This window comes from Gymnodraco acuticeps, unplaced genomic scaffold (genome assembly GCF_902827175.1).
Source record: "Gymnodraco acuticeps unplaced genomic scaffold, fGymAcu1.1, whole genome shotgun sequence".
Taxonomy (NCBI): Eukaryota; Metazoa; Chordata; class Actinopteri; order Perciformes; family Bathydraconidae; genus Gymnodraco; species Gymnodraco acuticeps.
The window spans coordinates 189,866-261,954 of NW_022990788.1; the positions used below are offsets into that span (position 1 = coordinate 189,866).

Sequence of the window (72,089 nt, forward strand, 5' to 3'; positions counted from 1 at the left end):
TACCTTACAGTAGTACACAGATGATCCTGATTCCTGAGTCCTGTCAGTTAAAGTGTTTCATAGTTAGCATAGCTAAGCATCAACCTAGCACTGAAATATATATATATATATGGATGTTATGTGACAGTATTTCTGAGAAAAAGTCAGCTGAAATGGTGGCATAGTTGCCACTGCTTTACGTGTCGACAGCATGTTTGAACGTATTTGCAGCAGTAAATGTGGCTGTCTGGCCACTGACGTTGCCATAACAACACCTGCATTTAAATGTGCAACCTCTTTTTGTGACAGATTTTGCATGAAAATATAATTCTTCTGATTTATATTTCCTATTGACAGCTAGTTTCTATGTGAACATTATGAGATGGACAGCCAGCTAACAAGCTTTTTATACAAATATTTCAGATCAAAGCCAATCCAGTGGGGCTCCTGAAAGGGAGCAAGGGACACTATCAGGCATGAAAACGGGTCAGGGGTGAAAAAGGTGAGAAGGATATTATCCCTCTAGGGGGGTCCGGGGGCATGCTCCCCCGGAAGAAAATGTTAAATATTCCATATTTTAAAGCATCAATCTGATGCATTTTGAGATGCATTTTTTTGCCAACCTGGGGATAGCTGGAGAAACTTAACTTCAGCCATGAGTCAAAAATATTATGGCCTCCTTACTAAGTATTATCAGGGATGCAAACTCATCAGGTATGGAAAAGGTGACAAGGACCCGAGCCCCCCGACCCCACGGAATATCGGCTTTAAAATGAGGAATAACAGGATTTTAGCAGTCAAAACAACTAAAGCAGCAGTGTTAATAATAACAGAAACGCTAAAGAGTCACATCTAATAGAAATATATAAAAGCATTTATTTTAATTGTGTAGCAGTCGGTTTATAATTTTGGCTGTTGAGCATTTTGAAAATCTATTGTCATGCCTCTGTGCAAGGCTTAGTCTTTCTATCTTTATGGCATCTGGTGTAAAGTAACTAAATTCATAAACTCAAGTACTATACTTGGGTACAATTTTGAGATACTTGTACTTTATTTAAGTATTTCAATGTTTTGCTACTTTGTTCTTCTTCTCCTCTACAGTTCAGAGGTAAATTGTGTACTTTTCCTCCACTACATGTATTAATCCCTTTAGTTACTTCACAGATGTGGATGAATGATGTGAAATATAATCAAGTGTTGAATCAGACTTTAGTTCCAGCTGGAGTAAATCCACAAGCTACCCTGCAGTATACAAAGTCATTCAAACTAGCTGCACCTTTACCAGCTTTGAGAACACTTTCATGATCAATCATTATAAAACATATCATATATATTATTCTGAAATGGACCAATCTGCACAACGACTACTTTCACTGTCGCTACTTTCACTATATTTTGATGAGAATACTTTTCTACTTTTACTTGAGGAACATTTTGAATGCAGTACTTTTACTAACAGAGTATTCCTACACTGTGGTACTTCTACTTTTACTCAAGTACAAGACCTGAGTACTTCTACTTTTACTCAAGTACAAGATCTGAGTATTTCTGCTTTTAATCAAGTACAAGATCTGAGTACTTCTACTTTTACTCAAGTACAAGATCTGAGTATTTCTGCTTTTAATCAAGTACAAGATCTGAGTACTTCTACTTTTACTCTAGTACAAGATCTGAGTGCTTCTACTTTTACTCAAGTACAAGATCTATACTTATACCACCTCCGTTTATAGCCTATGAAAAAAAAACTATTAGAAAACGAAGGCTAAAGCTAACGTTAGGAGATAGTGACAATGTATGCTAGTTAGCTAGCTCAACGATAATATTGCGACAGAAAAACTTTTCAGTGCACATCACGCTCTGCGCTCCGACAGGGAGCTCTGCGCTGAACACCTGAACGGCCCGTTCTAACAGCTGTTCACCAGCGGTCCAGTCTGTACCACAGTGACTCCGGACCGCACAGTTAATATTAACGAACGCACCCGTAGGTAATGTGGCTGCTGAAGCTAGACCATCATCGCGGAGCAGCAGAGCCTTCTTATACATCCATGAGCAGAGCCGACAGGCAGGAAGACTCGAGCACACAGCTCGCGCTGCATTATAATATATAAAAAAAGAACACCATGCGTGTCATGATGGCACATAACGGCCGCAGATTACTCCGGGTCCCAGACCCCCCCATACCCCAAAAATATTTTTATTGCAGATCTACATGAATCACACAAACGACCTATTTTGGATTCAAAACGGCGAATTTCGCCGAAAGGTGAGTGATTTTCATGCCTGCACTATGCTCCCAAATGTTAAGCCTTGACCCGCATCTTAAAATTGATATGATCAAAAAATGATCTGCATTGTCGGAGGCCTTTTTTCCTCATTATCATGTCAAATTGTACAGCTTTCCTTAGTGTTGAATGCAGAAAGATGACTATATTAGAGTATTAAGTGAAAATGACTATATTAAAGTTTTAAGTAAATATATTAAGTGAATTACTCAAACTGCATTTGTATAGGAATGATTCTGTCCTATTGGCAGATAACTACTCTAACAGTGATATCTACAAGAGATGTAAATTTAACTATTTTCAATTGGTTAGTATTACATTTTGTGACAGTGTGGTGACACTCATTTTAATGAAGACAAATGTGTGTATCTTGAAATTCATTTATTTGACAGAGCTGGAAACGGATTGACTTACATACTTGTTTGTGTTTACCTACACAGTCATCACAGATGAGCCAAACAGAGTAGAGGATGAAGAAAGGAGAACAGGAGAAAGGGACACACAAGAAGGAGAAACAACAGACAAGAACGACAATGGAGACAACAATGAACAGGAACACCAGAACAGACAAGAGTCAATGAGTAACATGACTGATTTAGGGACTGCAGATACAGGGCCAAGGCAAGTGAGACATCACTGCTTTCCATCCAGCATGTTTGGCCAGCAAAAGAGATAATTTCAACCGCAAACAGCAAGTGATGAGGGATTATTATTTCCTCCTTCCATCCCTTTTTTCTGTTTAATCTGATTACTAACAACTTCTAATAATTTGACATAGTTTATGATTTAATTGGAAAATGAAGTGTTTTTAAATAATAAACCCGTTTCTGATTCTTTGATTTCTTTTTGACATATGGGTGTTGAGAGATGTATCCATATCTCTTAATGTTGCTCTCAAAGTGCACAAGATTGATGCTTTTAACTTCAGTATTTAAAAAAAGTCTTCCTGGGGGACCCCAGAGGAGGTGAGTTCCCCCCAAAATAGCACTTTATCTCTGCTTATGTAACTCCGGTGTAGTGTCCCCTCGGCAACAGATCACTCAGAGCTGGTGATTACTTTCCTGCATTTCAATGGACAGCATATAAAAAGGACACGTGAGCTGCATTGCTTAAGAGATCCTCTCATGCTATCTCTTTTACAAAATAAGTGTCCAGTCAACAACAAAACATCAGTGATCGTATAGCTGTAGTATATTTTTCACAAGCAATGTGAAACATTAAACTTATACAAACTGGTGTAGAAAACTCACATACCTGCGTTGATCTCCTGGAGTGTCTCTACTCTTCTTCTCCACATCTCTTGTCCACCATCAGAGATTGCAAACATTTCAGAAACAGCTAGAGGTAGGGGACAAACAACTTGTTCGCTGGGCATGTCAAAAACCTCCCTGCTTTGATCAAGACTTTAGGGAGCCTTTCAGCCCCTCTAGCAAAGGGACTGGAAAGCAAGCTTTGAAAATGCAGTACCATCTACATGCTGTCATGTTCCAGACACTGCTCTCAACCACTCAGGGCCTGCACAAATACCTGCAGAAAGAAACAATTGACTTGGTGCAGGCAGTAGATTACAAAACAGCAGTTGAGAACACACTGAAAAGTTACCAAAGTAACGAGAAAGCACATGAGGTCTATGACAAGACCAAGGCCCTGGGCAATGATCTTGATATTGCCGAAACTGTGACACAGAGGAAGAAGCGTAGAAACATGGAAGACTTTGTAGTCGAGGCATCATGTGGAGCAATGTGAAACATTAAACATAAATAAACTGGTGTACAAAACTCGCATACCTGCATTTCAATGGACAGCATAAAAGGACTCGTGAGCTGGGTTCTGGTGCTCAGATTAACTCTTGATGATCACGTTGATAAATCATATAAAACAAATAGCCAATCACACTAAAAACATGTTGCTGTGACTGTGAGCATTAAACAATTAACATTAAACTAAACAAACACAACAGTACGTTATTGTCCTTATAAAATAAAAACATACATTTTGTCCACCGAGATAATACAGGCACCTTACCCTCAAGAGATCCTCACGTGCTATGAGAATCTCCCACAATCCATTGCCGTAACAAAGCTAATGCAGGCACACGTTTGTGACACCAGATGGCGCAATTGTGTATGTGCGTGTGGGGAGTCTTGCAGTAGAAAATTTGACTGTAGCGCCGCCACTGTGGGCTAAGCCCCGAATGTTTCCAGGTCCAGGCGACGCCCCTGAAACCGACAGATGTATTTATGTATGTAACTATGTATTTTTCTACGTTTAACGTTAGCCAGTATATGGTGGCAGCGGAACGTAATGATTAACGTTACCGACCTTTTTTATGTCATGTCAAGAGTTGGATGTCAACGCCACTCAACGCAAACAAGTGTGACAAGCAAACATTCACTCATCTTTTCAAATATTCAGTTACAAAGCTAGTAGCAAGCTAAGTTAACATTACATAGCCGATGCTGAGCTAAACATGTTTGCTAACCGTCCATATGCGTTAATGTGACTGACCTCTCCGGGTGAGTTTTCAAGTGCCTGATGACATTTGACGTTGTTGCACCACATCCTTGATTTTAATATTGCAGACTTTGCAGTGTGCGCTCCTTTTGTTGGTGCCGCCGGCGTTTTGTTCGAAGTTTTTATAGTTGAACCTAATTACAAGCGGTACAGCTGCAGTTGTGCCGCCGGTCGCCATGGTGTTACCATGATGTTAATGTTAATGTTAAAGGTGGGGTAGGTACGTTTGAGAAACCGGCTCGAGATACACTTCTTGTTATATTCCATGGAATGCTCTTAACATCCCGATAGCCGGCCCGGCTAAAGTAACTGGATGGCCTACCTGCCTGTCAGCCTTCCATCTGGGCACAAACTTATCTCGAGCCCTCATTGGTCATGTGCGCGTTCGTGTGTGTTGGAGGAGGGGCTTTGTGAGGAAGTGGCAGATTTTCTCCGGTTGTGTATTTTCAAATTCTAGCGATCTCGAGCCGGTTTCTCAAACTTACCTACCCCACCTTTAATACGCCAAAAATAGAAAACACAATGATTGTTCACGAGTCCCAAAACACGAGTCCAAGTCGAGTCCGAAGTCTTTTGAGCAGGAGTCCAAGTCAAGTCTGAAGTCTCTGTGTGTGCGACTTAAGTGCGACTCGAGTCCGAGTCACAAACTCGAGTCCCCATCTCTGGCGTATGCTGCTTCTTGCTCATCCTCAGAAGACAGAACACTGTCCCACACTCGCCGCCCCGCTGTAACTCCAGTAAAGGAAGCAGCAGGTGCGGCACGCGCACGTGAGTGGAATAATAATGTTTTTATCTCTGAAGGCCCCCCACATTCCGGGACTGGAGAACAGGGCGGCCGGCCTCATGTCAAGAGGTGGGCCCCTGCCAGACAAATGGTGGTTCTCCCTGGCTCGGCAGGACAATCCACCCTGGGGGGTGGACACGTTTGCACACGAGCCATGGCCAAGATAGCTGCTCTACGCCTTTCCACCGCAGGTGCAATAGGGGAGTTACCCACTCTGGGCCAACCTCTCCAGGCTTGGCTCCTGAGAGGGACAGGCTGAGACGGGAGGGACTGTCTGACAAAGTTATTCAGACTATCCAGGCAGCAAGAGCAGGATCCACCACAGCCCATTAAAGGACGAAGTGGTTGGGATTCCGGCGGTGGTGTGAAGAAAGGAGTCTAGAGCAGGGGTCGGCAACTCCTGGCACGCGTGCCACCATTGGCACGCGGCACCGTAACCAGTGGCACATAGGAATAAGTGGAATAAGTGTGCAAAATATTTAAATTATATTTTCGGATCCTGAACAAGACCGCCACCAGAGCGCGTCTCCCCATTACCTGCAGAAGGAAGCCATGCACACAACGCAGCCCCGCTCTCTTTAACTCCAGGTGACTTTCTGCCGCTTTCCTCCATGGTGCAGTGCTGATCGTTTCACCACGGAGGAAAGCACTTCACAAATTGCAGTACCCATAAGGAGCTGTACAAATGCCGCAGTTTTTGCGTGGCTGTGTCTTTAGTTGAAAGCCCAGTGGCGATTTGCTCATCTCTCATCGAAATAACATTCTCCACAGGGGCGGACTAGCCATCTGTGTTCTGGAGAATCACAGAACGGACGATCGTCCTTATTATTATGCCGTTCAAACCAATTATTTAAATTTGTTTGTTAAATTCGGCATCATGTAAGTTAGGGATGCTCCGGCGATATCGGCCGATACTCACTCTCTGCCAATTGATCAGTGCTCTTTAAAACTGTCAGGAGAGAGAGAGGGGGAGAGAGGAAAAGAGAGCGCTTCCGCTCATTCCTCCCGTGTTATTATCCAAAGTTAATGTAAACTTGAATAATGTACTTCATTTGAATGTAATAATTATGTTGGTTGTTGTTTGTGGAAGCGTCAGTGAATGAGCCCCATTAACTGAGTTTTAAACACCACTTTAAATAGAAGATCCCCATAGGCCCCGCCCACGCCGATACTGATTCCGGCGATCGGCCGATACTGATTCCGGCGATCGGCCCCAAAATCGGCGATCGGAGCATCTCTAATCTAAGTTGCGCTGACAGGTCCACACACTGAACAGCTGTTTGTGTGCTTTGGGGATGGTGTAGCTGGAAAAGCTCTGTCCAAGAAACGCCTGACAGGATGGCTCTGCGAGTGCATTTCACATGCCTATGGACAGGCGGGGAGAGCCTTCCCCACTGGGGTCCGTGCACACTCTACACGTGGTATGGCTGTATCAACAGCCTTGTTCAACAGCGTGAGTGTGGAGGACATATGCACGGCGGCGTCTTGGTCTACGCCAGGCCCCTTCATAAGGTTTTATCTGTTGGACATGTCTGGCTCGTTCTCATCGTCTGTGCTTGCCGGGGCAACACAGGAGTGGTGAGGGGGGAGGGGGGGCTGTGGGTCAGTAGGTATCGGACCTCCCCCCCTGGACATAATGCACTTATGTTTTCCCATGCTCCTTAGGGACCCGGGAAACATTGTGCGCAGTAAGCCCGATATAGGGCTGGAGGACTCTCCCCACTATCGTCCATGCACACTCTACACGAGGCAAGCGTGTGGGAGTGTGCGGGACATGGTGCACTTATGTTCTCCCCATGCTCCTTAGGGACCCGGGAAACATGGTGCACGGTAAGCCCCATGCAGGGCTGGAGGAAGGCTCTCCCCGCCTGCCCACAGGCAGGCGGGGAGAGCCTTCCTCACTATTTTCCATGCACACTCTACACGAGGTAAGCGTGTGTGTGTGCTCTACCCAGCCAAGTAAGCTGCGGCCCGACTTCTCCACGGTCTCAACCGAATGAGAGGAAGTTGGGGTGCAGTGGCTGTTAACCAAAGGCCGGTCAGGGACAGTGTGATGGGTCGATGTTGTTGAACGACAGGGCGTTTATCCATCGGGGCTCCACCCACTGTACCCATAGAGTCCAGTAGAGGGTGGAGCCTGTGTGAGATAGAACGGGGGGTTACGTATTGTAACCCTAGTTCTATAAGCACAGGCGGAGCCCTCTACCTGGGGACCCTGTCTTTCCTATGCCGCTCGCTGAACAGGGTGTAGGATGACAGTCAGGAGGCGTGGCCGCCTTATATACCGTGGGCCTGCGTATGCATTCAGGTATGCTCGCCCCGATTGGCCGGCTATGTTTATGTATCTCATTAGGTGAATACTCGCATAGCATGGTTGAGAGTAGTACCCATAGAGTCCAGTAGAGGGCGGAGCCTGTGCTTATATAACTGGGGTTACAATACGTAACCCCCGTTTTGCGACAGTCGCTCCAATTTAGATGGAAAAAAGGCAAAATTCTACACAAAGATACAATAACAAAGAATGTACTCAAACATAAGGAGTTAAAGGAAGGTATCTACCATAAGTGGGTCAGTATCTGGGTTGCGGTCCAATAGTCCATTTAGCTTAGGAACCTTCCTAACCGAGTGAAATTACCCGGAAGTACGTCAGTGGCAGCCATGATAACTGCCATTCCAATTCTCTAGATCAGGGGTCGGCAACAGGCGGACCGTGGTCCGGATCCGGACCCAGACACCGACCTATACGGACCCGGACCTATATTAATAGGGGATTTCAATTTTGACGGGGCGATTCTATTTTAACTGCTGCCGACAGGGGGCGAAAGAGACGAGTGAGCGATACAGGGAGAGAAACACAGAAGAAGAGACGAGAGCGCGGCAGAGAGAAGCGGAGAGGAAAGTGAGTGAAGGGCAGAGTTAGCGATACAGGGAGAGAAGACGGAGAGGAGAGTGAACAGGCGTGTTAGCGGCAGACAGAGAGAGACAAATAATTACACATGACGCTCTCCAAGAAGAGGAAAGTGGACAGTGAGAACAGAGCTTTTAACCCTGAGTGGACAAGAGACACTTTAAAACTGTTCAATTGTTGTGATGTGTAAAGACTGATATTGTTCTATAATCGTCTTAAACTGTTAAGCCATGATGTGAAACGGTTAACAAAGAAAAAGGGAAACTCAAGCTGCTGCTACAATTTATTTTATTTATCTAAAATTAAGCACTTTTAAGATGCACACATTTTCAAAAGCTATTTTATTTATTTTCTCTATTTTATTTTTAAATGCAGCCCGAGAGGAACATTACACATATCCACAGTATTTACTATATATCTGTAGAGTTCAATGTTAATTTACAATAAATATTGTTGTTTTTGAATTGTACTTTCTTTATTTGATTGGCAGTCAGTTGTTGATTACATGCAGACGTTGATAAAGCTACAGGCTACTTCAATATCATACTAATTCATAAAGCAACTTAGACATTTTGATGTTCCGGACCTTTGCATGGGGAGATTTTCTCTAACTGGACCTCGTTGAATTTTAGTTGAATACCCTCTGCTCTAGATGATAGGAAAGGAGGTTTCAAACTTCCTTTATAACCTCCTTTAGCTTAGGAACCACTGGACCTCCCTTGACGAAAGGAGAGGAGAAAATGCTGCCCCACAATGCCTTGCAGCCGCAGCATTTGCCGTCACACAACAGTCACGGAAACAACCGATTATGACCGATAAATGATATCATGAAAGTTACGGGGTGTTTCTCAATCGCGAGGATGCTGGCTTGGTAGTCGCGTACTTCCAAGTCACTTCCTTCAGAAACTAATCAAGTATGCTTCCAAGCCACGGCTTCGGAAAACGAAGAAGAATGGAACAGGCTAACAAGTGTGCCACTCTCTCTAACGGTTCAACATAAACTGTACCGAAAATAAATACCTCACGATGTCTATCTAATTATGAACTTGCTTTACTTTCACGGAACACATTTTTGGTGATAACAAATGTAACAAAGTAACATATTTACCAACACATATTCTACGCCACTACCAGTGGCGTTTTTATATGTACAAAAGTGGTGGGGCACAAAAAACTTAGATGTCTATATATAAGCTTCTGAGGTTCATGGCTGGTGAGGCTCTGACTCTTCAGGTTTACAAATATTATATTTTGACCTAAATCAAAATATAATATTATTTTCAAAACCTTTTTTTGTCTGATGCTTCAATTAATTTTAAACAGACAGTTCAACAAAAGGATACCCAAAAAATTTAATTTTATCATTTAAATATTGAATTGTTCTCTCTTAGTAAGATCCCATTTTCAAGAAAATTGCAGTCTTACCTTGACATGAAGATGAAGTCCATTTGCCTATCCTTCTGGACAAAAATCTCTATTACTTTTTTGTAAAAGTCCTCCTTATGTTCTTGTAGTTTCAAAAGTCTATCATAAATCTGATCTAATCAATAGATTTATGATTCGAAAATTATAAAAGTAGGGTAGACATGTGGATATTATCCGGCTGAACAAAACGTGCATTTATCTAACAGGTTTGTTTCCCACGGATCTTATTTGGAGCTATTTTCTAAAATCCTATGGAGAAATATCATTGCTTTTTTGTGGAGGGAAGCCATACGCAGCTTACTTCCTGGTTTTAGGACGCGTCACTGCAGCTCTCTCTCCTCCTCTTCACACACCACACTTTTCGCGGCACACGTACTTACAGCCAATCAGCTCTGAATTATGTGAGATGACGTATGGTGGGGATGGCAGCACTATGCCCCTATGGTCATTATTTTTTTGCCACACACATTAAATAGGGAGAGGGAGGGGCAGGATCGGGTTTTGTCCCACATGGCTCTAAACAGCTCAATAGGCACACACTGTAGACACTAATTAGAAGAACACAGACTAAAACAGCAATGTACAGACGAATCAGATGATTAAACATGATCTTAAAATATATTTTATATATTTTTTAATTTATTTTTTGCATTTTTTTGTAATCATTACTTTTAATACTTTCTGCTGACACTAGGTGGGGCTGTGCCCCACCTGCCCCTAATGACCAGTCGTCACTGGCCACTACATACTTACATTTAAATGTGTGATGCGTCGGTTCAGCCATTCTCCGCAAGGGTTTTTGAAATTGGTCCGTGCGCAAAGCATTGTGGGGATTTTAAGGACGTGAAGTCTACCCATGTGCAGCCTCGAAATTTCCCCCAAACCAAAGACGCGGCCTCGGTGAAATTCCAAGTATGCTGGAGATTGGAACAGTCCTTCGGCGGCACTTGATGACATAGCATCCTTGAAATATTGGCTTGGAAGCCAGTATCCTCGAGATTGAGAAACGGCCTGTGTGTGTGTGGCGATAGCGCATTTAGTGTGATAGAGAGAGAGGGAGAGAGAGGGAGAGGGAGGGAGGGAGAGGGATGATCGAGAGAGAGGGACCGGTGCCAGCAGGGACCGTGTCGTTAGCATCTGGTTAGCTAGCTGCACTAACGGACATAAGGAGCTGTTTGTTCCACAACAAGCTGGAGGAGAGTCCTCTCCTGTCAGACTGAGAGACTCAGGTGAGCTAAGGACTCTCTGAGTGTTTAGATAGTTAACTTTTAGTCAGACTCTAAGTTATCTCAGTGGGTCTCAAACGGTTTGGTCACAAATTATTCAAAAGATTATCTCCGTGGCACACCTTCGATCATTATAGTTAAAAAAAAAAAAAGAGAATAAAGGAAAAACAGTTATGAAATCTACTATACAGTATGGCAGTAAAACAAAAATAGAGTTTAAAAGGGGAGTGATTTGTAAAATATTCATAAAGAAAAAGAAAATCTGTTTACAGTTCTGTTTCATATGGGTGTTCCCGTCTGGAACACCACCACTAGTGTGCCCTTGAGTAAGGCACTTAGCCGTTAGTTACTCCAGGGAGAATGTCCCTGTAGTTGGTAATTGTAAGTCGCTTTAGATAAAAGCATCAGCTAAAATGAAATGTTTGCATTGCCCAGGATTAACAATGTCCAAATAACAGCTACCATAGTGCAATGCCCATACAGCTGCCAGCCTGATGTGCTTAACACTCATCCATAGGCTAACTCACTCTCGGCCTCCGTAGTGCGAAGCAAAGATCAAAGATCGTCTCTGCTGAGTGCTGACAGGATGAGAGGATATTATATGAATGTATCGTTTTTTTAGCGATGCAAAGACGCTACAATTGATGCATCGTGAGTTCAAACCCAAACTGTAGCCGATGTGCACTCTTTCAACCGGTGCACTCGCATCTTGAACGTTTATGCCGGTGCACCAATGCGATTCGGTGAATCTTAACATCCCTAATCCATAGATCTCTCCATGTTGCTCTCAAAGTGCACCAGATTGATGCTTTTAACTTCAATATTTAAAAACAAATCTTCCCGGGGGAGCATGCCCCCGGACCCCCCTAGAGTTAGATGAGGTCCGCCCCCCACTCATAAAAAAGCACTTTACCCCTGCCTATATGCCGTGAGCTGATTATCGAGCCTTTATTGTAACAGTCGCTGTGTGTGCGTGTGGGGAGTGTTGCAGTAGAAAATTCCACTGTAGCGCCACTGTGGGCTAAGCCCCGAATGTTTTCAGGTCCAGGCGACGCCCCTGATAGCCCCCATTGTTCTGTGTGTCAAAATGAAAGACCTATCAATCATCAAACCGTGGGGGTCTTATTTCATTACGTGTTGATTTCTATCAACACGTAATGTTGTATCGATGTATATAGAGATGTACTACAGCAAAAGTATTCTCTGTCGGGACTTCTGCAACAACATCACGCCGTTATCGTGATTCTGATTGGCCAGAAGACATTATCAGATCAAGATGTTCTATTGAGAAGATGATCACTACGTGACAAAAGTTTTCAAAACCGTTTCTAGCCTTCGGTATTTCCAGACAAGTGGCTACTGAAATCAATCTTACTAACTGCTGTCTGTGCAATTTTGCTTACTTTAACATCATTTTTCATGGTGGGGCTAAGCCATTTCTTGGTATGGCTGTAGCCTACCCCAGCCATACCCTGGCGCCGCCACTGTATGTGGGGGTTGTTCAACTTTTAAAAGATGTTTAAATGGTGATATACACAGTGATAGATGTTAAGGACTAACGTTTATAATAAATACAGTATTTATTTTAAGATCTTTTCATACAATCATACGTATTGGGATCATTTGTATTAATGTGGACCAGAGGGAGAGGGTGACGAGCATAAGTTTCACTTTCCTTTTTATTTCAATTCCAACTTTGGTCATGAAGAATATGTTTCTCTGTTGTCCACGTTCATAAAGCATAAAACAACAGCATCAGAGCACGGTGCAGAGTCTCTAGATGAGTTTACAGTAGTCCCTCGTTCTTATTAAACATCCATGTTGTAGTCCGCTGTAGTTTCCATAGTTTCCCCACAGCAGCAGTCGCACATTTATGACGTCCGCTGGCGCATCATAAATACGTTGGATAGTGAAAGTGCAGTCGGATTCTCTAAAGTACCGCAGTCTCTTCTCTTAAGTCCTTTTGAATTCTCCTATCCACTATCCCTTAACCCTGTGACGTTTCACACAGAGGTCAAGGAATAGACAATATAGGGTTAGACGATAGGAGCTGATTTTTGGACTACTGGACCGCAACCCTGGTGTTAGGTTCAGTCCTCTACACACACACTTGTCTCGTGAACATATTGTAGACAGTGTCGAATGGTCATTAGGGGCAGGTGGCACAGCCCCACCTAGTGTCAGCAGAAAGTATTACAAATAATGATTACAACAAAATACAAAAAAAATATATAAAATATATTTTAAGATCATGTTTAATCATCTGATTCGTCTGTACATTGCTGTTTAGTCTGTGTTCTTCTAATTAGTGTCTACAGTGTGTGCCTAATGAGCTGTTTAAAGCCATGTGGAACAAAACCCGATCATGCCCCTCCCTCTCACGGCCCCTACACACGGCGGCGTGCGTTACCGCTTCAACGCTTCTGCCCATTCACTTTGAATGGGGTGACGTCACGATTCACCGAACTGCATTGTGGGAGCAAAGCGGAGCTTCTCTCGCGGTGCTCGCTGCAAAAGTAGAGCAATGTTCTACTTTTGACGCCTCGACGGACGCGTCAGCAGTGGCGGCCGGCCCATAGGGGCGCTAGGGGCGCCGCCCACTCTCTTCCCACATGTTTGATTGTCATTGAAAATTAAAAATAAATAAAAAAATATATTTAAAAAAATCAAAACTTCAATTTGAATGAATTCAAGGCCTTAAAAAGGTCTTAAATATGACCAAAAAAATAAGAAAGGTCTTAAATATGATTTCGAAGGTCTCGAAAATTATCAGATTTGAAATTCGCGTCTAAATGTGTTTTGGGGGAAATGTCCGGGCTGCAAAGTAACCAGTATGGTAATAGCCTTTCAGTTCCCCCCAACAATTTGTATTGAAATAAATCAACATGGAACCAGTAATCACTAACTTTGTTTCCCCCGGCCCCTTATCGGAGAACATCCAGCTAGTAACCTAGCAACCAAGCTTCAGCTAGCGGCAGTCAGAAACTCAGGTATCTTCGAATCTACTTACAAATACATATGGGGAAGTGTCAGTTCAACCGTATTTGGTTGGAAAACATCAAATTTAGTGCTGAGCGGAGGTGCTGTGGACCTACATGGCGACGCTAAATACCGTAGTTAAACACCAATCATACAACAGCAACGATGAAAGATTGTAGCCATGGCAGCAGAGCTCTGAATATAGCTCTTGTCATACACACACACACACACACACACACACACACACACACACACACACACACACACACACACACACACACACACACACACACACACACAGGCTGCTCGATTATGGCAAAAATCACGTTATAAATCATGATTATTTTGGTCAATAATTGATATCACGATTATTAAATATGATTATTCATTGACTTTGACAACATCCATTTATTGAACTTTAAAACAAATAATAATTTGAACAGTATCTTTTTAACTGTTGATTACCCTGAACGTATAATTCAAAGATATATAATCCCTCCACCTGGTCCTAGGTCTACCCCTTGGTCTCTTCCCAGCTGGACGTGCCTGGAACACCTTCCTAGGGAGGCGCCCAGGTGGCATCCTAACTAGGTGCCCGAACCACCTCAACTGGCTCCTTTCGGCGCGAAGCAGGAGCGGCTCAACTCTGAGTCCCTCCCTGATGACCGAACTTCTCACCGTATCCCTAAGGGAGACACCAGCCACCCTGCGGAGAAAACCCATCTCGGCCGCTTGTATCCGCGATCTCGTTCTTTCGGTCATGACCCATCCTTCATGACCATAGGTGAGGGTAGGAACGAAAATGGCCCGGTAGACAGAGAGCTTTGCCTTCTGCCTCAGCTCCCTTTCCGTCACAACGGTGCGGTAAAGCAACTGCAGTACCGCTCCCGCTGCTCCGATTCTCCGGCCCATCTCACGCTCCATTGTTCCCTCACTCGAGAACAAGACCCCGAGATACTTGAACTCCTTCACTTGGGGTAAGGACTCATTCCCTACTTGGAGTGGACAGTCCATCGGTTTCCTGCTGAGAACCATGGCCTCAGATTTGGAGGTGCTGATCCTCATCCCAGCCGCTTCACACTCGGTTGCGAACCGATCCAGTGAGTGCTGAAGGTCGCAGACCGATGAAGCCATTAGAACCAGATCATCTGCAAAAAGCAGTGGTGCAATCCTTAGTCCACCGAACTGCAGACCCCCTCCCCCATGACTACGCCTCGAAATCCGATCCATGTATATTACAAACAGGATTGGTGACAAAGCGCAGCCCTGGCGGAGGCCAACCCTCACTGGAAATGGGTCCGACTTACTGCAGAGGACCCGGACACAGCTCTCGCTTTGGGAGTACAGAGATTGGATGGCCCTGAGTAGAGACCCCCTCACCCCATACTCGCGCAGCACCTCCCACAGTAACTCCCTGGGAACTCGGTCATACGCCTTCTCCAAGTCTACAAAACACATGTAGACCGGATAAGCGTACTCCCAGGCCCCCTCCAGGATCCTTGCGAGAGTAAAAAGCTGATCCGTCGTTCCACGACCAGGACGGAATCCGCATTGTTCCTCCTCAATCTGAGGTTCGACAATCGGCCTGACCCTCCTTTCGAGTACTTTAGAGTAAACTTTCCCGGGGAGGCTGAGTAGTGTGATGCCTCTGTAATTGGCACACACCCTCTGATCCCCCTTTTTAAAAAGGGGAACCACCACCCCGGTCTGCCACTCCTTCGGTACTGTTTCCGACTTCCACGCAACGTTGATGAGACGTGTCAACCATGACAGTCCCTCAACACCCAGAGCCTTCAGCATTTCCGGGCGGATCTCATCCACCCCCGGGGCTTTGCCACTGTGGAGTTGTTTGACGACCTCAGTGACCTCCCCCCGGGAGATTGGTGTTGATCCCCCGTCATACTCCAGCTCTGCCTCTAACATAGAGGGTGGAGTTGTCGGGTTCAGGAGTTCCTCAAAGTGTTCCTTCCAACGCCCTAACACTCCATCAGTTGAGGTCAACAACGTCCCATCCTTACTGTACACAGCTTGGATGATTCCCTGCTTCCCCCTCCTGAGGTGTCGGACAGTTTTCCAGAACAACTTTGGTGCCGCCCGAAAGTCCTCCATGTCTTCTCCGAACTTCTCCCACACCCGCTGCTTTGCCTCGGCCACGGATGAGGCTGCTGCCCTTCGGGCCTGTCGGTACCTTGCAACTGCCTCGGGAGTCCCCCGGGATAACAAATCCCTGAAGGCCTCCTTCTTCAGTCGGACGGCTTCCCTGACCACCGGTGTCCACCAGGAGGTTCGAGGGTTACCGCCCCTTGAGGCACCTAGGACCTTGAGACCACGGCTCCCCGCCACGGCTTCGGCAATAGAGGCTTTGAACACTGACCACTCTGGTTCAATGTCCCCAACCTCCACAGGAATGCCCGAAAAGCTCCGCCGGAGGTGTGAGTTGAAGGCCTCCTGAACTTGGGCCCCCTCCAGACGTTCCCAGTTCACCCGAACTACACGTTTGGGCTTACCAGGTCTATCCAGAGGCTTCCCCCGCCACTCGACCCAACTCACCACCAGATGGTGATCAGTTGACAACTCCGCCCCTCTCTTTACCCGAGTGTCCAAAACATACGGCCTCAGGTCCGATGATACGATAACGAAATCGATCATGGACCTTCTGCCTAGGGTGCTCTGGTACCACGTACACTTATGAGCATCCTTATGTTCGAACATGGTGTTTGTTATGGCCAATCCATGACTAGCACAGAAGTCCAGTAACAAACCACCACTCCGGTTCAGATCAGGGGGGCCGTTCCTCCGAATCACGCCCCTCCAAGTGTCTCCATCATTGCCCACATGTGCGTTGAAGTCTCCCAGCAAGATTAAAGAGTCCCCTTCAGGAGCCCCATACAGGACTCTTTCCAGGGTCTCCAAGAAGGCCGTATACTCTGAACTGCTGTTGGGTGCATAAGCACACACAACAGTCAGAGTTTTCCCCCCCATAACCCGCAGGCGTAGGGAGGCGACCCTCTCGTCCACTGGGGTAAACTCCAACAACGAAGCACCTAACCGGGGACTTGTGAGTATCCCCACACCCGCCCGGCGCCTCACACCTTGAGCAACTCTGGAGAAGAATAGAGTCCAACCCCTATCCAGAAGTAAGGTTCCAGAGCCTACGCTGTGCGTAGAGGTGAGCCCAACCAGATCCAACTGGTAACGCTCCACCTCCCGCACAAGCTCCGGCTCCTTCCCCCCCAGAGAGGTGACGTTCCACGTCCCCAAAGCCAGCTTCTGTCGCCCGGGTCTGGTCCGTCGAGACCCTCCGCTTTCACTGCCACCCTTCTGGCAGCGCACCCGACCCCATCGCTGTTTCCCGTAGGTGGTGGGCCCGCGGGACGGAGAAGCGGAGGTGTTGCCCACTTTGCCTTTTCGGGCTGGGCCCGGCCACCAGACGCTCGCCGACGAGTCCTCCTTCTGGGCCTGGCTCCAGAAGGGGACCCCGGGCTTCCTCCGGGCCGGGTATCCTCTCTTCTTGTATCGTCTTTCATGAGGTCTTTTGAACCAATCTTAGTCTGGCCCCTTGCCTGAGACCAATTTGCCATGGGAGACCCTACCAGGAACACAAGGTTCCAGACAACACAGCCCTCAGGTTCATCAGGGCACACAAACCTCTCTACCACGGTAAGGTGCTGGTTCTTCAGAGAGGCCGTGAAATAGGTCTTAAATTCTATTCAAAGTGGTCTTAAAAAGGTCTTAAAAAGTCTTAAATTTGAGTTGGCGAAACCTGCAGGAACCCTGCCATCCCCACCATACGTCATCTCACATAATTCAGAGCTGATTGGCTGTAAGTACGTGTGCCGCGAAAAGTGTGGTGTGTGAAGAGGAGACGAGAGACGTGTCTTAAAACCCAGAAGTAAGCTGCGCATGGTTTCCCTTCACAAAAAAGCAATGAGATTTCTCCATAGGATTTTAGAAAATAGCTCCAAATAAGATCTGTGGGAAACATACCTGTTAGATAAATGCACATTTTGTTCAGCCGGATAATATCCACATGTCTACCCTACTTTTATCATTTTCGAATCATAAATCTATCCATTAGATTTATGATAGACTTTTGAAACTACAAGAAGATAAGGATGACTTTTACAAAAAAGAGATTTTTGTCCAGAAGGATAGGCAAATGGACTTCATCTTCAAGTCAAGGTAAGACCGCCATTTTATTGAAAATGGGATCTTACTAAGAGAGAAGAATTCAATATTTACATGATAAAATAAAAAAAATGTGGTATCCTTTTGTTGAACTGTCTGTTTAAAATTAACAATCAGACAAAAAAAGCTTTTGAAAATGTTGATTTAGGTCAAAATATAATATTTGTAAACCTGAAGAGTCAGTGCCTCACCAGCCATGAACCTCACTGCAGAAGTTTTTTGTGCCCCACCACTTTTGTACATATAAAAACACCACTGACTGTAGATAATAGTAATGTGTTACTGAAGTAAGCATCCAGCACTGACACAAGAACTCACTTCCTAGGGGAATGCTCTAAATCTCACTTCTAAACATGCTTTATGTTGTTGTCTAGTAGTCCATATAAAATGTCATTTGCATATTTGAGAGGGGGTTGTGTGTGCTTTAGAGAGGTTGTTAGGTTAATTTGCATCCCAACAAATATATTCCAATATTTCAAAAAATGTAAATCTATTTCTTTGAGCTCCTCAGCAAAATAACCCCCAGCTTGGCTCAACTAGCACATCGTTGATGTATGTGTGTATTAAGAGATATACGTTTTAGGCTAATTGGGCTTATTTATGAAAAGGGAAGAGATTAGCTTTACAATAGATTTCTCTCTGAGAGGATGCACATGTTATATTGTGCTTTGTTATTCTACATTCTGGTTATGCATTTTGCCAACCATTGAATCACATCCTGTTGTGTGTTGTCAGCACTTTTGCTGCATTCACATGGTTATGAAGCTGATTCCACGGGGTATAAATAAACACATGATTCCATAGAGAGTAATGAGCTTTTGCAGTCTACAGGCTCAATTATAAACACTTACCCCCTCACACCTCCATTTTAATAGTGTGAAGCCCGAGGAGACGTGGAGTAGAATTCCAACCAGGATGATGAAAGAGAATCTAATGAATCAAAACCAATCCTATTAGTTCCAGCCCACATCTCCATACTGCGCTCCTTTTCTGCACAACAATCACCGCATGATTTCACACAAGCTGGGGGACGGGGGTTTCAGCAGGGTGGGACAGGGGATCTGGAACCTTTCAACCTGGGGGGACTTGTTGCCTGTAATTGACCGCATGATTACCGCAAAACAGGATCTTAGCCCTGCAGAATGTGGCCCTGGGAAATATCCGAAGTGAACAGACACTGAGTGAGAGCTTCAGCTGAGCCTCCCCTACTTTACAAAGTATTTACACCCTTGCAACAGATGCATCATTTTGAGCAGTGTTGTCAAGTAACTGCGTACATTTTATTAGTACTGTACTGTACTTAAGTACAATTTCGAGGTACTTGTACCTTACTTGAGTATTTCCATTTTCCATGTTTTGCTACTTTGTACTTCTACTCTCTAGGTAGATATTATACTTATACACCGCTACATGTAGTACCTTTAGTTACGTTGCAGATATAGATTAATGATAAATAACATGATACAATTTAAATCAGATTTTAGGAGTAAATTCAGAAACTATACCCAGCAGTAAATTAAGTAATTAAAACTATGCACCTTTACTAGCTTTGATATACACATCAATGATTATAATTACAATATTTAATATATATGATTGTGAAAGGGACCAATCTGCATGACTACTTTTACTTTTGATACTTTAAGTATATTTAGATGACATAACGTCATACTTTAACTTGAGTATACATCTTGAATGCAGGACTGTTACGTGTAACGGAGTGTTCCTACACTCTACTGGTACTTTTACTGAAGCACAACATCTCAGTACCTCTCCCACCTCTAATTCTGAGGGCATTCACATACACTTAAACTGCTAGGGTCACAATGCAAAGGATATGAAAACTAGTGTTCTTGAAGCCTGAAAACTGAAGGTCTCTGAGTCCCTGAAGATCTCAGAGCACTCCTCGTTCTCACACACTCTTCCTCTTCCTCACCCTTTAAAGCTTTCTCTCTCTCCCCCATCTCCCTCTTTCCTTTCCTCATTTTAATTTTTGCTAAACTCTGTCTCTGGGGAGTGGGAAAATGAGCAGAACAAAGCATGTGGGGGTTTGAGGATCATTTGAAACTGGGAGACAGAGTCTTTGTGGAGCAGCCAGCTGGACATATAAAGAGATGGGGGCGGGCGAGATGGAGAAAAGGGGGAGCAAAGCAAGGGCAAAGAGGTGTGAGCAGAAATCTGGAGGGGAAGGGGAGCATTCCTCCTCTCCTCCTCTCCTCCTCTCCTCCTCTCCTCCTCTCCTCCTCTCCTCCTGCATTCAGATGCATTCAAGCAGAACTCCTGCTTGCCGCTCACATCCTCAGGCATCTCCCCTGTTTGTGATATGGATACCGTCACCGCCCCACCAAGCTCCCAAAACACTGAATATCCATTAGAGATTCCGGGCAAAGCTGATGCATTTATCCCAAAATAATGTGTTCAGTCTGTTTAATCAAGCAAAGGGCAATGTTTGCAATCCTTTCAAAACATTTGGAAAATAAAACTTCACGAGTGCTCCTTGGGTTAAAACTTAAAGTGAAGGAGTTCATTTTAAATCCTCATTAGAATGGATTAAGTAAAGGTTTATAGCCAACAAGTGGGTGTTTGGCAGCCCTGCAGCCACAGGGTTCACTGGCTGGGGATCTGGCTGTGAAAGGCTCTCTGATGGAATGGGGAAATTAACCGGGGCCTCGTCGCCCCAGCAACAAACTATGCAGTTTGAGGGCCAAGAGTTTTTTCTCAGCGCTGCCTGGTCGCCTCTATTATGCACTTTTGTGTAAAGCCGGGGCATGCTATCATTGCAACTCACACCGGGGGGGCAAAATCCTTAATCTGAGCTCCTGGTGTTGCCTTGGCCTTCCCCCCCGCCTCCCTCAGGAGAGCACTCTGCAGCTCTGCCTCTCGGTTGGACAGTGATTGGAGAGGAGAGGTCAGGTCACTCACCAGCAGCCCTCTGCTGCTCCAACATGACTCCCCATCGAGGGCCAGGCTCGGCCCACTGGGGGGGGGCTCATTCTGACAGAGTTGAATACATGATTGAATATCAGGCAGGCTTAGGAAAGGAATAGCTACACTGATCAAAGAAGATGTTGAACATGGGTGGCCGGAGAGATCCACAGAGCATGCTGCGATCCTATTGGCTCCAACCAGCGCGTGTTTTAATATTAGGTTTTGGATAAACCTTAAGGTACATTTTGGCACAGGAGAGCAACACTAACAATATGACATTATGCTCATAAACCACTTGATGAAGAGTTAATAGCTTTCTATGGCTGTATCAATATGCCAGGTTTTCATCATGATCACTATCATGTGCACAAAACACTGAATAGATGTTGGTTGCTGTTCACATGACTTCTGGTCCCACTGGCCCGTAACGAGTGCCTCTTAATGCACTTCCAATTCAAGTGATGGGGACAAACTCCACATTAGGCTTTTTCTTTCATTTAGGTGAGCTGGTGTCCTGACGTTGTGCTGGCTCCCTGTTAAGGCCTCCTGGGATTCTTATTGGAATGTAGCCCTCGTTAGCAACATTAGTCTCACCTGTGCTTTCCTGCTGTAAGTCAAAATGTCTGCCATAAAGTCTACTTTATACATACTGCAACATAATACAAAATAATAATGCAAATAATAAAATGAGAGATGACTAAATTATATTTAGCTAAGCAGTTTAAAGGTCCCCTATTATACTGTTTTTCATCAAGATATATACAAAACATGTCTCTGAGGTGTTTGGCTGAAACACCAAACAGATCATTGCAGCATTACCCATAATCCCCTCTGTTTCAGCCCTGTTTCCAAAGTGCTGATTCTCTGTCTGTTACTTTAGATGAAAATAAGGAGGGGGGGGGGGGGGGGGGGGGGTTACCATGGTTGCTGATTGGCTAATGGTTACACAAGCCAAAAAATCGTTATGACATCATAAAGTAGCCAAAATCTGAACAGCCCATTGTCAGACAGGTTTTTATAGAAATGGATCAGGACAAAAAAAGAGAGAATCTTTTTTCCTGAAACTTTCAGAGTCTCTTTACACAGAAGAAGAGGGGACACATGTTGATGTAGAAGAGACATGAAGAAGAGGGGACACATGTTGGTGTAGAAGAAACATGAAGAAGAGGGGGACACATGTTGATGTAGAAGAGACATGAAGAAGAGGGGACACAGTTTGATGTAGAGAGACATGAAGAAGAGGGGACACATGTTTGATGTAGAAGAGACATGAAGAAGAGGGGACACATGTTGATGTAGAAGAGACATGAAGAAGAGGGGACACATGTTGATGTAGAAGAGACTGAAGAAGAGGGGACACATGTTGATGTAGAAGAGACATGAAGAAGAGGGGACACATGTTGATGTAGAAGAGATTACGGAAGAAGAGGGGACACATGTTGATGTAGAAGAGACGTGAAGAAGAGGGACACATGATGATGTAGAAGAGACATGAAAGAAGGGGACACATGTTGATGGAGAAGAGACATGAAGAAGAGGGGACACATGTTGATGTAGAAGAGACATGAAGAAGAGGGGACACGTGTTGATGTAGAAGAGACATGAAGAAGAGGGGACACATGTTGATGAAGAAGAGACATGAAGAAGAGGGGACACATGTTGATGTAAAGAGACATGAAGAAGAGGGGACACATGTTGATGTAGAAGAGACATGAAGAAGAGGGGACACATGTTGATGTAGAAGAGACATGAAGAAGGGGACACATGTTGATGTAGAGAGACATGAAGAAGAGGGGACACGTGTTGATGTAGAAGAGACATGAAGAAGAGGGGACACATGTTGATGAAGAAGAGACATGAAGAAGAGGGGACACGTGTTGATGTAGAAGAGACATGAAGAAGAGGGGACACATGTTGATGAAGAAGAGACATGAAGAAGAGGGGACACATGTTGATGTAAAAGAGACATGAAGAAGAGGGGACACATGTTGATGTAGAAGAGACATGAAGAAGAGGGGACACATGTTGATGTAGAAGAGACATGAAGAAGAGGGGACACATGTTGATGTAGAAGAGACATGAAGAAGAGGGGACACATGTTGATGTAGAAGAGACATGAAGAAGAGGGGACACATGTTGATGAAGAAGAGACATGGAGAAGAGGGGACACATGTTGATGTAGAAGAGACATGAAGAAGAGGGGACACATGTTGATGTAGAAGAGACATGAAGAAGAGGGACACATGTTGATGAAGAAGAGACATGAAGAAGAGGGGACACATGTTGATGAAGAGGAGACATGGAGAAGAGGGGACACATGTTGATGTAGAAGAGACATGAAGAAGAGGGGACACATGTTGATGTAGAAGAGACACGAAGAAGAGGGGACACATGTTGATGTAGAAGATACATGGAGAAGAGGGGACACATGTTGATGTAGAAGAGACATGAAGAAGAGGGGACACATGTTGATGTAGAAGAGACATGAAGAAGAGGGGACACATGGTGATGTAGAAGAGACATGAAGAAGAGGGGACACATGTTGATGTAGAAGAGACACGAAGAAGAGGGGACACATGTTGATGTAGAAGATACATGGAGAAGAGGGGACACATGTTGATGTAGAAGAGACATGAAGAAGAGGGGACACATGTTGATGTAGAAGAGACATGAAGAAGAGGGGACACATGTTGATGTAGAAGAGACATGAAGAAGGGGACACATGTTGATGTAGAAGAGATATGAAGAGAGGGGACACATGTTGATGTAGAAGAGATATGAAGAAGAGGGGACACATGTTGATGTAGAAGAGACATGAAGAAGAGGGGACACATGTTGATGTAGAGAGACATGAAGAAGAGGGGACACATGTTGATGTAGAAGAGACTGAAGAAGGGGACACATGTTGATGTAGAAGAGACATGAAGAAGAGGGGACACATGTTGATGTAGAAGAGACATGAAGAAGAGGGGACACATGTTGATGTAGAAGAGACATGAAGAAGAGGGGACACATGTTGATGTAGAAGAGACATGAAGAAGAGGGGACACGTGTTGATGTAGAAGAGACGTGAAGAAGTGGATTTTGCATAATAGGTGACCGTTAAAAGGTCTGTTGCAGACCGACTGCAGTTAAGAATGAATACGTTGCATTTCAAATCATCAGCTCTGTTAGACCCATTTATTTGATATGGTGAAAATAAATTCATAAATGAATTGGATGCTGTTCAGTCCATATTTATAACTGATCAAGGAACTGTTTCAAATCATTCCTGTGCAAAATAAAACAAGATTCTGTTTCAGTTAACAGCTTGTGTTAATGTCTGAGGTAACGCAGAAACACATTGTTTGTTTTATTTCTCTGTGATTCACGTATATACTTAAGCTTTAAACCCTTAAACTGGGAGGACTTAAGTTTGGGCTCCAGTTTCGGTTTAAGCTCATTTAAGTTACTATAAATGATTGGTACACTTTGTTGATGTTACCACAAACAGGTTGAAGTGTTGGAATTCAAAGTGTGTTTTACTTAATTGTAGTAAAGACGATTATATCACTTATCTTCCCTCTATTGAAACAAAAGGAGACATGTTGCCAAACTGTAACCTGGTGATGTGCAAGTATCACATGTAATGAGACCTTCAAAAGAGCCCTGTATGTATATTGTGTTTTTAAATCTTTTAGGTTGGTTTAGCAGTAATATTACGTTTCAATTCAAATATATTAGGTTCAGCTTTATATTATTGCTTTCAACTAACCAATTAAATGATGTGTAATCTGTTGACATAATACATTTATTTAAAGTCAACGGCTCAGTTTTTTCAGTGTGTAAAGGTATTCTTAATTTGCAGAATGTTATTTCACATCCCAGTGAATTGATATTTCATAAAAAACGTTTGTTTGGTTTTTGATTACAGGCTGATAAATGGCCGTCTAAGTCAGAGTGTAATCTCAGGGCACTCTGTGTTTGGACAATGAAGCAGAACATTGGGACAGGTTGTCCTGGGGTTCTGTGTTCTCGTTCTGGGCGAGCCAAGATGATGTATGAGCTCATACTGTGCAGACAGGCAGCTACAAATTAGCTTGGCGAGTTGACTGGTAGGAGGCTGGGTAGTGAGTGTGTGTGGGGGGGCTTGAGTTGACTGGTAGGAGGCTGGGTAGTGAGTGTGTGTGGGGGGGCTTGAGTTGACTGGTAGGAGGCTGGGTAGTGAGTGTGTGTGGGGGGGCTTGAGTTGTCACATTAAAGCAACGCAGTGAAAGAAAGAGAAGCCTTTGTACCCATTTTGTCTTTTTTGAGGCAAAAAAAACATTCCTCTGTTGGAATAATTAACATCTGAGCATGTGAACGAAAAGTTTGACTTCGCGCAACAACGAGAAATGTCCGATTTCTCGAAAATGAAAATACTTTCTACACATGGTTTCAAGTGCTTTTCAACCCCTGTGTGTTGATTGAGTCAAATTGACCCATTTTTACAATATATTATACAAGAATAATTGAATCGTGAAACTTCATGGCCTTTTCTCTGTACAGAAAATGTAAAAAACGAATATTAATAAGCATGCTAAATGCCCGACACATTAATGTCATATAATATTCCTATCCATTTGTCCCACATACAATACTGAGACACACTGACACACACATGTATGCTTACATATATATTCTTAACAGCCTTCATTTGAATACATTAAAGGTGACAATCAATTGAATCAGGTGACAATCGTTTTTTAAATAATAGACATCAATAAATATTTGTGACAAAGCTAATCATTTTATTTTTTGATTACTATTACTTATTACTATTTATTACTGGACGAATGACGCTTCCATTGTTACATGTGGTCTAGCAGAGAGCATTTGCAAACAATACTAATATATCTTATTTGTATGAAATACAGACAAAACATGTTATGGATTGGGTTTGTCATTTTTCTAATTTCTGTATTGCTTTTAAAAGCCCAATAATGTCCCATGTTATCACCCGAACAGAACTAAAGGGTCCAAAAGGTGAACATCATATCAGGGTTAGAATAATGTCTCCTTATTCAGCGAGGGATCAAAGCAGAGGTTTATTATTGAACGAATGCAATGTTCAATCAAAAACAGATCTTCTGCATTTTGATCATCACATAGACATTTGATTAATGGCAGGGAAGTGACTATAGAACAGGCCCCTCCGTGTTACCTCCCCTTTATTTCAACCTCAGGCCCCCCCCTCAGACTGAGCCTTGTTGTCGCCCCTCTTTATCCCATGCAGAATGAATGGCACAGATGTTGTTGGACAAGACAGTACCCCTCGGTCCCCTTTCCCTCACTCCTCGCTCAGCATGAGGTCTGAAACTTGCTTTTTGATCATTGTTTCCCCCCCCACCTTCTCCCTCCGCGGGAGGGAAAAAAGAGCCAAAGAGGAGGGAGATGGAGAGACCAGGAGCAGCCAAATTAGAGAGGGAGGGTGAGGAGCACACAGCCATGATTCAGGAATATGAAGAAAACAGTGTTTCATATCTCCAGATAACAAGTGTGTGTAGGTCAGGCCACACGCTGGATGCTAGCGGTCCAGGAGTTCAGGGTTCCAGCATGGACGGTTCAGTGGAGCTGCAGTAGGGTTCTGGTCCTGCAGACAGGAAGTGAGGACTGAAGATGCGGGTTGGTGCCTGGCTCTTCCTGGTGTCCTGGATCTACACCTGCTCAGAGTCCTCTCACAGGTGCATGGGCCAAGACTTGTGTCCATCCGAGTCGGGACAGGACAGAGGGTCAAAGAGCCGGGTCAGGGAGCACGCTGGACACCAGCATCCCCCCCACAGGAGCCGGCCACACCGCAGGAAAGGTGAGCCAATCACTGGACTTTAGACTGGAGGCATTCTGATGCTAGCTGTGGAGATATAGTGTTGGCTGCGCATTGAAGTGAAAACCATCAGCTAAAATCAGCTGACACATTTTGTAATTTTAACATTTTAGAATTGATCTTGAAATATAACATCCTCATCATTAAGTGTTGCATGCCACAGGGCTTAACATTTTTTTAAACAATTCCTTTTTCCTCCCTTTAAAACATTTTTTTATCTTTTCCCCTTTTTTGATGTGATCCAAGAATCAGAAAAGTATTGAAATAGTCTGCACTCTGTCACAAACTGAGCATTGGATGATACATGTCGGATGGTTTATGAACACACAGTCATTCACATAGAAACACATGTACAAATGCTAGACCCCTGAGGGTTAAAACAGTCAGTTAAACAGACTTTGAATGTATTGATGTGATTTAACATGTGGGAGGGGGAGTGCTGTGTAAAAGGGACTGTCACACTTCACCACAGAACATATACTCATTGTGTAAACTATATTTTAGTCCTAAGATCCTGAACAGAGCTAATGCGCCAACACATTTCTTCAAAACGTCATCCCTTAAAAGTCCTCTTTACAAGCTAATATGATATAACTAGAAAAGGTGAGGAAGTATCATCAGGAGAGCTGTTGTAAAGAAATAACCCTCCATGAGGGTTCAGTATACAGTATTTTACGACATATATCAATTGTGTAATAGATTTAATAATTTGTCCAAATATTGAAATGTAATTTTGGTTTGATGCCATAGTGTAAATATCTGCTTTAAGCTGCTATGGGAGACATACACAAATGACAATGCAACCCTGAGCTCTGTTCGATAGATGTGATCCATTTCACAGGTGAAGATTCAACTCATTGATCAAAATGTTGAAATGTAAAAGTAATGGAATGGGTGTCTGAAAAAAGAGTATTGCACACATAAGGATAAACATTCAGCCGACTTCCTCAGTCTTTACTTATTTAAATTATCTAGAGTTAATAAGAAAAGCGTTTTTGTTTAAACTAGCTTAAAGCGGTCATTCATGTTGACAGCAATTGTTGATTCCTTCACAAACACACTTGAATTACACTCTGAATTGACTCTGAAGTCACTTTTGATCACATTCCTCTATGTAGCTGACACTTTCTTTCTTTTCCTCGCTCCATCCCGCCCTCCACGCCCGCTCCAATCCTCCTCCTGACCTTTGGTCCACAGTCTGAAAGGGGCTCCTTCCCTCGGTGCTTCTGTGCTCAGCCCCATTCCCAGGGGCTGTGTTGAGCCGGGACTCATCCTTCATCCTCTCTAAAGCTTTTGTTGCACACAGAAAGCTGGCCGATGCCGGGGCCATCAAACCCGAGTTGTTGGATCAATATAAACATCCATCACTTAGCCCGGGCCTTTCGGAGCCGCACAATGGACAGCTCACTAAACAATACTTCACTTATGTGAGTCTTTGGAAGGAATGAACTAGCGGTGCTTCACTTCTTTCTGGGTTGCACTTGTTTTACTGCGAAAGAACTTGAAAGTAACTCAGTTTTCTGTCCTTCCCAGAGTTACAGTAAATGTCAGCAAAGTTACCATAAAAACATCAATTTTTTGTATTTTAACAGTAAGTATAACACCTCTACTTCCTTTCTGAATTGCATTGTGGGGGACACAAGTATACACACGCAATCTAGTATTTTTTTAGTATAGGCCTACCCTTTTACACTGTAAATATACATGATGACTGTTTTAGCTTAGTCCAGAATATATTTGTAATTGAGGCACAAAGTCAGTATTTGAAGTTCTGGTTCATTCCGTTACAGTGATTTCCAGAACCACTATGACCGGGCTGCATTCAGCTGAGATACTTTGGGGACTCATTTCATGCAGGAGAGATCATAGTTTCCTTCCATTGTTCAGCGACTTGGGAGACTGTGTACTTCCTGTTTCCTAGCTAAATAAAACAACAACAATGGAACGTGGCTCGTGTTGGGTTTAGACCAAGAAAGTGGATTAATCCATTAAAGCAATTCGTTTATTATTTGATATCCGTGAAAAGCACAACAAAATATTTGACGCACACTCAGACTGTCAGGGATTTCAGAGTGGGGAGTTCTGTGAAGTTCAGTATAATATATCTTAATAATTATGATATTAGAAATAATACAAATAAAACAAATAAGACCATATCAATATCATATTATAATCATCATCATAATCACAGTAGTATCAGACACGTATTTTACGTTTATTGTGAGTATTATTTACTGAGAATTAAAAATATATATTTATATTATACGATAACAAGATATAGCAGTACAAATAAGAGAAAACTAAAACAAATACAATCAAATATTATGACATAGTGAATAAAACGAATAAAATGTAGAACAATAATGTCGATAAATAAATGTTCACTTTGTTGTCTTAAGCTGCATTCTGAGCAACATTATCATTACAGTTTCCAGTGAGGAACAGTCATCTGGGTTATATTCACTTTCATTCAATCAAATCTTATGTATATCCCCAAAAACATTTAAAATAGAAGATGTGGGTAGTGTACATATCTAACAACAGATGGATGAGTGGATATTACAGTGATCTACATGGCGGCGGAATAGCATCATGGATTTTATTTTGAAAACCCTCTGACCGGAAGCTGCAGTCGGTGCTGTCGCAGTATGAAACGAAATTGATGCTGATATTCATTATAGGACGCTCATTTACAAGTATAGTTGGGGGTTTAATTTACATATTTGTAAAGTTAAAAACAACGGGAAATATGGATTTGTTGATTTAAATGGACTTCAGACTACTCGGCAGTTACAGATATTAATAAAGGGTTCTGTGACTTCGCTCCTCATGATGACCTCAGCTGTTCTCATGAGAGTTTTGGCAGCAGTTTTCGCACTCGTTCAGTCAGGTAAGTGACTTTGAGATGTGGGATCATTCACGTGTTTATTTAGTTTAAAACAGTGTGATAGATCCTACAGAATAAAAGCCTTTCACTGGGTTTACAATGCGCTGTTAACCGTGGAGATTCTGATGGTCCTTCATCATTAGGGAACAATTGTAAACACACTTATTCTTATCTATCCAATTATAAACACTATAAGAAGAACTCATAGAATCGTAGAAGGTGTCACACTGATTGCAAATACAGTTACATCTAAATTAGTTTTTCAATGTGTAATTTGCCCAAAAAGGAAAACGTGGGTCAGCTTGAAAGCCATTCAAACACTTATAATTAAACACACTCACAGTGTCTCTCCAAACTGTCCAGTTAGAAGCGATGCTTCCCTGAGCCCACATTGAGAGATCATATTAAAAAAAGCTAAAAGGAGTGCACTAAGCCTTATTAAAAAAGTATGGCTCATGTTTGGCTGAATCTTCTTTACTTTCAAATCCACAGGCTGAACAGGTGAACAGGCTGTTTTTAGCTTCCATTTGAAGATATTCCGGCTATAGTGAATACATGAGGACACTACAGAAATACAAAACAAATGGTGTTAATTGTCCTCACACATTTAAAGCAATATTTGGCCATATTAGGATTATATCCAAGGTGTGAAGGAATGCATTTCCTCAGATGATTCTGTTTCCACATCTCTCTCCAGACTTTTTTGTGATATTTCTGACCCTCCTTTATTTTGTAAGAATATGGCTGGTTGTTAATAACACACTCACAATGCAACAAGTAGTTTAAGATGTAATGGACATTTATTTGTTGTTGAGACAGGAAGCAGCTTCTGCAAAGGTTCCACCACTTCTCCCAAACCTCAGTACATTTCACATGAAGTGACGGAAGGCTCATAATAAAATGTATTTTTGTTTGGAGGAGTAGTCTTTGTTCTGGTGCGGATATTGATGAGAGCTGCAGCTTCCTCTCCTGTGAGGAAGCTGATCACCCTGCTTCCTTCAGAGTGTCATAGGAAGCTCAAACAATGGCATTCCTCTGCTGTGCTGCAGACAGAGCTTGTTTGTTAGTATCCAGGGTTAACATGTTTGTGGGGGGTGTTCTGCTGCCAGTGAAAGGAGCTCAGAGGTGATGCATAGTGCAGTGCTGCAGGGTGTGGCTCCTCTGTAGGGCTGCACAGTTCATTGTAATGTTATCGAAATCACAATATGGACATATCAGCCAAAAATAAGCCTTATTTGTTTTCACGTCGTGCAGCCCTACACAAAACATAATAACATTCACATTTCATTTCTGGGGGCTGTGTTGTCTGGAACCTTGTGTTCCTGGTAGGGGCTCCCATGGCAAATTGGTCTCAGGCAAGGGGCCAGACCGATTGGTTCGAAGACCTCATGAAAGACGAACTAAGAAGTGAAGATACCCGGCCCCAGATGGGTTTTCTCCGCAGGGTGGCTGGTGTCTCCCTTAGGGATAAGGTGAGAAGTTCGGTCATCAGGGAGGGACTCGGAGTTGAGCCGCTCCTCCGTCGCGTCGAAAGGAGCCAGTTGAGGTGGTTCGGGCACCTAGTTAGGATGCCACCTGGGCGCCTCCCTAGGGAGGTGTTCCAGGCACGTCCAGCTGGGAAGAGACCAAGGGGTAGACCTAGGACCAGGTGGAGGGATTATATCTCTTCGCTGGCCTGGGAGCGCCTTGGGATCCCCCAGTCAGAGCTGGTTGATGTCGCCAGGGAAAATAAAGTTTGGGGCTCTCTGCTGGAACTGCTACCCCCGCGACCCGACCACGGATAAGCGGGAGAAGATGGATGGATGGATGGATTTCATTTGTCATGAAATGTTTTCACAGAAGAATGATCTCAGTGATACATTATGACCTAAATCATCCATAAAATATTGTCTGGTATCAAATGCATTATACATCAGACACACATGACCCATCTACATTGAATATAGTTTATTCTGTCTTCACAAGTCATTCAGTCTTGGTTGGCTACAGAAGTGTTCAGTACCACAGCTATCATAGAACTAACATAAACATGATCACAATGAGTCCATGTAGTGAGATGTATAGGCTTCAGATTTTGGGAAAGATGAAATAAATATCAGGATAGATATAAAAACATTTTCTGTCATCATAAAATCTTCATACTGTTATTTTTTTTCGGAAATGTTACAGTTTTGATGGTGCTTTAATGTATTCAGTAGAACACCAGCACACCAGTACGGACCATAACACCACTGTTGTGCAATAACATTTCATATGTGCAACGTACAATCTGACAGTTGTTGTTTCTTACCTTGTTTGCACGAATGAACTTAATTAACTGTGTCAACTGTAACACCAGGCACTATAAACTGTTTACTATTATTTGCTTCTACTTTTAAATGTTCACTTACTTTTATAATGCAGCTACTTATCTTTTTTACCTCGGAGGTGTACTAATTAGATTTTTTGTTTATTAATGTTTTTATTAACTATTATTCATACATGTTATTTATAATTAATTACTGCTTGCCTCTTTATTTGATATGTGAATGAAGTCCTTTATTTCGTCTATTTGCACCGTGCTGTAACATTGTACTTTTCCTCTTGGATAAATTAAGCATTTCTGATTCTGTGTCATCCTCAGGTTCCAGAGTTCACTCGCAGGAGTCGCCCCCCCCGCATCGTGCACCACCCCTCTGACGTGGTGGTGAAGGTGGGCTACCCCGCCACGCTGTCCTGCAGGGTGGATGGAAGCCCCCCGCCCTCAATCCAGTGGCTGAGGAACGGCCAGCCTCTGGACCTGTCTCCGGGGGAGGGGGGGCTGCAGCCCATCGTACTGTTGGAGGGGAGCCTGTTCTTCCTCAGCGTGGGAGGGGGGGGCCGGCGGGCTCAGTCTCATGAGGGGATCTACACCTGCGTGGCCAGGAGCAGCGCCGGGGAGGCCCTCAGCCGCAACGCATCGCTGTACATCGCAGGTAAGACCGGGGGGGGGGGGGGGGTCTGAAGAGTCTCATGTTTTAATTATTAAAGTTATTACATGGCTTCACATAATGTTGAGAAACAAGCATTAAGAATTATGTGAATGATGTTTGATTAGACTAGTTAGCAAGTTATGTTTCTAATGTGCCACAAACATCGTCTCCCTGAGCCTCTGAACCAATGATTCTGGTTGTGCTGTCAAACATATCTCAAAGGCTTTTATATCTGAAAAACAGTTAAAAAGTCAGTTGATCTGCCTGCTCTAAACACAACGGAAAAGTTGACTCTAAAGTTTCAGGTTTTTCTGGGGTGTCGTCCATTTATTAAACATTGACAGACCAACTTTTCTAAAACACAAGGAGCAACCTTCTCTGAACGTTTCACATTCTACACTGGAAACAATTACACAAATCAAAGAATTGACTCCCCTAATCTAGGGATGTCCATGCAAGACATTCCAGTGAACAATCTAGCTACTGTTAAGGCTTCTTCACCTGTCTGCCCTCAGGTCAGATCTTATCCGATGAACTGAACAGCGGTCTAGTCCAGTGGGCTTGTTGAGGGTAACAGTTTCCGCCCATTTGGAGTAGATTAAGAATGCATTATGCAGAATGTATTGTAGTCCGTAGTGACTTCAGTGTCATGGTCTAGATTTGTGTGCCTCAGATAACGTGTCCTGATCTGTGAATAAAAAACACCCTTTAGTGTTTCTATGCTCTTATTTGTCCCTTTAGTGACAGATTTAACCCAGGGTAGCTAATCTTTAAGAGCTTTTTTCTTTCCAGATTCCATTGAGTATTGATGGAATCTGTTCCTTAAATTTGGCTATAGCACTAACAGATAGGTTTCTGCTGCAGGAGCTTTTGACTAATGCTTTGTAGTCTAGTAACAGTACTTCAAAAGTTACTAAGAAATGGTCGGATAAAGCAGGATTATGCTGTTCGACTAATAGTTGCTCAATTTCAATACCATAAGTCAGAACAAGGTCGAGAGTGTGATTATAGCAGTGGGTTGGTTTATTTACACTCTGACAAAAACCAACAGAATCTAATATAGAGTTAAATGCAACAGTAAGGCTATTTTTATCATCGTCAACATGAATATTAAAGTCACCTACGATAATTACTTTATCTGTTTTAAGTACCAAAGTTGATAAAAACTCAGAGAATTCAGATAAGAATTCTGAATAAGGACCTGGTGCACGGTACACTGTAACAAATAAGATTGGCTGCAAAGTTTTCCAGGTCGGATGCGTAAGACTAAAAACGAGGCTTTCAAAGGAGGTATAATTTAATTTTGGTTTAGTATTGATAAGTAAACTTGAGTCAAAGATGGCTGCAACTCCACCTCCTCGGCCCATGCCTCGGGCAATATGAGTATTGATATGGCTGGGTGGAGTGGCCTCATTTATGCTGACACATTCTTCATGTCTCAACCAAGTTTCAGTGAGACAGCATATATCAATATTATAATCTGATATTAAATCATTTACCAATATTGCTTTAGATGCTAGAGATCTTATGTTTAAGAGACCACATTTAATATTCCTGTTTTGTTGCACTGTAGTAGTTGTTACATTTACTTTTATTAGGTTATTATGTATGACACCTCTATTAGGTTTTACCTTAACTTGTCCTTGGGCAGACACACACACCGCTAATATTGGGTATTTTATTGGAAAGAGCGCAGAGAAGCGTGTAAGACTGCGGGGGAGGGACGGGGTGGCATGGGAAAGGGATTCCCTATATTTTTTCTTTGTCTTTTCTTTTTGTATTATTGTCTATATAATTTGTATCTGTGTATATACGTTTTTCAACAAAAAAAAAAAACAATAAAAAGTTGGTCACAAAAAATAACTGATGTCACTGAAAACATGGGAAAGTAAAAAAACCTATCCCTTCACAGGAGATAGATTAGGGCTTAGCCAACACACACACACACACACACACACACACACACACATACACAGGGGGCAGATGAAGATGTTTGTGGGGACAGAGGAAGACGGGGGTCTAATGTCAATGTTTGTCACGCGGGAGGAGTCAAACAGTGGTGCTAATTGCCCCCGGACCCTCACTGTTTACTTATCTGGAGCCCAGAGAGGCTGTAGACATGCAGCAGCTGCTCGTCCTGCTGTCTTTACAGGACACTGAGGACAGTGGAGGAAAGAGACTGTCTGGAGCAGCTGATCAGTAACGCTTCCAAACACAGGCCTCAGTTAGAGATGTTGGGGTCTGCTGCATGCTTCTTCTCCACTGGTCCATCGTCAGAAGGGTGTAGGCTACAATACACAATTACATTTGTCTAATTCTGAGTTTTATCTTAATCTGGTGATAATAAAGAGATAGATATCCCAAATTATCCCAAATGTGGATAATTGTTTTGTCACAGCAGTGTTGTCAAGCATTACACGAGTTACACATATTTAAAAGATACAATAAGAATCAAATATAATAAAAATGAGCACAAATTCACAATAGAAAGGACATAATGATGATGATGATGCATTACATTTTTTATTAGAGCGCTTTTACATAATAACTAGAGTATCTAAATCAAATCAAGTTTTATTTATATAGCACATTTATAAACGATTTTTGTTGGAGCCAAAGTGCTGTACATATAATAAAATTTGCCTACAGTAGAGACACTTTACAGCAAATACAACAGCACAGATTGTTCAGAATATCAGTATGAGAAAAAACGACACCCTCTATCCTTAGACCCTCTGTCCTTAGACCCTCTGTCCTTAGACCCTCTATCCTTAGACCCTCTGTCCTTAGACCCTCTATCCTTAGACCCTCTGTCCTTAGACCCTCTGTCCTTAGACCCTCTGTCCTTAGACCCTCACATCGTACAAGGAAAAACTTCCAGAGAAAACCCACAGTTTAAAGGGGGACATGGGAGAAACCTCAGGGAGAGCAACAGAGGAGGGATCCCTCTCCCAGGACGGACAGACGTGCAATAGATGCCGTGTGTAAATCCAAGAGATAATACACAATATAAAGAAAATATTGAACAATCTCACTAAGCTACAGAGATATATAGAAATATACTATAGACACATATTGGCATTGGATATACATTACAATTGATGCAGAGTGGTACATATTGGTCAAAAGGCATCCCCACCAGTAGATGGCAGCCAGCTACTCTATGCACATCTTCTATCTGCATATTCCCAGCTGCTGCTTAACTGTATGACCTGCAGTCTGCCATGTGTCAGAGACATTGAAACATCACTTGAATCTATTTAATAAAGTCTCTAAAGTCTGGAAAATAAATCCATGTCCTAAAATGTAGACGAGATACTGCATTGTCTCATATCTATATACTATCAGAATCAGAAACGGTTTTATTGCCAGGTAGGTTCACACGTACAAGGAATTTGGCTTGATGTCATGGTGCATACATAAACATTTAAAACTAATGTTTTTAAAAAGTACACAGATAGCGAACTATATTAAGAACACTGTAATACAAATATAGTAATATAGCAATAAAATAAAGCAGTCATTTACATCATTCATGTACTCATTTGTCCTTTCTAATAGTTGAACATGTATTTTCTTGCTGTTTTGTATATGGCATTTTGATCAAGCTGTAGTCATGTCATCAATGAGCAGTTTCTCTATGCTTTTGTTTTGAAGGCAGCTCCAGTCACAGGGGGTTTGTTTTTGATCAGGGGAGTAGAGGAAGTAAAAGCCATGTTCTTTGTTTGTGTTGATCTTGGAAACCTAAGGGAAAGAAACACAACAAACACAATGAACGTCTTCACATCTTACTGTTTCCTCTGCACTTGTTATCATGTTTGAATGAACCGGTTAATGTATGCACTTCAGTCTGCATCTGTGGAACATTAGTCTAAAATAATTCAATAATTGTCAAAAGTAGCCATAGAAAGACAGTTTCTTTAAAGATTAGCTTTACACTGTCTGTGCGAACTTATTACACTACATTTATAAAAAATAAACAATTGTATTGAGAGTAAACACCTCAGATTGAATACAGTAGACAGTAACTATGTACAGCCTATAATGATCATCACACAGCCTCTTCTATGTGTGAGAACATCTCTGTCACATCAACAATTATATAATGGTATTGATAACATTTCCAGTGAGACATGTGCATTTTTATTTCATAATCTTTGTTCAGAGAATGATCTTGTTGCTATGGTTATTGATGCTGATATTGCTAACACCATGTAACTTGCATGTTGACTGAATCATATTTGACATGAGTATCTAGGTGATAAGGCCGTGTGCGTCATATATACAGAACCCTGATTACTGCATGCTATTAGCACAGGCTCTGTGAAGTGTACTGCTGTGGATGCACAGGAGCCTGTGATGTATTGAACAGTTCTTCCTGTGTGTGTGTGTGTGGACTAACACTGACTGTGTGTGTGTGTGTGTGTGTGTGTGTGTGTGTGTGTGTGTGTGTGTGTGTGTGTGTGTGTGTGTGTGTGTGTGTGTGTGTGTGTGTGTGTGTGTGTGTGTGTGTGTGTGTGTGTGTGTGTGTGTGTGTGTGTGTGTGTGTGTGTGTGTGTGTGTGTGTGTGTGTGTGTGTGTGTGTGTGTTGTGTGTGTGTGTGTGTGTGTGTGTGTGTGTGTGTGTGTGTGTGTGTGTGTGTGTGTGTGTGTGTGTGTGTGTGTGTGTGTGTGTGTGTGTGTGTGTGTGTGTGTGGCTGAAGGGTTGCAGGACGAGTTCAGTGTGCAGCCCAGTGATGTGGAGGTGGCAGAGGGGGAAGTGGCTGTGTTGAACTGCGCCCCCCCGGTGGGACACCCTGAACCTAATGTGATGTGGAAGAAGGACGGCCTGCACATCAACAGCACTGATCACCACTACACTGTAAGCACATTTACATGTTGTGTTGAAACCAGAATACTTTTAAATATGAACCTAGTAACATTTCCAATGCTGCACAAGTTTAAACTGAATATGTTCGATTCACAAAGGGATATCTTGTATTGTCCCCCTCACTATGCAGGGGGAAAGAGCGGGAAAACAAACAAACTCCCTCCCTGCATTTTCAATTGTTCATATGAATGAACAATGCCTGTGATTTAGTTGTCTTGAATAATTGTCAAAGGCATAACACTTTGAGACAGTATTTCTAGTTTGTCAATTCTCTGTCAAGCATCATTTGAAACATGCAACGACTCTTGGATGACTCAAATACATCAAATCAGAGACTAAATTAAGACATAATTAATCTATGAAAACTGGTAATGTCGTATGATAGTTAAAGTGGTGAAGTTATAGTGATCATTTTGCATTTGGTTACTTCTTACTATGTTGAAATAACACATTGAATGTCACGCTTAAAAGTTGGAAACATGAATAAAACCGAAGTAAAATGAATTTGGTAATATAATAACTCTTTTTTACACATCACTCTTTTGACAAAGTGTCCCTAGTTTAGTCGACATGAGTCAGCAGGAGAACACGGCAAAGGGATGACTCAAAACAAAGAAAAAATGTGCAACAGATGATCATTTACAGTTTCTGTTCTGATCCTGTCTTATATTCTGTGCTGAGAGCCAGACTTCATGTGGGAAGTGCAGTGTGTGATATGGTGTGCCTCCTGTCTGCCCTGCTGTAGGAGCTGAGTGGGAAGCTGATCATCGCTCCTGCAGAGAGGAACCACTCAGGAGCTTATGTGTGTGTGGCCAGAAACACTGCGGGGGTGAGGGAGAGCAGGGCGGCCCGGCTCTCTGTGCTGGGTGAGACAACATGCTCATAACTGTTGTTCATGTGCAGTGTGGGATGGTGCAGGGAGGACGTAGCTTTGTAGGCCCACCCAGAAGTTAGCATTGCAACCTCTCCTAGACTAAAAGCAATGGGATTTTTGAACTCCTCTTGGCAAACACACGTTTTTTATACTTACAAGTTTTGATAAGCAGGATAATCTCCACATATGAACACAGCTATATGATAGTTGATGCAATCGCCAGTAGTAAAAGTCTAACATTAAACACCGCTAAGCCTAAGGCGGTTAAAGTTGGGCGTGTGGACATTTATTAGTCTCTATTAGTCATGCTGCATTTATTTAAACATAGAAGCTGGCGCCGCCTAATACTGTACGTATTGTATGTCATAGAACAAAACCTGAAAATGTAATTAGCTTGTCTTAACCACAGGGCTTATTTTAGGCATCTAACCATAAACTAATTCAATAAAACAATTGATTTTAAGACCAGGAAACAGGAAGTGACTTGTTTCCCTGTTGGACTCATCCCTGCACCACTCTATACAGCACAGTATGATTGAATCTCCTCTTTTCTTCTCCAATGCAGCCAAGCCTGTGTTGGTGCTGGGGCCTGGAGACGTGTCAGTGAGGACGGGCCAGTCTGCACAGTTCTACTGCAGGGCTAAAGGGGACCCCCCCCCTTCTGTGGCCTGGAGCAGAGAGCAGGGGCCACTGCCCAACGGAAGGTACCCAGACATACACACTCCATTCATAGAGCCAACTCTACACCTGACCAATATGTTCAAATATGTTTGCATTTATAGTACTGCAGTGTGAAGAAATATATTTGTTACGCAGAGCTGACCTCTAGCACTAATAAAGATTTGATAACCATCCTTTAGCTGGAAGAAGTGACCTAATAATTACTCAGAGATTTGGTAGCAGATTCTTCAAAATGTCCTTCACGATCGTGCCATTCCATGTTGTTACATTATGACAAGTTATTTAGCTGATGCTTTTATCCAAAGCAATTTACATACACATCAATACCGGAGCAATGTTGGGGTTAAGTATGTTGCCCAAGGACGCTTTGACACTTGTTGACTGCAGTGGGTGGGATTGAACCTCTGACCCTCTGATTGGTAGATACATGAAATCATCTAAATCATCTGCACAAATCTAAATGTAAGTTATTGTAAAAGAGATGGCAGTAAGCTAATTGCTCTTCTTGTGTGTGCAGGTATCTTATAAACCCAGACCAGACTCTGCAGATCCACTATGTGACAGCTGAGGATGCTGGGAAGTACACCTGCACTGCTGTCAATGATGTGGGGGTGGTCAGTGCCAGCGCACAGCTACTGGTTGAAGGTAAATGATGAGAAATACACTCTGTTATCAGTTTGCCAGCTGACCCAAGGAGTGTGAGTGCTGAGCTTCATTTGTCCACATACCGGAAGATATAGATAGACTGGGTCTCTTATTTGAGCTACACCTACATCTCTACAAATCGTGTTTAGGTGCAACAAACTGCTTGTAGTTAATAAGGCATTAGGAGTAGAAACACACCTCAGCCATTCCTCTGGCAAGACTCAGGCTAATGCTAGTTTCTAACAGATACAAGAAGATCTGTATACAGAGCACCTTAATAGGTGTTCAAATCATTTTAACAGAAGAGCCCCAGCTTGTATGGGACCCTCTAAGAATTAAGTCTTGCAGTAACAGCTGGTTATATTTGTATTCTTATTATTAAATAAGGGAGCCATATAAACTAATGAAGTTTTAGTAAGTTTGACTGAAAGATGATCCACATAATCTGCATAAAAGTTACACAAATCTGCTGAAATCTGTGTGCATTATAAACATAATTTACACAGCCTTCATTCAGTTGTATGGAAAATCCCTACAACAGTTTCAAACTGCACATGTACCACTGACACCAAGCTGGAATATAAACCGACACTTTTTCCTTGCAAATTATGTATATGAGCATTTTGTATGCATTATGCCTTATTTAGAATTAACCTGAGGACAAAACGAATAAAACTACAGAGATATTAACCATCAACTCTGCTTTCAAATGCAATGAGTAATACAAGTCCTGACCTGTGTATCCATTCTTTTAAATAATACAAAAATACCAATAAATAAAGCTGTGTTTCCAGATGCTAGCAGCACTACACAGAGAGACCTGCACAAAGAGCTGTCGGCCCTGCGAGTGGCCCTGGAGAACGTCAGCATTGTGGCCCCTGGCTCTAACATATCACAAGTGCAGTGGAAGGTAGGGGCCAGCTAACTCAAAGACTTTCAGAGAGAGCGTGAATATTTCAGGTTTATGATCCATGTTGTGTTTTCTGAGCAGCTGCAGTCCCTGCCCGCCCCAGCCTCATTACCTGGACGGCTTTGAGGTTCTGTACCGCTCTCTGCTGCCTGCCAGCTCCGACTGGGCGGCAAACAAAGTGACCGTGCCCAGCTTCCAGGCCCAGGTGGGGCCTTTAAAGAGAGGCTACAAGTACGAGTTCAAAGTGCGTCCCTACGGCAGCAGCTTGTACGGGAGGGAGAGCAACACGCGGCACCTCAGAGTCCCTGAGACAGGTAGGAAATTAACGGATTTAAGAATACCTGTGTCCTTTATAATGCTTTTTACCCTCCTGTTGTGTTCGGGTCAAATGTGACAGATCTGCTACTTTCATCAATCATAAACATTTAGTTTTACATTTCATTGCCTCATGATATCCTTCACAGTAGACATTGGAAAATATAGAAATTGCTGATCAGCACTCTCATTTAATTTTGAGATATCTTCCCGGTCAGAAATAAAATGGGTAACCCTAGAATGTTCATCCATCAGAAAGTACACATCCAAGAACATTTTTATTTTAGAATACATTTTCAGTGTCTCTTCTTTGTATAACCACTGCAGTTACTCATGTAGAGGCTAGGCCAACGCTTTAAGCCTCTGAGGATCTGCTATGTTGGCGTAATTGACGCACACAAAGTTTGCTAGGTGAATGAACGTTTGATACAAAGTTTCCAGTGAAATACAGTCCATTTATTTCCTGTTCACTGGTGTCCATTTAACTTGCTTAATTTTCTCATTCACCATACACCATATTACGGTTCACACAATACCTTTTGCAAATGTTTGTAATCCCGTGTTTGTGTGTATGGTCCGTGTGTGGTCCGTATGTGGTCCTTGTGTGGTCCGTATGTGTTCCGTGTATGGACCGGTCCGTGTGTGGTCCGTGTGTGGTCCGTATGTGGTCCGTGTGTGGTGCGTGTGTGGTCCGTATGTGGTCCGTGTATGGACCGGTCCGTGTGTGGTCCGTGTGTGGTCCGTATGTGGTCCGTGTATGGACCGGTCCGTGTGTGGTCCGTATGTGGTCCGTGTGTGGTCCGTATGTGGTCCGTGTATGTGTGGTCCGTGTGTGGTCCGTATGTGGTCCGTGTGGTCCGTGTATGGTCCGTATGTGGTCCGTGTGTGGTCCGTATGTGGTCCGTGTATGGTCCGTATGTGGTCCGTGTGGTCCGTGTATGGTCCGTATGTGGTCCGTGTGTGGTCCGTATGTGGTCCGTGTATGGACCGGTCCGTGTGTGGTCCGTGTGGTCCGTGTATGGTCCGTATGTGGTCCGTGTGTGGTCCGTATGTGGTCCGTGTGTGGTCCGTGTGTGGTCCGTATGTGGTCCGTGTGTGGTCCGTATGTGGTCCGTGTGTGGTCCGTATGTGGTCTGTGTGTGGTCCGTATGTGGTCCGTGTATGTGTGGTCCGTATGTGGTCCGTGTATGGACCGGTCCGTGTGGTCCGTGTATGGTCCGTATGTGGTCCGTATGTGGTCCGTGTGTGGTCCGTGTATGGTCCGTATGTGGTCCGTGTGTGGTCCATGTGTGGTCCGTGTGTGGTCCGTGTATGGACTGGTCCGTGTGTGGTCCGTGTGTGGTCCGTATGTGGTCCGTATGTGGTCCGTGTATGGACCGGTCCGTGTGTGGTCCATGTGTGGTCCGTGTGTGGTCCGTATGTGGTCCGTGTATGGACCGGTCCGTGTGTGGTCCGTATGTGGTCCGTGTATGGACCGGTTTGTGTGTGGTCCGTGTGGTCCGTGTGTGGTCCGTATGTGGTCCGTATGTGGTCCGTGTGTGGTCCGTGTGTGGTCCGTGTGTGGTCCGTGTATGGACCGGTCCGTGTGTGGTCCATGTGTGGTCCGTGTGTGGTCCGTATGTGGTCCGTGTATGGACCGGTCCGTGTGTGGTCCGTATGTGGTCCGTGTGTGGACCGGTCCGTGTGTGGTCCGTGTATGGACCGGTCCGTGTGTGGTCCGTATGTGGTCCGTGTGTGGTCCGTGTGTGGTCCGTGTGTGGTCCGTGTGTGGTCCGTATGTGGTCCGTGTGTGGTCCGTGTGTAGTCCGTATGTGGTCCGTGTGTGGTCCGTGTATGGACCGGTCCGTGTGTGGTCCATGTGTGGTCCGTGTGTGGTCCGTATGTGGTCCGTATGTGGTCCGTGTATGGACCGGTCCGTGTGTGGTCCATGTGTGGTCCGTGTGTGGTCCGTGTGTGGTCCGTGTATGGACCGGTCCGTGTGTGGTCCATGTGTGGTCCGTGTGTGGTCCGTATGTGGTCCGTATGTGGTCCGTGTATGGACCGGTCCGTGTGTGGTCCATGTGTGGTCCGTATGTGGTCCGTGTGTGGTCCGTGTATGGACCGGTCCGTGTGTGGTCCATGTGTGGTCCGTGTGTGGTCCGTATGTGGTCCGTGTATGGACCGGTCCGTGTGTGGTCCGTGTGGTCCGTATGTGGTCCGTGTGTGGTCCGTGTGTGGTCCGTATGTGGTCCGTGTATGGACCGGTCCGTGTGTGGTCCGTGTGGTCCGTGTATGGTCCGTATGTGGTCCGTATGTGGTCCGTATGTGGTCCGTGTGTGGTCCGTATGTGGTCCGTGTATGGACCGGTCCGTGTGTGGTCCATGTGTGGTCCGTGTGTGGTCCGTGTGTGGTCCATGTGTGGTCCGTGTGTGGTCCGTATGTGGTCCGTATGTGGTCCGTGTATGGACCGGTCCGTGTGTGGTCCATGTGTGGTCCGTGTGTGGTCCGTATGTGGTCCGTGTATGGACCGGTCCGTGTGTGGTCCGTGTGTGGTCCGTATGTGGTCCGTGTGTGGTCCGTGTGTGGTCCGTGTATGGACCGGTCCGTGTGTGGTCTATGTGTGGTCCGTGTGTGGTCCGTATGTGGTCCGTGTGTGGGACCGGTCCGTGTGTGGTCCGTGTATGGGCCGTATGTGGTCCGTGTGTGGTCCGTATGTGGTCCATGTATGGACCGGTCCGTGTGTGGTCCGTGTGGTCCGTATGTGGTCCGTGTGTGGACCGGTCCGTGTGTGGACCGGTCCGTGTGTGGTCCGTGTGGTCCGTGTGTGGTCCGTGTATGGACCGGTCCGTGTGTGGTCCGTGTGGTCCGTGTGTGGTCCGTGTATGGACCGGTCCGTGTGTGGTCCGTGTGTGGTCCGTTTGTGGTCCGTGTGGTCCGTGTGTGGTCCGTGTGGTCCGTGTGGTCCGTGTATGGACCGGTCCGTGTGTGGTCCGTGTGGTCCGTGTGGTCCGTGTGTGGTCCGTGTATGGACCGGTCCGTGTATGGTCCATGTGTGGTCCGTTTGTGGTCCGTGTGTGGTCCGTGTGTGGTCCGTATGTGGTCCATGTATGGACCGGTCCGTGTGTGGTCCGTGTGGTCCGTGTATGGTCCGTATGTGGTCCGTGTGTGGACCGGTCCGTGTGTGGTCCGTGTGGTCCGTGTGTGGTCCGTGTGGTCCGTGTGTGGTCCGTGTATGGACCGGTCCGTGTGTGGTCCGTGTGTGGTCCGTGTGTGGTCCGTGTGTGGTCCGTGTGGTCCGTGTGTGGTCCGTGTATGGTCCGTGTGTGGTCCGTTTGTGGTCCGTGTGGTCCGTGTGTGGTCCGTGTGGTCCGTGTGTGGTCCGTGTGTGGTCCGTGTGTGGCCCGTGTGTGGCTCGTGTGTGGTCCGTATGTGGTCCGTGTATGGACCGGTCCGTGTATGGGCCGTATGTGGTCCGTGTGTGGTCCGTATGTGGTCCGTGTATGGACCGGTCCGTGTGTGGTCCGTATGTGGTCCGTGTATGGACCGGTCCGTGTGTGGTCCGTGTATGGACCGGTCCGTGTGTGGTCCGTGTGGTCCGTATGTGGTCCGTGTGTGGTCCGTATGTGGTCTGTGTGGTCCGTGGGGGGTCCGTGTGTGGTCCGTGTGTGGTCTGTGTGTATGGCCTTCCGGCAGAACCTCTAACCACAAACATAGGTTCCTACTTCTATACCCAGTGTTAATTGGCTCCTACAACTCATGTAAACCAGTAGTCTGTTTACAGGGGGTGTTAAATGATTAATGGTTTTTGTTTTAATGTAAGAGCGGTTAAAACAGACCGGTCAAATTTGACTAGGAACCCCAAAGAAAGGGGGGAATCGAACTCGAGTGGAGGGTTAAATGTGTTGAACTTGAACACACAGTACAGCGTTTGGAAGATAACAGTGGACTCGTCCTCCTCTGTATGCAGTGCCCGGGGCCTCTCCAGTGTCTGTGTCCATCACAGTGAGCCATGAGCAGAACAACACCATCCATGTGAGCTGGGAGCCCCCTCCTCATGAAACACACAACGGGGTCATCCAGGGGTACCAGGTACACATACACTATATTATTATCAAGGAAACATAATAATCCCCTTCAATATACCAGCGTGCTACTCTAATGATGCAAACTGTTTTCCAGGTGTGGTGTGTGGAGTCTGAGGAGCAGCAGAACCAAAACTGGACGGTGGACAGTGGTCACCACACTCTTGAAATCTCCACTCTCAAACCAGGGAGACGGTATTGGATCACCATAGCAGCGGTCAACGGAGCTGGAGTAGGAATGCTGAGCGACCCTCATGGGTTTGTCATCAGTGAGTGAAAGGAATATGTATCTGTTCATTTATGAAGGACAGTTTGAGATAAAGTCTGCACTGAAAAACCTGAAACGTTGACATTAGTTAAATGTATTATGTCAACAGATTTCACAAACATATATTAGGTTAGTTGAAAGCAATAATATTACGTTTAAATAAAGGATATTAGGTTCCTACCTAACTTAATACATTTTGCATTTTCACACATTGATGTGTGACATAATACATTGAAGTCAACGGTTCCGTTTTGTTCAGTGTGTGTGTGCAGTGTAAGCACATTACAGAGGAGAAGTTATCATGACCTCAGATCTGATTATTCTGCTGCTGTTTGTCTCAGACCCACAGATAGGGGCCCCCCCTGGGTCAGACAGCGACAGAGGGGAGCTGTCTGAGGTCCTGGCCCTGCTCCAGGACCCCGTGTTGATCGGCAGCGTTGGCGCCCTCCTGTGGTTCCTCCTGATGGTTGCAGCTGTGTACCTCTTCAAACGCCACAGCAAGACAGGGCAGCTGATCCCAGGACACGGCCGGTTCAAAGGTGTGTTCACACAACTTTCAGATGACAGTTTCTCATCAGCGTTCTGTCCAGTTAAAACGATGTGTCTCCAAATGTGGTGATTTTGAGAAGCTGAAGGATGAGGGTTTCCTTCATGTGTTTCTCTAAATGAAGCCCCTTGGATCAGCTGGAAAATCGTGAAGCCAAGCGCCAACTGAAGGTCAGCTGGTCAGGAACCTCCCTTGAACACTGTGAGCACCCAGTCTACCTAGGGGTAACCCTGGACAGATGCCTCTCTTTTAAGACCCACACTGAGAAGACCAAGTGCAAAGTGAGTGTGAGGAATAACATCATCCGCAAGCTCACCGGCACGACCTGGGGTGCAAACCCACAGACTCTGAAGTCAACCGCATTAGCCCTCTGCTACTCAGCTGCCGAGTATGCCTGCCCAGTATGGGAACGAGCTGCCCATGCCAAGAAGCTGGATCCCGCCCTCAATGCTAGCTGACGCATTATCACAGGCTGCCTGAAATCAACACCTACAGACCGTCTGTACATCCTGGCAGGCATAGCCCCACCAGAGATACGACGAAATACAGCAAGCAAGAAAGAGCGCCAACAACAGTCTACTGACCAAAGACATCCTCTCTTTGGCCATGTGCCAGCCAAAAGCCGCCTTAAATCCAGGAAAAGTTTCCTGAAGAGCGTCCCACCCCTCGGAACACCGAGCATAAGCAGTGAAAGAGTCACTCGGTGGGAAGAAAGACTTGACAACCTCCCATCAGCAACAACAATGGAGCTAAAGGCGAGCGAGGCACTGCCCCCGGGAGCAGACACCAACTACGCAGTGTGGAAATGCCTAAACAGAATAAGATCTGGTGTTGGACGTGCAAAAGCCACTCTCGCCAAATGGGGATACCTAAATGACGGGGACGTTGTGTGTGACTGCGGCATTGAACCACAAACCATGCAACATCTCCTGATATGCCCCCTGCTGGAGCAACCCTGCACAACATCGGACTTGGCAGAGTTTAATGAGAAGGGACAGCAATGTGTTCAGCTGTGGCTGAACCACATCTAACCAAGCCCTGTAACTGACTGCCTTGTGGACACGATAAGAAGCTGGAAAATGAATCGACGCAAAGATGAAACAAGGATGTTTTTACAGTATGAGACTTCTGACAGATAGGTGGCTCTTACAGGACAGAGCTACAACACTATGATGACCCTATAGAAGTTGATGCATTGCTGTATATTAAATTACCCAACAGTATATAAAGGACTTCAAATGAGCACATCCCTTTGCTGAACATACTTAAACTAATACACTTTCAATGATCTCTGTATGTTTATGTTTTTTTCTTCTTCTTCTTAGGTTTGCACAGGCTGGCCGGTGAAGATCTCATCATAAAACACAGGTACAGAGGAAACATGGTAGAGGTTGGGGAGTATACATTTGTAAAATGTTAAGTGCAAAATGGAATCAGAATGGAATCATTACAATAAATAACAAATCCTGAAATAAATCTGCTTTATGATCAAAGTACAGTAAAACAGTTATCCTAATAGTTTCAGTTCAGATTGGAAGACTACTCATAACTAATTTTACTAGAACGTTATAAATAATGATGAAACTTTGGAATCCTATCCTCCTCCTGCTTCCTCTACAGGATGGCAGCCCCAGACTCCCCCTGGACCTCTGGAGGCTGGAGACCTGCCTTCAGCCAGAAGTACCAGGACCTGTGGGCCCAGGGTCAGAAGCATCCAGGCATCAGGGGCGCCAGTGAGTATTCATGGGCACACATGAAGAGTGTTGAAACCTTTAGACTTGTCCTATCATACATGATGGACTGCTCGGCATGCTAGTCTGTCCAGCTGAGGTAAGAGAAACTCTGCTGCAAACCAACCCTAACCACAACCAGAGTGATAACGTCTGAACATAAAGCAAGGAAAGGAGTGTAATCAACTGTGGATTTAGCAGGAGTCGACAAGAGAAGGAGAGAGCTACACTATGTAGAATAGTTATTTAAGGCACAGACTGAAACGTCTTCAAATGAATGGCACAATCTGTTTTTCTACAGGTGAACAAGTTCAGTCATTTATAAACTGCTAACAAGCTGCTGACAGTATGTAGTACTGTGGCAGTCACTTTCATTGTTTCAGAGTCAGAAGCTATTTTCTTCACACTCAGCTCACTTATGTATACAGTATGTGCTTGAGCAGTACTAACATGTGATTAGATATACAACAGGTTGCTGCTGGGCAGGGGCGGATCTACCGGGGTGGCATGGGTGGCAACTGCCACCCTAAACAATAGCCTTGCCACCCCAGCTGCCACCCCAGTTGGCATCTTTGTTTTGAAAGAAAAGTTGTTGCTCATCGGACATTTATGAGAGAAAGTCTCTAATGTCCGAGTGCAAGTGAATGCAGCACAAGATGCACGTCATGTAACCCCTCCCCCGGTCCTGGCGCGAGAGTGGAAATATTATTGGTGGCGAATTCACTTGAACGGGGGGACGGCGCAAAACGAGAAGCCTTTCGGACCCAAGCACTGAAGCAATGAGGTACGGTCTACACTGACAGAGAAGAGACTGTCAGTTTGGCTGTACTCAGCATTGAATCAAAACGCACTACAGCTGTTGATCTTAATACGTTTGTGAGGCGTTTTGCTGAACAAAATAGTAATCGCCGCATTCAGCTGTAATAGACAACTTGATGCTCTGCTCACGGATGACTCGATGAGAATAAACAAACTGTTAAGATGATGACCTTGTATGCGTGTATATATTTTTTTCTTTGAGGGGGTCTGCCCCCAAAAAACAGTTTTAAGTCCTGAGAAAGTAAAATAAGACGGTGTGTAAAACTACACTGCCCAGCCAACAGAAAGTAACCACTTTGATTTAACTAGGCCAGTAGGTAAGGACCTTCCACTGGATAATAACTGCAGCGATGTTTTAGCTGAATACACGTTTTTTAACCCTAACTGATGCAGTTAGTCACTTCTTTAATGTTTGTTCTTTCTGATGTAAAGTCAAGGTTGTAACTGTATATCAATAATGATATAATTACTTGTTTTCAAATTTGAAGGAGGGTGAGCAAGCATCTTGATGAACATTCATCATTAACTCCTCCAAAAAATATAGTTTATTCAATAATAAATGAATATGTGAATCATAACAGTTCTTCACTATATCTGTAAAGCGTCTTTGAGCACCTGTAAAAACGCTAACAAATTAAATCTATTATTATTATTATTTATTATTTATTTATACAGCTGATAGGAATAATATGATTGTTAATAGTATCATATTCATTCAGACAAACATCGATGAGACAGTTAATTCATGTACTTATTGCAGCAGTCTGCATAGATTTGGTACCCCTGCTGGTCTAAGAGTGAAACAAACTCATTCAGTTATTGTTCAGTTAAAATTCATTAAATTACGTCTGCCACCTTATATGTAAGGCTTTACTGATGTGCCACAATAATATCACCTATGTGATTGAGTTAAAATTTTAATATTGTGGCTTTCCAAGTTAACATTGATTGTAGGGGTGTAACGGTTCACAAACATTTCGGTTCGGTACGTAGGCTACCTCGTTTTTAGGTCACGGTTCGGTTCGGTACGTTTTCGGTACAGCAGAAAAAATTATCACAAAACATTAAAAACATTGTTTTTATTATTATTAAACTGTGACTAATGTATTCAAATAAATACAAAATATAGTAAAATAAACATTAAGGTGCAGCATTTCGATGAACTGAAATAATCTGTATTTGAACTGTACTAGCACCTAAGCAGCCAGCTTGACATTAGGACTTGCTTGTCATTGTATTTTCCTGTTGTTTAAAGAAAGATGAACTTGTCCACATTGCTTGCTGAAAGGGCAGATCTGCTGGCACTAACAATGTCTCTGTGGAGAACACCCTCTCTCTAGGGACAGAGGTAGCACAGCTAGGTAGCGCTTTGCTACCATGGCAACATAAGGATACTTGGCGTTTGTAATAGCTTTGGCTCGGTCTGAACTCTCTGCGAGTGGTGGAGGCTTAAATGCTAGCGGGAGTTGGGTTTGCACTTCAGTCTTTTTTCTTTTGGTACCGGTGATATTCACGTTCGGGTGATGCCTTTTCAAATGAGTGTGCTAGCTTGATGTATTGCCAGCCGCGTAACCAATGTTAGTTGAACAATACCGACAAACAGCTTTGGTTCGGTCCACCTGTCTTTGTCCGTCATCCTTGTTCGTAACTGCGAAACCAAAACGTTCCCAAACCGGAGACTTCAATGATGCTGGAGGATTTTCAGCTCAACTTTATCTGCGTTCGCCATTTCGACAGTTCCTCAAATTACTGACTACATTTGAACGCATCCCTGTGACCAGCTCTCATAGTATGCCTCTCGTCCAATGAAATTACTTGGTCGCTCTTTGATATATACCTGAGATTACTTCCAGAAAGTTGTTCATGTTCTCAATTTTTTTACGTTTAACGCTATATTCGTTCGGTACACACGTGTACCGAACCGAAGGGCCCGTACTGAATAATTTCAGTACGGGTACGTGTACCGTTACACCCCTAATTGATTGATATGATTGCGATTTAAATCAGCATATACTTCTGTCAGGGGATGCCACCCCTCAAAATCTCCTGCCACCCTCTTGCCACCCCATGAATATTTGTCTAGATCCGCCCCTGCTGCTGGGATAGATCATTTCATTGTTGCTGAATTCAATAAGTGAACTGTTATTAAATTGTCTGCAGTTAAAAAAATCAATAATAATAATCTGCCGATCTGTAGTAGCAACATAAAGCCTATATTTATAAGATTCTTTGGTCACCATGGTTATACTTATTCATATCAGCATGTGAGTGTGTTGTGTGTCTAGTTAACTAAAGTGGTTACTCTTTATAGTAACTATATTCTCCTTGATGCCAAATGCCAACTGCTAACAGTGTGTTCATGTTTACGATGTCCAGCTCCTGTCTTTACTCATAACTCTTAAAAGAACATGTTTCTGTTCATCCTATTGTTCCAGTAATACGCTGCATGGCTCCCAAGCACTCGATGTCCTTGTAAAGCAGATGATGCAGGATGACATCATCAAACCTGTCAGTCCATATGACTCATTTCTCTGCATTTGTTAGTAATAAGCTATTGTGGAACAGAACCAGAACAAAGGGATAATAGTGTGTATCCAAATGGACTAGAGACATGAAAGACGCAATGACACTATCGACCTCTCACTATTTCAGCCTCTCTGATAAATATGCTGCTGAATGTTTGGACGTGTTCATTTGTGTTTCTTTAGGCCTGCCAGTCTCCTGGAAGGACCCCCGCTGCATGGACTCAGTGGTCCCCATCGTGACGGACAGCTGTGGCGTTTACGGCACTTTCTACGTGGACCTGATGGGAAATGGTCTGAAGACCTTTAACAGTCCTGGGAGCCGCTCTAAGGCTCCTCACGGTGTCCCCCTTCAGCAGGGGGAGACCATCCAGATCTTCTCTCAGCCCCTCGCAAAGAGCGCCTCCCTGGGGAGCCGCGAGGCGTTGTCATGGAAACAGGCTATACGCCCCCAGCCCAGGATGGGGGTGCTGAGGGAAAAAACCCACAGCAAGCAAGGTGCATAGTTGAGATTGTGATGTGAACACCACAACTATATTTGTTCTTCCTTTCATTGTCCCTCTATGTGTGTCCCTGCACACGTTGTCTTCTGAGTGTTGTAAATGATGTCAATGCAATGTAAGACAGCTTTGGTTCGAATGTATCAACCAGGGCTGCACTATTGAAACCACCATATTAGACTATCCAAGGGCTCCTGTAGTGTGTTCTCAGGTGTTCATTCATGTGAATGGTCTGCAAAGGCTAAAATCCCTGTGTCTCAGGGAACTTAGTGACATCACTATGTTACACTCACGCTTCTATTGGCTAGCGCTCCAACACATTGTACGTGATAAAAAAAGAAAAGAAGCTGAAATGCGTCTGTGATTTCCTTGTTGACCCCAGAGCTGCATGCAGTGAACAGCGCCCCCCTCGCGCCCAGCAGGAGCCAGGCCTGCCCCTCCAGTGTGTTCAGACAGAGACTCAGTCACATCCCAGCAGCCCGGCACGGTACCACAGGACACAGTTTATAGCACTCCTTACTCCAGCATCTTTGTGAATTTCTGATCTTGATTTTGTATTTATAATTAAGTTAGAACGTGTACTTTAACACAGTAGTTGAATTATTGGCGACTGGTTATAAGTAGGCATATGTTGTTTTTGTCCAGGGGGGCATCCAGAGTGGGATAAAGCTGCTGGCTGTCCTCGACTGCTGCATTACTCTACATCCTTACACCTGATGGACATGCTGCCCCCCCCACCACCAATGCCACTAGAGGACACCATGGACTCACACAGCCTCAGCTCAGATGAAGGGTAAGAGACTCACACAGCACAGACGGAGACATGATTTCTGATGCATCTCTAATCCTCGAGCAGCCACAGGGGTCATCATGCTGGTCCCAAAGAGCAGGAGTGTGATAGAAGGATACAGTAACCAGGGAAATCTGATTGGTCATTGTTGCATTCCAAAACAGTAAAGTTATAAAGAAAGAGCTGTCTGCCATGTTTAAAACAAGTCTGGGGTCTCCATGCCTTATTGGTCAGAGATGACCTCAACGTCCTTCCTTACAGTATGTTTGTTTGTTTCCTTTTAGTGGCCCAAGCATTGACCTCACTTTAGTGGGAACACACAATATGGACAAAACGCAAGTAAGAAAAGAGACTGGAGGTAGATGACCGAGAGCCTAATGTTTATTGGAGCTAACGGAGGAAATGAGGAATGCCAAGCATAGGATGTCAGGAAGTCTAAATAAATATACAAGAATAGTTGAGGAACAATCAGTTCCGTAGGTTTGTGTGCGTGTAAATGGCCTGCAATGGTCTGGTTTGTTTACTTACGTTACATAGTGACATCACTATGTAACAATTGAACTGCTTTTGGATAATGCTCTAACACATTGTCTATGATATTCTAAGGGGGCGAGACATCTCTAAGTGGTTGACCAATCACAACAGAGCTGGCCAGGGTGAGAAGATGTGCTGCAGCACAGGCAGTACGAGGAGACATGTCCCCGTAGAGACGTTAATAGGCCCAACATCATGAGTCCAACACTTGGAGCAGATGGAACATGGTCTCGTTTGGTGCTGCTGAGCAAACTGCTACTCTTTGTGCTGTTTGACTGTTTCCTATTATATGTGTATTTCTTGTTGAACAGAGCAAGCGATCCCTGTTTCTACACAGTTCAGTGTGTTATTTATGTTCTTCACACAATGTCCTGACTCAGCCTCTCAGTCAGTAAGGAACGATTACTGGGAGCTGCTTCAAGTTTTATTTTATTTTTAGCTTTGAAGGAAAGTATTTCGATTTTTGAATTGCAGCTAACTCGTGTGTGTATGATCTCCAGCTCCAGTCGTTCTACGAAGCTATCAGTGGACATGGGCTCTCTCCAGTCAGTGTGTGATGCGTCCTGCCGCTGTGGGCAGCCCCCCCCATCCAACAACAGCTGCCCCTCCTACAGCCACCTGTCTACTGCATCATACTCCAGGTCAATGGATGAGGAGCAGGGGGGCACGCTGACAGCAGAGGAGGCTACACAGTATCTGGAGCTCAGCCCCAAACCTGAGAGGAGCAGGTAGATAACAGCTCATTATTCAGGCGAGGAACGTTTGTTAATATAGCACCTTTCAACTTAAGGCCATCCAAAGTGCTTTACAAATATGATAACATTAAGAGCAGAAATAGTACTGCAGAATCATTTAAAAACAGTCAACAACAACATTTAATACTGTGCACTACATGTAGAGATCTGTTCATGCCCCCCCCCCCTTCTGTCAACAGTGCTCTACCTCAGCAGCGTCCCTCTCTGTCGAACCCCTTCTCCCCCACCCTGGGCTACATCTATGAGCGTGTCCACTCTCCTCAGATGGAGGAGGACCCCCCCACCCATGAGCCTGAGGTCCCAACGATGGGCCTGCGCCGCGCCCGCCTGCAGAGCCCCCCCCCCCTCCTCCTGCTGCAGCGAGGGGGACGGCTCCCTGTGGAACACCTGGAGCTCGGTGACGGGCAGCAGCCTGGCCAGCGCCCGCAGCAGCTTCATCAGCTCCGTGGACAGCTGCTGCACCGAGGACAGCGCCACCTTCAGACGCCTGCTGGCCGCTGCAGCCGGGAGCATGGGCGGAACCTCGCTGTCAGGTGAGCCCTGACGGGGGGGAACACTCTGAACACTGACCGATCATCACACACACCGGTTCCTCAACAAGCTCTACTCAGCCAGGAGAACCAGATGTGATTGTTTCCATTTTGACAGCAGAGCACTCAGTGTGGCTCATTGTTTTTGATCAGAATCAGAATTGAGTTTATTGCCAAGATGGGTTACACATGCAAGGAATTAGCTTTGGTGTATGGTGGTGCAAACATAAACAACATAAGGGAATACGTTGTAAGAGAAGGTAAACAAATATAACAATTATAAAAAGAAAATATTTGTAAAAAACGATTTAACATTAAAAAAGTCAAAGACAAGTATTTAGACCAACTTTAAATATAAAAAGTAGTACAATGAATATATGACAAACTACAGTGTGTTTTATTTTAAAGTGGAGGGTTGTGCAAAAATATATTCAGAGAGGTGAACATGGCTCACAGTAAAAGAAAACAAAAAAAGGAAAGGCAGAAGAGCCTGTAGTGGAAAGCACATCTCTCCACTAGATGGAGCCCTCTGTCAGTCTGACTGAAACAGTGGCAGCCAGTCCACCTGTCAAACTGAACCATGGAACTCAAGACATGCATTTTGAAGTTTAACATTAAAGTGTACATGTCACTGTTCGTCAGTGTGTGTGCATGTGTCTGTTGCTGTTAGAAACAAAGACATTAAGTCTAATATCTGAGATGTCACCAGGCATTACTTAGCTGGTTTCATGAAATCACATCTCAGGATGAGTCAACTCCCCCCCCCCATGACACCTCATCAGTCACTCTGCAGGCAGCCTCACTCTCTTTTGGCTGTTTCCCCAGATTCAGATAAGAGGAACGTACACTAGCTTCTTTACCTGCTAATGGGCCCTAGCTTCTTTACCTGCTAATGGCCCCTAGCTTCTTTACCTGCTAATGGCCCCTAGCTTCTTTACCTGCTAATGGGCCCTAGCTTCTTTACCTGCTAATGGCCCCTAGCTTCTTTACCTGCTAATGGCCCCTAGCTTCTTTACCTGCTAATGGCCCCTAGCTTCCCCAGAGCTGTGGTCATTGTTCATCTTCAGAATGTGTAGAACATAGCATCAAATCAAGAATGACGTCATCCATCCATGTGACTACATGTTTAGTGTCACATGGAGACTTAAAAGCATCTTTCTGGTCGTATTCTTATTAAATACAGGTTACTTTTTCAGGAATATAATATATTCAGCTTTAAATCTACCATTTAAGTATCCACTCTAGTTAAATGATACTTATGTAAAGACCCCGTTTCAAGGATAAGCAGAGTGTGGACTAAGCATGTGAAAAGAGGGGAGCAGCAGGAGCAGGCCTTTAGATTAGAACACTCACATAAAACACTTCAGCTTAGAATAACTGTTATTATTCCCAGACAGCTACCTTTTCAAAGGTCTTTGAAATATCAGAATGCCTTCAGAATGCAGAATATGGCTGTTGTGAAAGGCAATGGTGGCTTTGTTGCCTTAAACATTTTTAGAGTAGCTTTATTTTCAGTGACTGACAGCTGGTTCAAAGAAGCTGTTTGTCCTCAGAGAATCAGCGTGACGCAAGGTGCTGCTCTGAGTCGAGGGGCTTTCTGTATTAATATAACCCCCCCACTCCATATTGAAATGCTTGTCAACATGTGCTCCTCTCCTGTGTTCAGACTTCTCCCCGCCGGCCTCTCCCCTCAGCGCCGTGTACCCGTCGTTCTGTGAGGGCGACTCGGCGGAGCTGGAGCCGGTCCCTGCGTGGGAGTGGAACCTGGCCTGGGTGGAGGAGATGGAGGCTCAGTACAGAGCTCACTATCCTGCCAGGAGCTCCAAACCCTTTGACACTTAGGCATCAGAGGAAAAGATGCCACATGACTGCATTTTGAGAACTTCACAAACACCTCACAGCGATGCCAGAACAGCAAGACAAGAAGAAGGGACGGATGATCTTCATTTATTTATCTGAGAGGGCTGGAATTGAAAGGTTGAAATACTTCAGGGTTTGATAGCGTTCTCCCTGTCAATAATAGTTACATGTCTGGATTTCAAATATAATTGGAGCAAACTCCTTGATGTTTGAGATACTTCTGTTTGTCTAATAGTTTTACCTCAGGGCAGTACTGTTTGCATCCTCCAAATGACTTCCATTGAGGCTCTAAAGTTTTCTTTCCGCTCGTTAGAGGATAATGAGACACTTCCCCTGGGCTCTTCTCACCCAGTGTGTTTGAAAAGGCCAGAGACACAGAGACAGGATGGAGACGGAGAACCCAGTCATTAGCAGCGCTGCACACTTCCTCACACACATGTTTGTTTCTTATTTTCCTCCAAGATGTCATTTGGGCTGGAGTCCTACCAAATGTTCACTTATATTCAGCATATTCAACAAATGTTATACAAAGAACTTAATCACATTCCAAATCCTGTTGTCTCTTACAGTTTATTACATTCTGGGAATCCTTTTATATTTTTGAAGATTGTTTTGTACTTTATACGCTCTGTCCTTTTTCTATTTTACAAAGAGTTTGTATAATACAAAACATTATGTAGTTCAGGATAGCAGAAGTAGCTAAAGTTATTTGTAAAAATGGTTCAAAGTGAATTGAAGTAACTGGAGGTGTAACTTTAAATCTTACTTTAGGAAGCGTTCCACAGGATGCTTGATGCTGTTGTATAAAGACTTTGATGCATGGCCGTAGATTTATTGGAGGCATTTGCATTGATTTTGTTCTCATAACAAATGTGTTTTATTATTTAGAAAAACATGTTAGAATTGATTGATATCAAGTTTTATATTTTGAAAAAACTGAGCTATATTACATGTAATGTTTCAGTGAGCTGAAACCTGTGACATTGATACTGTCTCTTATGTTATTATTTTATTGTTATTAAAAACACCCTCGTATACACAGCAAATGCTAGTGGGACATTTGATCTAGAAACTCCTCCTTACAGGAAGTGTTCACAGTTTCTCACAGGGACACGTTGACATTTCAGTGCTTCAGCATATGGGGGGGGGTTCCTCGGTGACCGTCGGCCCGACATGAACCCCCTGCTGTTTCGAATGGCTGTGTAACAGGAAGGTGATGTTTATAACTCATCTGTTTGGCTTGAGTAACCAACACCAACAATGCTGCTGCAGCTGATCGTTACAAACCCGTTGAAGAGAATAATTAACACTAAATGTCTGTTTGTTCAGGAAGGTGTGGTTTTTAACTTTGAAATGTTAAAAATGATGTTTTTCCTTAAAAAACCCTGGGATTGAATGTAGCCTAGTTTATTCTGTTTAAAGCAGATTATTTGCACACGCTTCAGTCAGTCAAAGCTCACAGGAGTTGGAAGAGTATTAGGGAAGAAGAGCTTTGCAGACTGATAAATATTTTAATATGTATGTAAGATAATATGATTTACTCAATGACTTTGTGTGCAGCTGCAAAGCACGACATGCATTTTGAAGTAATCCATGGCCTGTATCGGTGCTGGGTGAAATGAGACTGTTGAGCTAAGAAGTGCTGTTGTTTCAGTTATAAGCTGCTCAGGAACAGCCATATTACAAGTTACAATCGAGATATTAAAAAACGTTAACAAACACATAGGAACGAGTCTCAGGGTTCATTTGTTATTTTCTTCTCAGAAGAGGGACAGGCTTTTTCTGCTTCAAAAATATGCAATAATTAAGATTTCTTTCATGTCTTTACTCTCTGAGAATTTCATTTTGAAGATGAATCAGACTGCTTCTCTCTGTTATTTTCAGATGAAGTCAAGCAGACCTGCAAATAGCAGTCAAAGCAGGCTAAAATTATGAATAATGAAAACAGTGCAGGCTTTGTTAAGCACAGGAATCAAGCTTTAAACTGTCCATTTATCTGAAGGAGCCATATTTACCCTATATGCAACGCAGCAAGTAGTGGATTACGTGTGTGTGTGTGTGTGTGTGTGTGTGTGTGTGTGTGTGTGTGTGTGTGTGTGTGTGTGTGTGTGTGTGTGTGTGTGTGTGTGTGTGTGTGTGTGTGTGTGTGTGTGTGTGTGTGTGTGTGTGTGTGTGTGTGTGTGTGTGTGTGTGTGTGTGTGTGTGTGTGTGTGTGTGTGTGTGTGTGTGTGTGTGTGTGTGTGTGTGTACTGGACTGCCAGAGAGATTATCCTTCATCTGTCTCCTTCACTAAAGGCCATATGTTTCTACATGAAGCCCCTGGCTCCTCTGAGCACACACACACACAAAACACTGATAGACGTGACCACACGCTATGAGGCTCACAAAGTAATGAATCAGGCACTACTGTACTGTCTGCTTGTCTTATTAGGTTATACACACACACACAGACACACACACCCTTGGGGTTTGTGCATCACAGATTTTGGTGTATTCCAAAATACCAGCTGAATATAGTATGTCAGCTAACCAATGACCCATATTAGACATGTCCTGAAACCAATGCACACACACACTGCACACACATACTCAGCACACACACACGTCACTGGATGTCTTCCCTAAAGTCTGTTCTTTTATAAAATGAATAGGTACCTTCTAAGACCAAAAAAAAAAGGTTAATGATATTCGCTCTTCTTTTTCTGACTCACCTTTACTCACCGCTGGGTCACCAGACCTTCCTTCCACCAACACACTAACCTCCTTTTCCCCTCTCTCTCCAAGTGAGGTTCTTACCCTCATTACTTCTGCCCGCCCTACCACCTGTCCTCTGGACCCTATCCCTTCAAACCTCCTTCAGACTATCGCTCCTGATATTCTACCGTTTCTCACCCATTTCATCAACACTTCTCTAACTTCTGGTCACTTTCCAAACAGTCTCAAGGAGGCAAGAGTAAACCCTCTCCTAAAGAAACCCACTCTCAACCCGTCTGATGTTATAAACTACAGGCCTGTCTCTCTCCTCCCGTTCCTGTCTAAATCACTTGAACGCGCTGTCTTTAAACAACTCTCCTGTTATCTCAATCAGAACAACCTTCTGGATCCGCCACCAGTCTGGTTTCAAGGCAGGTCACTCCACAGAAACTGCTCTCATTGCTGTCACGGAGGAACTGCACACTGCCAAAACTGCATCCCTCTCCTCTGTCATCATCCTGTTGGACCTGTCTGCTGCATTCGACACGGTGAATCATCAGATCCTCCTTCACACTCTCCAAAAACTTGGAGTTTCAGGCTCTGCACTTTCCCTCCTCACCTCATACCTCAAAGACCGTACCTACAGGGTGACTTGGAGAGGGTCTGAGTCCGACCTTTGTCAATTAACTACAGGGGTCCCTCAGGGCTCTGTTCTTGGTCCCCTCCTCTTCTCCCTGTACACAAACTCGCTCGGATCAGTCATTAGCCCGCATGGTTTTTCTTACCACTGCTACGCTGACGACACCCAATTAATTCTGTCCTTTCCCCGCTCAGAGACCCAGGTCGTCGCACGCATCTCTGCTTGTCTAGCTGACATCTCTCAGTGGATGTCTGCTCACTACCTCAAGCTCAACCTTGACAAGACTGAGCTGCTCTTCCTCCCGGGAAAAGATTGTCCAACTCTTGACCTGACAATCAACATCGGCACCTCAGTTGTTTCCCCGACTCAGACTGCAAGGAATCTGGGTGTGACCCTAGATAACAACCTGTCCTTCACTGCAAACATCGCTGCTACAACCCGTTGCTGCAGATACACGCTTTACAACATCAGGAAGATACGTCCCCAGCTGACTCAGAAAGCGACTCAGGTTCTGGTCCAGGCTCTCGTCATCTCACGCCTAGACTACTGCAACTCCCTCCTGGCTGGTCTACCTGCATGTGCCATCCGACCTCTGCAGCTCATCCAGAATGCAGCGGCTCGTCTGGTTTTCAATCTTCCTAAATTCTCCCACACCACTCCGCTCCTCCGCTCCCTTCACTGGCTTCCGGTAACTGCTAGAATCCACTTCAAGACACTGGTACTTGCTTACCGTGCTGCGAATGGATCTGGCCCTTCCTACATCCAGGACATGGTTAAACCGTACACCCCAGCGCGTGCACTACGCTCTGCATCAGCCAAACGACTCGTTGCGCCCTCGCTGCGAGGGGGACCCAAGTTCCCATCGGCGAAAACACGTGGGTTTGCTGTCCTGGCTCCAAGATGGTGGAATGAGCTCCCCATTGACATCAGGACGGCAGATAGCTTGCACATCTTCCGGCGCAAACTGAAAACTCATCTCTTTCGACTCCACTTCGAGCGTTAGAACTATTAACGAAGCACTTTTATACTAATAAAGGACTGGATTACCTAAAGCCAGTTGAGTAACACTTGAAATGTTTGGCTCTATGAAACCTGATATACTTATATGATTCTGTTTTCTTCAAGGTTGTGTCTTCCTGGTCGAATGTACTTATTGTAAGTCGCTTTGGATAAAAGCGTCAGCTAAATGCAATGTAATGTAATATAAATGTGCAGCATTGTGTGAGCACAATTAGCAGGATTTCTAGCTAAATTAGTCTTAAATCATGCATGATCCTCAAAATAGACCCTTTATATGTTAGTAGTAAATCTTTCAGCAGTTTGCCAAGATGATAGGGTTAGGGTAAGCAAATAGAATATAAGAGAATGAAATGAATCATCTAAATAAAATTCAAGACTGCCTCAAGGACTTAAAAACGTGGATGATGTAAGGGAAACTTCTGTGTAGCAATGCAGTGGGAGTCACCAACTCAGGAAGGAGACACAGGAAGAGCAGGAGCTTTGATGTCAAACACTGGAGGTTTATTTGGAGTTAACGGCCGGAGAATTCACATCACAAGTCCAAGAGCCAGAGGTTCTGACTTCACGGTAGAGTTGCCACGTCAATTCTAAAGAACTCTACCTCAGACCCATGTATTTAACTAGTTCTGAGAGCATCATCAAACTGCTGCATAACAAGATAAAACCATAACACCTCTATCAGCTGACGCCAACAGGCAGGAACATAGAATCATAACACCTCTATCAGCTGACGCCAACAGGCAGGAACATAGAACCATAACACCTCTATCAGCTGACACCAACAGGCAGGAACATAGAACCATAACACCTCTATCAGCTGACGTCAACAGGCAGGAACATAGAACCATAACACCTCTATCAGCTGACGTCAACAGGCAGGAACATAGAACCATAACACCTCTATCAGCTGACGCCAACAGGCAGGAACATAGAACCATAACACCTCTATCAGCTGACACCAACAGGCAGGAACAGGGAGACAGAACACTGAGAGCACAGCAGCCAAGGTTACGAGGTGCGTGTGCTCAGTCAGGACAGTTTGAACTGATAAACTGGGTCAAAGTTATGGGCCTTGGAAAATATTCCACAACAGTTTCTTCCTTTTTATCAATTTTGATAATCTAAAACCCTTAGTCTAATAATATTTTGTTCAATACTTAAATCAATGGGAATCTTCAGATTTGAGTGTGGACTTACACAACATCAATTACATCAATAACAATCACATTAAGATTGAAACATTCAATCACAATGATTGATACAGCCAATCATAATAGGAAAAATCATCTCTCATCAGTGTTTGATCATCCTTTGTCAAAAGCATAATAATGAACACACATAAAACACAGATGCATAAATAGCTAAATATTTGTTTTAAACTAATATCTTTTATCATTTACCATTAGTTAATTTCACTCATCAAACTATAAAATCAAAACCAGCTTGCCGCTTTAAAGATTTACTTCAAGGCAATCACTAGTCAAAAGCATTTTAAAACTCAGGATCGTAAGAGATCCAGCTAAAAATTCACAGTTAGAGTATAGAATTCACACTGGTGATTTGATCAATCTGTAATCTGCAAAAGTGCAGTGTCCTCAATTTTAGGATTACTTTTACGTCTACTTAAATACGCTTTAGTCAAGAGTAAGGCACTTAGTGAAATCAATACATTCATTTTAGTCAAGTACATTGTTCAAAATCTGAAAAGGAAAAGTTAGGCAAATATTCAAAGACTTTTGTAAAAACCTGGAAAGGAAGGATTAAACATTCTTTAAACTTGAATTATTACATTTGTGAATGCTACCACTGATCTGTACCAAATTAAGTCTATCAAGTATTCCTATTAGCCATACTTACCTGAGCATCTACTTATGGTACTTGGAAAGGATTCTTCTGTGTTTATCTAATGTTGAATATAGAATATCAATTTCTTTAAATTATATATATCTCTAATTTGAGGATCAAATATGCTACATAATTGATATATGAAATATTATAAATGAAAATTAATCCAGTACTTGAAACATCATTGTAGGTCTTTCCGTGCATGGATAATACATTAAAGAGTAGTGTTGTTAAGCCTGATTGCTGGACGATTAAGGATATTAACATTATCTGTGATAATAGTAGAAATATCTTATGATTCAATAGTTTATAATCTGAATTAATTTTGTTTAGTGCGAAAGTGTAATCTGATCCGGCAAAAATATATGAATCACCACTATTCAACACGATGGAAGCCCATTTCCGCCACTTGAAAAAAATAAAATCCCCATGAAAAGTCATAATTATGAGATAAAAAAGTCGAAATTATGAGATAAAAAGTCATAATAATGAGATAAAAAGTCGAAATTATGAGATAAAAGTCATAATAATGAGATAAAAGTCATAATTATGAGATAAGAAAGTCGAAGTAATGAGATAAAAAGTCATAATTATGAGATAAGAAGTGCGCATGCGCTGCAGTGGCGCTGTCTTCAAAGGTCCCTTCATCACCTTGCTGCTCTCCACCATGCAAACGGCATCTAGTCCTAAATAAGGTGACTTTTGTAAATGTTAGATGTTATATAGCCTATATCAGTGCTTGAATTGGAATGAAAAAGGTGCCAGTACTCTAAAATCAGCAACTTTTTCAAGTCAATTTTATATATACAGCCCACAAACAAGAATTTGGCTACTATAATGCTGGTGGGTTTGTCTCTTTACTACTGTATATTTTAGAAAGGTTCACTGTACTTAACATTTTTTATGATAGGCAGCGGATATGGCTAAAGCTCAGTAAGGTCAATATTAACTGAAAATATAGCAATCAAAGTCTAGATCTTCTGCTGAAGACACATGAAGCAGAGACCTTTCAGGTGAGAGCCCCTCTGGTGGTGTTCAACATTAATGACAAGGAAACAAAGCTCTGGTCAGAAGCATTTTTTTATAAAAAGCTTTAACAAATTAAGTATTTCTGTACATTTTGAATGCAATCTAACTTTCCAACTCAGAAAACGAAAAACGAAAAAGTGCCAAAAGTCTTCTCACATGGCTGAGCTGCTTTGCAATATACTTCACCACTGAAGAATACAAATATGTATAAAGTAAACTATGATGCAATCTAACTTTCCAACTCAGAAAAATGATAAAGAGCATGAACAAAGAACATGTAAAAACAAATGCAAAATTTGCACAATCTAAAATGAGAAACTGTAACTGCAAGTAACAAAGTCTGAGCCATGGTAAAGAGTTACATTGAACACCAAGCTGATCAGATAACTCCCTGGTTGGTCTGAAGTCCTTCTATCTCCAGGATCTGTACAAATCGGCACATTATGCCAAAAGTCTTCTCACTGGGTGAGCTGCTTTGCAATATACTTCACATTGTTAGAAAAGGCTCCAGAAGGCCTTGGGGACATCAGTATCAGGGGCTGGAGCTGGACAGGCTCTTTCATCAGCACTTCTCCTTCCCTTTGCCAGCCAGGACCTCACATACTGTTCCGGATTGAACTGTCCTAGTGATGGTCCATTACATTTAATGAAAACCAGGTTGGACAGTCGGCTGACAGAGAGAGCATTCCTTTTTGCAGTAAGGATATCGTTCATGCAGCTGAATGCCCGCTCACACTCACTAGTGGAGACAGCGATGGTTCGGACTGCTTTCAGTAGAGGCTCCATGGCAGCAGGTGTACGGGATGCCCTGGTTTCCTTGTATTCGCGAAAGCCCTGAACAGTCTCTCTTCTGTCCACTTTCAGCACTTCGCACAAACGTAGCACCTCTACGTCCCCATACTGTACGTCTAACTGCTCTTCAGGCCAACTTCCAGGATGGATAACTTTCATGTCCTGGATTAGCTGATTGTCCCGGGCCTCCCGGCCATGTAATGGGATTTCTCTTGTGCTGACATGAGAGGAGGTTGTGGAAGTCATTCTGTGTCTCAGATTCTCTACCATACTGCGGAAAAACTGACCTGCATGAATCTGTACAAGCCTGCCATTCTCACGCAGGGCAACACCCTTGAAGGACTTCTCAGCTAGAGCTGTATGAACTGTAGTCATGTGTGGGCCAGGCATGGTGACCATGGATTCAAAAACTCGTATTTCTCGAGTTAAGAGCCTATCTGCTGTAGGCAGTGTCATCTCTCTTTTTTTGGAGTTGCCGAGAAGAGAGGTCGCTGAGCTCTGTGAGCGCATCGTACATCAGTCCCAGATTGCTGACAAACGTTGCAGATGTGAGCACATCATCCAGGCCCTTGTACTTTGCTCTGTCTCTGGAATCCCTGCTCGTGTCGTTTGCAGCATTTGTGAAGTGATCATGAAGCACTCGGTAGTTTTCCCAGACTGCTCTGACGCTCCTTTCACTTGAAGCCACCCAGCGGATGGACAAAACACGCCCTATCACCAGGAGACGCTGTCCGACTGCTTGCGCACACTGCGCTAACTGCCTCTGATTTTTTGGGGGAGGCATGGAACAAGGAATAGAGTTTGTCAAAAAAGATCTGGAAATGATTGAGCCCTGAGACCTCCTTGACCACATCCCAACTGCCAGCTCTAGACGATGATTGGAGCAGTGCCACACAAACAGGCTTGGGAATTTACTACACAACTGGGTAGCAACGCCTGTTCTCTTCCTAGCATGACTGAAGCCCCATCACATGCAAAGAAACGAAACACTGACCTAAAAAGTCCTCGTTAAATATCTTCCTAGACACTCCATTAACGCCTTTGTGATGTCATCAGCCGTTGTTCCATCCAACTCGATCAGCTCCCAAAAAAACGTTTCGGGCTCAGCATCAGCTAATGCTGAGCGTAGACACACAACAAGCACCGTTTTACCACTAATAGTGGTAGATTCATCGACCAAAACACAGAGTTTTCTTTGGTTTTCTGTAATGTCTTTTGCCATTTTTTTCTTCAGCTCATGAGCTATGTGGTCGATGATTTCGCCACAGGTTTTATTGGAGTGCAAAACCCTGCCCACGTTCAGCCCATTCAGTTTCTGTACATTCAAATCAATTGGCATGTCTGTGAATGGCCGGCTATGTTTGCCAATTTATATGCCGTTCGAAAAACTCTGATAGTGGTGTCTAATTCAGATTTATGCATAGCCTGCACTTGATGTTGAATAGTTTCACGTGAAAAAGATGTAAGGATGTCAGCAGCTTTTACATGGGCTTGTGATTCTTTATGTTCTTTGATTTTTTTTCTCAGGCTAGCTTGTTGTTTGCCCTTGTCAACACCGAAATGAGACACTGCACACTCACCCCATTCAGTTGACAGTTTCAGTCCTTGTCCAGTGTGTATTCCCAAAGATTTGACATGATCTCTGCATATCCGACATCCTAGCTTCTTATCTTTAAGAAGGAGCCATGCATTGGTCTTGCAAAAAATATTGCACCTGGTCCGTTTGTCCAGCAGTCAGGTGCATCGCTTTGCCCGGTGTTGGTGGTGGCAGTTGCGCCAGCAGCAGCTAACGTTAGAGGCTCTGGAGGAGGCGGCGGAGCTAGTGCTAATGCTAATGCACTAGAACTTGGAGCAGGAGGATCAACCAAAGAAAGCTCCCCATCAGACACAATTTCCAACACAGGCACAGCATTCTCTGTATTTGAAGTTTCTTCCGGCGACAACCGCTGTCTTTTTGCACTTTTATTAATCCACGCTAACATTTTAGAAATGCTAATTTGTGACGTGACTTGCTTTCCTTCTCTCGGGGGCGTGCCTGCTCTGTTCTATCACTCTACATAGCCACCCACTGGGTGGGAGTTGCACTGCATAAACACAACACACGTGCATCTAGGTATGTAAATTGTAAAGCATTAAAACATGGTTTTACTAACAGTTTTCAGTATGTTGTTACTTCGGCATTATTATTATTATTATTATTATTTTGAAACGTGTATTACTATTAAATCACGGTCAAATAGGTTAATTTTGACATAGTCGTTTCCACCACAGTATTTACATGGAGAAGATAAGCCCCGCCCCCTCTCCAGCACGTTCTGTTTGAATGACAGGAGTAAACAGCTGACAGCCGCTGTGAAACTCCAGCGGTTAGAGCGATGAGAATGTCCGTTCGGCACCTCATGACGCATCTACTGAGTACCGGGCGGCTGTATATATATATATGGATGTATAATAAGAACGGCGGGAGAGTGTTGAGTACTGGCACGGTGCATGAGTACCGGAGTACCGCCAGCATGCCGGTACTGAGCAAGAAGTGCCGGTACTCCATGGGTCAGAACCAGAAGTGCCGGTACTGCGTACCGGTGAGTACCGGCCCAATTCCAGCACTGGCCTATATTGCAGCTAAACTACAACAATGCAGTTCATAGCTTTGACATTACCTGTTATGAACTATAATATGCCTATGCCTATAGTTTTGTGGTAACGTTCACGCCACTAATGACAATAGTGTAGTCATACTGCTGCTGCTAGCCTAACTAACCCGTACATGTTATCTCAGCTACGGTACATACACCACTAATTATAGTAGCCTACAGTACATGTAACGCAGTGGTTAAAAAGTCATGCGTTAATTGTACATTGCACTGTCGTTCTTTATCGCTTTTCAGTTTGCTATTCTGGGGGAAATGCTAATGCCATAGCGATTATTCAGTAACATCACCAAACCGAAGTGGTACAGTCAGATAGCATGGATAGCATTCATTATGCATGTGTTGAACTTTCCTGTCGGCTCCCTAACCCTCGTAGTCGAGGAAACAGGGGATTACTCTGTGGTCTCCCAGGGCCGAAGCAACAAGCTTCAGGTTCAATAATATCGAAATGACTGGAGAGAGACCGTTGCATTTGTTTAGTTCTTCTTGTTACACAAAATACTTCACAGACCTATATTTTCTGCTGCTTCGTTTTACTTCCAGAAACATAAAAACGCTCGCTCACTCTCGCACCATGCACACACACACACACACACACACACACACACACACACACACACACACACACACACACACACACACACACACACACACACACACACACACACACACACACACACTTAACCAAGAGTCCTATTTTAAGTATTACAAGATCAATAAAATCTAATAAAATGAAATAATGCTCCCCTTCCTCCTTAGTTGGAGAATTTGGAGTATAGTTTATACTGTGGTGACACGTTATTGGACATAATTCACCTCTCGTACTGCTGATACTGTAGCAAGTTAGATTAAAATGCAGTCAAAATGAAAACAGCCATTTTGATTTCAGAGGTTTATTGAAGTCTGCCAGCTGATTGGTTGGATTCAGATAAATGGAGCATGAATGAAAACAGCAATTTTGTATGCTATCTGTTTAAATAATTGAATAAATAATTATATTAATACATGTGTGTATTTTGCATTTGTATCCTGTTTTTACACATAGTCAATCTAAGGGCAACACATGACTTTGTTTGTGTGTACATACAAATATATGTACTGAGAATATTTGGTACATATTTGACGTGTCTCAAACAGCTACAATTATATTTTCATTCATCACAGGTTAAAGTATATCATAATTCTGACAATTGCAATCAGTATATATATTTCAATTTGTTCTGGAATGAAACAGGAAACAAATACACATTTCTGAAATATAAATTGTGACACTGCCCCAGGAAAGTTAATGATCCAGTTCATTGTTCATCAGTTGTCTGAGTGTGATATACAGGTTAACAGTTTCAAACACATCATTTGTTAATTTCAGATTATACTCTGACATTAGATCCACACAGATATGGAACACATCTTCATCACATGGGAAGTCCTTGAACACACACTCATCAAGGCAGACTTGAACTTTCTCCAGGTCCACGTGGTGCAAACAATCTCTGCCTCCATACAGATGAGGGACTGCATGCAATATGGAGGGACGTCCATGGGGTGATCGTGAGTTATGGACTTGACGGACTCTGTGATTGTTCCAAGTCAATACAACCTCATTAAGTTCTTCCTAGGAGGCAAATAATATTCAGTCAAATAGAATGTATAAAAATACTGGGCAGTGGTGATTACTGCCTTAGTCAAGTATACTCCTTGTAGAGGAAACTTCTGTGTAGCTATGCAGTGGGAGTCACCGACTCAGGAAGGAGACACGGGAAGAGCAGCTTTGATGTCAAACACATGATGGTTTATTTGGAGTTACGGCCGGAGGATTCACATCACAAGTCCAAGAGTCAGAGGTTCTGACTTCACGGTAGAGTTGCCACGTCAATTCTAAAGAACTCTACCCCAGACCCATGTATTTAGCTAGTTCTGAGAGCATCATCAACATGCTGCATAACAAGATAGAATGATAACACCTCTATCAGCTGACGCCAACAGGCAGGAACAGGGAGACAAAACACTGAGAGCACAGCAGCCAAGGTTACAGGTGCCTGTGCTCAGTCAGGACAGTTTGAACTGATACACTGGGTCAAAGTTATGGGCCTTGGAAAATATTCCACAACACTCCTGACCCATGGTTTGTTATATTTGTGAGATGTGTCTTCTAGTTGTACTATGGTAGGTTGGCACAATCATATTAATAACTGTAAAATGTAAATTGCAGCAGTGCAACTAATGTTATATCTTAACAGCTATAAAAATGTGGTGGATAAACCCGAAAATAAACCCTACTTATTTGACACAGCTACTCTGAATACCCACATATTTTTGTTAGCCAGAAACAATAACTTATTATTCACTCTCTCCACGGAAAACAGGCAATTTCTATTTTACACATGGTCATTTGTGGCTCTTTAAAAATATTCACCACATTCAACATTCATTTATTTCATAATGTGACAAGTACCTGTATTATTTGTAGAAAGCAGAACTGGATCAAGGACTTGTCCAAGAAGTTGTCTGAGAAGTAGCCATCTACACTCAGTTTGTCAAAAAGGTCCATCCAAAACTGGACACACTCACTTCGCAAGGTCAGCCACCATCGTTCAATACGTTGGTTTCCAGTGCTTGGACCAAAGGTTACATTGTCTGTTTCAGCTTGGTTCTCAGAAAAATGCAAAAACTGCTGCATTTCAGCCATATGGCCATTTTCTGTTCCTAAATCAAGTCTGAGTCTGGCAGGGCACCCACCAGCATTGATAACAGCATCAATAAAGTAGCCAGCGATGATCTTCGGGTCTTTGTTTGTTTTGTAAGCTTCAAGCCATATCATCTTTCTGGAAAACCCGTCAATGCATCCACTGATTGCAATTCCAAATGGCTTAAGCTTGTCGTAACCATCAATGTGCCATACATAGTTTGGACCACAGCTGTGGTAGATGCGCCTTCGCAGTCTGTTTCTTGACCTCAGATCAACACCTTCACCATCCAATAACTGTAGCAGTATTCGCACTGTTTCTCTGTCAGTCACAATTCCATGTAACCAACATTTTTGGTGCATCCATCTGTAACCATGACACTGACCAGATGTTTCCAGTTGCTGTTCAATGAAGGTTGCCACCTCAGCCACATCGGTTTTATTCTTTCGACGCCAGAGCTGCTTCTTGCTTAAAATCCTTTCAAGGGTGCGTTTGCTTAGTACAACTCCATGTGAATCAGCAAGCAAATTAAGTATTTCATCTGTTGTAAATCCACGTTTAAAGTAGTCCTCAATGTACTCACAATCCATTTCCGTATCAAGATAAATAGGAGAATTCGAGCCAAAGAGCTGCTAGTTTGTCTGTTGTGACAAAGTGTCTCTTTTTATCTCATAATGACTTTTTATCTCATTATTTCGACTTTCTTATCTCATAATTAAGACTTTTTATCTCATTATTATGACTTTTTATCTCATAATTTCGACTTTTTTATCTCATAATTATGACTTTTTATCTCATTATTATGACTTTTTATCTCATAATTTCGACTTTTTTATCTCATTATTATGACTTTTTATCTCATAATCTCGACTTTTTTATCTCATAATTATGACTTTTTATCTCATTATTATGACTTTTTATCTCATAATTTCGACTTTTTTATCTCATAATTATGACTTTTCATGGGGATTTTATTTTTTTCAAGTGGCGGAAATGGGCTTCCATAGGGAACAATTGGTTGATAGGAGAAATAATTTGAAGCAGTTTAATAAAGAATGTTAAACTATTTTTAAAACTGTAATTGAACTTCAACTTATATTAATCATCTGATTCCAGTGGCCAGTTGGAACAGAATAATTAACACAGTTTCCATTTTGCTGCAACAGTGCAAAAGGTTTCAACAACAATTAGTATTATGTCTGAGTCTAGTTCTGCTTATCTGCTTTGTTTCGAAATGTGTTCAATACATTACGTTTTTATTCATTATTACTATACAATACATAGATTAAGAATAAATGAAACAAATAATACAACATTGACCTACAAAAACAGATGTTGCAACCCTGATCTCCTCAGGCAGGTCTCTGAGGGTCTCGGGGCGCAGGACGGGCATAGGGTTTATACAAGGTCACAAAGATATCTTAACATTCCAGCAATACCATTTAAGAATGGATTCTTAAAGCAATATATCTTCTTTTCTTCCTACACCTAGCGCTCACCTTGAACAGTGGGCTTCTTGATTACATTTTCCCCTGCACACTCAGAGGCAGGACATAAAAACACTATTTTGCTATTTATTTTCATTTTGCAGCACATTTATACGACCAGAATTTTGCTTTACATCTTTATATTATTTATTTTTCTCAGGTCATTTACTTTTGGTGAGATAACTAAAGTTTAGTTCATTTTACCCTGTCTATGGACTGATTAATTATTAGTTGTTACAAAACATACACAAGACGGCGGGACAAACCAATATAGACCCCCCATACAAACAATCAGACAAACAAAACATGAACTCGTAATAAACACCAGCACGACAGCAAAGCTCATCCAGCTCAATTTAGTCCTAATTAAGAGGTTTCAGAGGGGGTAGGGAATTATAGAAATGGAGCGCCTACTCGCGCATCCACCCTTGTACAAGTGCTAAGATCGTGCCTGAAGACCGTCCAAAAGCAATAACTAGCTTATCCTCTTGCGACAACCACTACTCTATTCTAGTGGCGCTATGAACCCCCGACCAGGAGAACATAGACTTTTTCCTCTACCCTTTCTCTCCAAAAACAGCCCAGTTAACTGTAGTCCTACTCGACCAGCCTATACACCTGCCATTGAGTTCATTTGCAACGATGAAACACAGTTTTGTTCTACACTCTGCTTGCCACTGCCCACCTGTGATCAATTAGCCTATAATTTTTATGTATGCACCCCGGACCGCCACCAGCTGGTCCAGCAACGTAGGCAACACTTTCCAAGCAACGTAGGAAATGTTCTTCCAGCAGAGTAGAGATCTGTGGCGCATCGGGTGATGCACGCACCTCGTGCTGCCCCAGCCTTAACAGCAATGCAGAAGACGGTCACAAACCACGAGTGCTTTTAGACCATCCCGTTTTTAATAGGGATGGCGGTGGTGTGAGTTAAAGATATAGACAGGAACTGTGACTTTCTTCCTCTCAGCTGCACGGCCGCAGCCACCCAGACACAGGGGATGTTTACACATACACCCGTGGCTGCTGCTGGAGCCGTGCCCACAGAGGCGATGGGGGGAATATCTCTGGCTGCTTATTTTTAACTGCTGTTTTGGCCGCTGAAAACCCCAGAATTCGGCGATTTGTTCAATACAAATCT

At 43.6% G+C, this 72,089-nt stretch overlaps 1 protein-coding gene across 1 annotated transcript; it reads left to right on the forward strand.

Annotated features, from left to right (window-relative positions):
• The first annotated feature begins 26,482 nt into the window (after window positions 1-26,482).
• Window positions 26,483-57,826, forward strand: robo4 (roundabout, axon guidance receptor, homolog 4 (Drosophila)). Its single transcript, XM_034232727.1, is given in 22 exon segments — window positions 26,483-27,037; window positions 32,566-32,591; window positions 32,593-32,896; window positions 37,596-37,753; window positions 38,508-38,628; window positions 39,202-39,340; window positions 39,835-39,962; window positions 40,757-40,872; window positions 40,954-40,971; window positions 40,973-41,186; window positions 45,134-45,255; window positions 45,346-45,517; window positions 45,858-46,055; window positions 47,389-47,431; window positions 47,684-47,796; window positions 51,321-51,632; window positions 52,017-52,121; window positions 52,280-52,427; window positions 53,459-53,686; window positions 53,893-54,049; window positions 54,051-54,246; window positions 55,910-57,826. Coding segments are annotated over 22 exon segments (3,381 nt in total). The 5' UTR covers window positions 26,483-26,850; the 3' UTR covers window positions 56,086-57,826.
• Window positions 57,827-72,089: the final 14,263 nt, after the last annotated feature.